Source organism: Helobdella robusta (genome assembly GCF_000326865.2).
Source record: "Helobdella robusta unplaced genomic scaffold HELROscaffold_7, whole genome shotgun sequence".
NCBI classification, from domain to species: domain Eukaryota; kingdom Metazoa; phylum Annelida; class Clitellata; order Rhynchobdellida; family Glossiphoniidae; genus Helobdella; species Helobdella robusta.
Window position 1 is genome coordinate 2,418,521 of NW_008705398.1, and position 61,448 is coordinate 2,479,968.

The window sequence follows — 61,448 nt, forward strand, 5'->3', positions numbered from 1 at the left end:
TATTGCAGATGACACTTAACATCTTCTTCCCAACTAAAGACCCATTGAAAGAAGTAGAATACATCAATAACAGTCTTCAAAATATATCAACCTGGTTTATCAAAAATAAATTAATAGTAAATTATTCTAAATGTAATTACATTATTTTTGGTCCGAAAATTTTAACAAATATTATACCTAACCTAGACATAAAAATGAACAATATTTCTATTCCTCGCTCAACCAGCACAAAATTCCTTGGAGTAACAATCAAGGACAATCTTTCTTGGGATATTCACATAGATACTATGTCTAAAAGAATATGCAAAACCCTAGGAGTTATAAGCAAAATTTAAAATAAATTAAATAAACCTACTCTAATTGACCTGTATTATTCGTTAATCTTTCCTCACCTCATCTACTGCAACGTAATTTGGGGAAACAGTCCTGACATTCATCTAAAACAGTTAACAAAATGCCAAAACCGATTCATCAGAATATTTAAAAATCTTCATCCTCATTGTCACACAAGTGAATATTATCTCGAGATGAAAATACTCAACATCAAAAACTTGTTCATCTACCACGTTGCAACATTCATTTTTAGATTTCTACGTCAGCAATTGCCGGCATTTTTTAGAAACTTTTTCACTTTTGGAACTTCCATTCAAGCAAGAATTACACGCCACACGCCACTTTTCTATGCTCCACCAGCCAGAATTAAAGTACTTTGCATGAGTTTGAAACATACCGGCCCAGGAATATGGGAGACGATTCCACAAGAAATTAAAGATTGTAACACTTCGCATCTTTTTAAAAATAAACTGAAAAATTTTTTAATTACGAAAAGTTCTGTTTTTCAAGGATAATAATGTATATGTATATATATGTATATAAGTGTGTACATATTTCATTAACATTGATACATTTTCTCCTATTGACAATTTTATTTTATCATTGAGAAGCAATTTTGAGCTGCACGGTGGCCGAGCCCACAAGAATTAATTTTCTTTTTTTGGTCTCCGAATCATTCATGCTTTTGTTTTGTTTGATTGAATAAAAGTGATTTGATTTGATTTGATATATATATATATATATATATATATATACACACACATATATATTTTTACAATATTCTATAAATTCTACCGAATGTTTGGCGTTAATATGTTTGTAGTTCGTTTTTTCGATTTTTCTCACTAAAGTTTTTTGGTGAACGTTTAGTTTATTAAAATTCAAAATAAACTTATTTTTCGAATTCATGCTGCAAATAAGGCCATATTTCGATTTCGAATGAATCATCATCAGTGCTCCTTGCTGTATATATAGGGAAATATTGACTTTGTCAAGATTAACTTTGACGTTGTAAAAATTAACTTTGGTGTTGTAAAATTGAACTTTGATGCGAATTAGGTGTCAGGTTTCTTTATTGGCTGGTCTCCTTTTCTTCATCGATAGCATCATATTCTTCTTTGTCACTATTTACGATGCTAGTTTTTATTACTTCTTTGTTTTCGTTGTTGGTTAAGCGCCGGGTTGGAAATGAGGTTGTCATTTTTTGTTGTATATTTATTTTTGGTTTATTGATGTCAATTAGGACTGCTTCTGCAATTTTAAGATGCGTGTAGTTGCTGTTCTGGTATATTACTTTGGTGTTGCTGTCGAGGATTTCACGGCTAATTGTGATTGAGTGTGTTGAGTCCAAATGAGATTTGATAGCACCACTCTGTTTATGCATCGTAAGCCTTCTAGTCAGTGAGGTAGTAGTAATCCATATATAAGAGTCATGTTGACGTTCACAGCCGTCAAAGGGGCAATTAAATTTATATATTACGTGATTACGCTTTAACTCAGAGTTATCTCTAGGACTGAAGTTGTTTTTCAGTATTAGGTGAGACGTCTTTTTATTGTTGTAATAAATTCGGAGTTTAACTTTACTATTTGGGTTGGTTGGTGTGACAAATAGTTGGTTGGTGTGACAACCTCACTTCCAACCCGGCGCTTAACCAACAACGAAAACAAAGAAGTAATAAAAACTACCATCGTAAATAGTGACAAAGAAGAATATGATGCTATCGATGAAGAAAAGGAGACCAAAGAAGATGACCAGCCAATTAAGAAACCTGACACCTAATTCGCATCAAAGTTCAATTTTACAACACCAAAGTTAATTTTTACAACGTCAAAGTTAATCTTGACAAAGTCAATATTTCCCTATATATACAGCAAGGAGCACTGATGATGATTCATTCGGAATCGAAATATGGCCTTATTTGCAGCATGAATTCGAAAAATAAGTTTATTTTGAATTTTAATAAACTAAACGTTCACCAAAAAACTTTAGTGAGAAAAATCGAAAAAACGAACTACAAACATGTTAACGCCAAACATTCGGTAGAATTTATAGAATATTGTAAAAATTATGGTCTATTACCAACATATGGCCTTCTTCTTTGTCACTATTTACGATGCTAGTTTTTATTACTTCTTTGTTTTCGTTGTTGGTTATATACACACACACACACACACACACACACACACACACACACACACACACACACACACACACACACACATATATATATATATATATATATATATATATATATATATATATATATATATATATATATATATATATATATATATATATATATATATACACACACATCTTGAAGAACAAAGGTGATTTAAAGCTAGATAAAAACTAATTTAAAAATTAATTTCTATAAAAACTACTAGGCAGCTCAACAGATCCATTCAACTCGAACACGACCTCTCCATCCGGTGAAAGCAGAGTAGCGGGTGGTCCAAACGTCCCTCTAATCGTCGGTCTTGTGGTCGGTTTGGGGGGCGGCTTGCTTCTCATCGCGGCATCCATCGTTGGCTTCATATGTTTCAAACAACGACAGGAAAGAAAAAATTTGGAGTTTGATGCTGCCAACAGAAGAATGGATCGAACGAACGGAGGGTATCTGCCAGAGGAGTACAATGCTAGGGGTAATCATGACGACGACGATAGGCCCATCCCTTTGAGTGGGTGATGTTTGTTGTTGTTTGTTGTTGTCGTTTGTTTTTGTTTTTCTTGATTTTATTGTTAAAAACTTTTACTGCATTTCTCAATGAAACGTTACCTGTTTTGCAATTTTTTCAAGGGTCAATTTTATCATTTTCAAACTCTGTTGTTTTTAATGCTGTATTTTGTTGGTTGTTTTGTTTATTAGTTAATTAAATTTGTGTTGTTTTGATGTTGTTGTTGTTAATGGGACTGTTGGTTTTTAAGTACGGAGATGTCCTGTATGTCATTCCATTCATAATACTCATAAATATTTTACTGCTAACAACATTTGGATCTGACAAAAACACCAATTTTACGGTCAACAAAATTAAAAATAATGATACAAACTTGATAACACGAAGATGACAACTATCTTTTCTACTCATATCTTAACGTTTACTCACAACATCATCCTCATCTTCATCATCACCATCCCACCGGACCCCACCAAAGACATCAGCCCCCATCCTTTCACGCCAACTCATCATCCTATAAGAAAAAAGCGCACGCCAACTTGCTGCCGACAGCTACCGCAGACGACGACGATGACGTGAAGATCGTTGCTGGCTCATTCAAAGATGGCCAGGAACATTTAAGCAAAGTGAGCAACAAAAAACTGGTCGTGAAAAGGTACGGCAAGCTGCCCAGCATGCAGCAGCAGCAGCATCGGCAACAGCAGCTGCAACGGCATATAGATGGACGAAGACAGAGTGGACCACGCCTTATCACTTCCAGTACTCCATCGTATTCATCAGCCTCTCGCCAAAGGGACAGCATCTACATGAATGACCATTATGTGACGCTGAATAAATATTACATTGATCTTGCATCAAACCTTCAAAAAGATTCTGTTAGAAGTGCTGAGAGTAGCAAGAGAACTAATGCCGTCCACAAGAACAGCGACGATGATGTTGATGCTGATGACGTCAATTATTACATTAACGATGAAACGAATCTCGCGGAAACTCAACTGAAAAATGAGTTGCATATTCAATGGTTGAAAAATTTAAAACTCGATGGTAAATAAATGATTGCAGTAAAAAATGCTTACCGTTGTTCACAATATTATTCACGTTATCTGTTCTACCAAGTTGTTCACAGCGAGATGTTCGACAGTTTATTTCGCTTTTCACTTGCACACAATTTTACAGCGATTGTGATTTTTTTTTATCTATATTGTATAATTAGTTTCATAACATGGCAAAAATTCCACAAGCGAGCATGCCGGAAAATGAGTATTGTCGCGGGTGGGCTCCTTCTTTCTTCCCCGCACACAAAAATGTCACATGCCCCTCTAAGATATTATATAAATACGGCGGTTCAAATGATCACATGCATTTTATCAGAATGTTTCATTTACAGGCTAATACTTATATTGATACACTATCTATAAACCGAAAACTAATGAAAAGGCAACTTAAAATGGAGTGCCTGATTTGTATAACTGAAAATATTCAAAAATTTAAACAAGAAAAAATAATAAATAAGATAAAGGTGCTGCTTTTGTTCATACAATTTTTTGTTCAAAAAAGTAAAACGAAAAAACGTTAAATTTACCCCAGATTTTAAAAAATTCAAACCATTAATTTTATTAACCCTCTAAATTTCGCGGCGGCCTTTACTTTTCCACCTAAGACGTGTTCCCTGCCCCTCCCTTAGTTCCGGGCCTGCAGGTTAGCGTAATGTGATTTGAGCACATGCCTGGAAGCCAGCCAATCATCTTCTGTTTTAATTTAAGAGTATTTATGAAATGAGAGAACTACCTAGACGTACGCAATATATTTGAAAACTTTAATAAATCAGAATTGAAATCGATTCAATAACCGAACACATCTTCCAAACAGACGCCTACTTCTCGGGGAGACGAGTGAACAACCCGATTGCTGACGAGGCTGACGACGCCATCACTTTCCACGACGGATCCGTCAACAAGGGCTACAACTCCCTGACGCACGTCTGACCGCAGTGTCAAACACTCTTTTAGTTTTATCGAATATTTGAGGTTCAGTTTATTTTTGTCTTTTCAACTCAATTTGTTTTTCCTTCGACGATCTTCGCTCTCGCGTTGAATTACGAGATTTTGCATTTATCAACGATTATATTTTTTTATATTAATAATGACTACGTGTACATTTTTTATTGCTTTATCTCAAATTAAAAAAAAACAATAAAACGATTTGTTTTTCTCATTTATTTGCGCTGACTTCGAATCAATTTGTTTCATAACAAATCATTAGATATATCAAATAATACGCACACAGCTAACACACGCAAAAATAGAAATAGCAAGCTATGTGAGTGACCTAGCGTATTGCAATTTGAGTAGGCAGGCACTACTGAACAGCGAACACGAACACGGGAATCAATGCACACATGCGTACACAGAACATGGAGCGCGAGACAGACAGACAGACCTCTGCCTGCATACGAAGCCGGTCAGAGCAACGAAAGATCGGGCGGTAAATTTAACCGTTACACGATTTAGTCCGCTAAATTAATACTGTATAAAAATTTATTGCGCAAAAAATTTGAAGAAATTCAACTTGAAATGTTTTTAAAAGTTCATTCATGAATTTAGTTAATAAAATGACATAAAGCCAGAATGATCATTATATTTGTTTAACCTTTTAAAATCAAAAGAATTTCACCGACGAAAAACTGATAGACTAGTGTTTACAAAGATTAACAATGATCAGTCAATCAACGACGATCCCTGCTACTTTGGCATTCCATTAAGAAACTAATGTGGGTGGATACTGAAGGTGAGCAGAAACTGAAATTCGTTATCAATTTCTTCCAGACGTTTTTTGGTCATTCCCGTTTCCTTCACAAATTCTCGATTTGATATCGTTCACTAAATTTTTTATTTCCTAATTTTTCCCTCATTCCCGCGTTTTCCAATTCCCCATTTCACAATTTCCTCAAAATTATAAACAAAAAAGTTAAATTATGAATGTGTTCTTAATGCAAACAAAAAATTATCCAGTCCAAGAAACCAATCAAAAATTTAATTTAGTCCTTAAAAAACGAAATAAACCAAATAAGAAACAATCAATCAGTCAGACTAAACTAATAATAAAAGCAATCAAGTAATCAATCAAGCGCCACATAAACAATAAATTGTAATAATAATATAATAATAACAATAATAATAATATAATATAACAATAATATAACAATAATATAATAATAACAATAAATAATAAACAATATATTGTTGTAACCTTTGAATGCTCGTTATTGCCAAAATAACCAATGAATCAATAAAACAAGTACATACACATCGAGCAATCAACTAAACAACGACAGAGAAATACAACAAACTATTCCCGAAAGCTCCCATTCCCAAAAATATTATCTTACCAATTCCTATGGAAATCCTACAATTCCCGTTCCAATACTCACCTCTAACGGATACCCACAAAAGTAGAAAACAGCTTGTTTTAAATTATTTTATTGGTAGCTCGCATGTGGAAATTTGAAGTTGAGTTGGATTAAAAATAATTATTAATTATTGTAGACATGCGAACGTTGAAAGCTGACGTGTATGTGTGCTGCAACGTACCCGCGCCGTTGTGGTGTGCCTGCCACCAATCTGCTGAGGAAGGCCGTAGAACATTAAGCATAACAATATCTAATTGACCTCATTGAGGGAAGTAAAATAAAAGGAATAAAATAAATGACAAATAAATTTTAACGTCATTTAACCAGGGCACAATTTCAAAGAAATCTTTAGTATCTAAACTTTTTAATAAAATCATTCAGAATTATTGCCACGTCTAACAATTTTCTCAAGTTTTTCACTGACATCAAGTATCTTGCTTGCATCGAAGTGGATTATCTCAAAATTGTACACATAGCCTGCCAATGTAATAAACAATTCAATTAAAAATGAAACGAATTAAAGCTAAACGTTCAAAAGTTAAATTAGAATTGATTTTACGACCTCAAGACTATAGTTTGACACCTACAAACATACTATTTTAACAAGCTTCTCTCAGGACCGGATTAATAACAGTTTTCAAATGTCTTTAACATGTCCCATTTGGATAAAATTAAATTGTTCAAGTAACTATCAGTAAGAAAATAACCAAAGGACAACCACAGAATTACAGAAAATTGTGTTTATTCATGAACCAAAACCACCCAATTTGATGGACAGTTTTTGAAGCAACACCAAAACCATAAGCACGACGTTTAAACGTTAGAACTTAACATAGCAGAGAGCAAAACTTTTCCATAATTTCTTTGAAAAATTTGATGTAAAAAAGTAACAAAATGGGACCAAAAAAATTAACTTTGATGACCGTAATGCGACAGAGTTTAAGAAAAATTTATGTAATTTGTAAAACTGAATAACAAGAAAAATTATGTAGTTAACAAAACAACAAAGAACGAAAACTGTAGTTAATATTTAATATTGATAGTCTCTAGATGGTATCTTGTCTAAGACTTACTGTAGACTCAATCCGGCCCTGGCTTCTCGATTCAACAAATAAACGAAAAATTAACTATTTCAAAATCAAAATTTAAAAACAAAATAACTTTTTGGCGGTATTCTTTGAATATCCAATTTTTGAAACTCTTTCAGGAAGTTCTATAGAAAATATGTAAAAATAACTGATTTTATTTTAATATTCAAAGCTTTTCTTAACCGTTGCTATAGTCAATGTGTCAATGTCAAATTTAGAACCGTATATACTGAAAAACGGTTTTATTCCGAAGTCCTATACTTACTTAATATTTTGAGGTGCAAACTTCACGGCATATTTTAATGGCCCTTTTCATAGCTTTTTTCAAAACTCCCTTCTACTGCTACCTTTGGGGTACACTTTTTATTACTTACTTCAAACCCCCTCCATTGACTACTTCGAGATTTTTTTCACTTTCCACTTCGATGCTCCTCTCCACTGCTACTCTCCCTACCGCCCACTTCGAGTCGCCATAAAAACCCTAAACCCTAAATTTTTAAAATATCCTATCAGATCTACAGCTTCACATAAATTAACATGCCACAATGATTTCTTTCTTGGATAACGAATTTTAAAAAGCAACGCAAACACTTCATGTATTACAACCATTTTCCACTTTCTCACTTTCAATATGAACATGTGTGGCGATGAACAAAAACTTTTCCTATTAATAGATTGGAATATATTTTTTGATATTTGCAGATTTGTAGAAAATGGCGTAACAGTTTGTTTTGAAAAATCCTTCATTTCTTTCTGCAAACTAATCAAAATAATTCTCTCTAATTCTCTCTCTTGTCTGTCAAAATTTGTTATCTGTTTTGGTAAGGTTTCAAATTTCAGCCCAACAATCAAATTTTGTCGTATGCCTGCGTTCGATGATTGAGCTCAGCAATCATATTCTTTGTACAACATCGATAAATAGGTTTACAACATTTTAACTTCTCTGTCAAAAAAACATTTTTTGACAAAAATAATTGAAGTGACGCTGTTTTTGCTTACGAAAACAAAGTAAAACTTGCCTGAGCACTATTGTTATTCTCTTCATCTTCATACGATTTAGAAGTTTATTATCAGACTGTGGCTGATGAAAAGTGATTTAGCGGTTGCTCGTGACTATTATTTTATCTTGTTTGAAATATTGCAAATTTTGTAAGTGGCTGTGATCGTTTAACGACGACCAACCAACTACAGACCATCACGTTTTATATTCGACTACCAACATAACAACCCCAACTTCGACTACCAACATAACACTATTGCTATTTTTATCTTGTTTCTTTTCATTGATTGTTACTGTCCTCTCACGGCCTACCAACTATAACCTAATTCTCTCCGCCGATCAAAAGTTCTAGCCTTGACATACCTCTCACAGAAAAGTTGAATATTGGTGGGAAAAAATATTCATTCCTATCTTGGTTTCTCCTCAGCCAACTCTACCCGTCTGTCCGGTCTGGTGAGCATTCCGTAGCGTCTTGTATGGCCAGCCCCCATCTCATCAAGGTCCACTGATGTGGCTTCTTCCAACATTTTCTGATTCTATTTTCTACATTCATCTGCGTACCTCCTCAAATTAAATTTTCTCTTCAAAGTGTATCTTCGTTCTATCTTTACTAGCTGTAGTAAATATTTCAATCCTCCTTCTCCTCTGCCAATCTTGGGATCTGTCTGGTTTTTCAACGGCCAATTATTTTCATCTCCGACATCTGCAAGATCATCTTCGGCAATTGCAACATCATCTCCTCCAACTGCAACATCGTCTCCAACTGCAACATCATCTTCTTCAACAGCAACATCCTGATCGCTAACTGCAACATCAGCTTCTCCAACTGCAACATCATCTTCTTCAACTGCAATATTGTCCTCGGCATCTCCAACATCATCATTGGCAACCGCACCATTATTTCCGCCAACTGCCACATCATCTTTGCCATCAGCTACTACCTCTTCAATCGTCATCATCATCAACCTTCGCGAGATTATCTAGTGCATTTTTTTCGTCAAAATCATCATCGTCATCGTTCTACTTCTTTAGGTTTCTCCAATAACGCCGTGACGAGGCTGTGAGGATTTAAGGGTTTAATCTCATCTTTTAGAAATTGTAGTACACATTCTTTTATTCTAATTTCACATTCCCACTTATACTTGTACTCATCCACATACAGCCGCATACGTTTTTGTTCAAGTATCATCTTTTCATCGGTTTCCTCTGATGCAAATAAGTCCTCTTGTTCATCAATTTTTAAATTTGCCTGATCCTAATGTTTAATCTTCAACACTTCTTAGTTTCTCTTTCGAGTCTGCGCTATGTTTCAAATCTGCTATTATTACTTATTAGTTCCATGTCTCTCAACGCCGCTTCATGAAGCTGTAATCTCAGCTTTTGTACTTGGTTTTGTTTGGTTTCTTCACCTGGCGTGTCCATATTATATTTACGACTATAATTAACATGTTAGTAGTGTTTTTGTTGTCGTCGTTCTGTTTACTTGCTTTACTTTTACAAACAAGCCACACCGTTTGATTTCGCTATCCCCGATACACACTTTCTTCGTATCGTCTAGTGTGTAACTCACTTTTGACACCAGTTGTAAGGAATCGTTTTCGGTCTCGGCCCGACGATCAAAAGCTCTTAAATTTTAAAACAAAAACTTTAATTACTCTAACAAAACCGGATACAATAAAAGTTCAAATAACAAACGTTCGTATACCTTCTCAATTGTCAGGATATATATGTATTTAATATTAATAACGACAACGCTTGGTTAACGACACTACAAACTTCTTTGACATTAATTGACGAAAAATTCTTGCAACAGCATCAACGTTCAGTAACGACCACCAAATTATTACTAACCGAGTACCAACGTTTACCGACGACCAACCACCTACCACGAACCAACTACCGGTGTTTGCCGAAGTCCGATCAGCCACCCCGATCCGACTACCAACGTTTAACGACGATCGACCACCACGTTTTATATCCGACTTCAAACGTAACAACCAACTAACCCAAATTCGCAATTTAAAACTATCAAAAACTCTCCCTTTGTAATATCACCACCGTATTTGTAAAAAAAATATAATATATTTAAAAATAATAAATAAAAAATAGTATATTTATATTATACAAAACCTCTCCACTTGACGTTATTCCATTACTTTCTAAGCTCTGCAATCTTTCCCTGGAAACAACCTTTTTCCAACTTCTTTAATGATAGCTCAAATTCTAATTTTACAAAAAAAATCTAACCTTGATCAATCTGATCCTTACCGTCCCATTTCCAACCTTTCAACCTTTTCTAAATTTTTTGAATGCATTGTCTTGAACAGAATTTTCACTCATATTTTTTCATTTTCAATCAGCTTACAGGAAATGTTATTCTGCAGAAACATCACTCATTCATGTTCTCGACCAACTTGCTAACATATGCGGAAACCAAAATTGTGCTGTCATTGTCAGCCTGAATCTTTCAGCAGCTTTGAATACCTATAACCATCAGATGCTTATTGGCGGACTTAAGGCAGAATATGGCATCACGGGATCTGCTTTATCTTGGTTTCAATCTTCCCTTTCAAATCGTTCTCAATATCTTAAACTTGGTTCCCACTCTTCTTCCAGCTTCACCTTATCTACTGGAGTTTCCCAAGGATCTGTCCTTGGTCTCATTCTTTTCACTACTTACACCTCTCCTATTTCTAACATCATTAACATTTTTGACTTACTCTTTCATCAATACGCTGATGACATATGTCTACTAGCTAAAATTTCTACCTCTAATCATATATCTCAACTCGACAACTTAAATGCATATACTATGGCCGTAAACGATTGGCATTTATCAAACTTTCTTCAGCTAAATCCTCACAAATCTGAAGTAATGTTTCTTGTTAGTCCGCAGCAGTTTATCAAATGTTCCCCCATCACACGTTCTCTTGGCTGATTCTTCTCTTCCCTAAACCTCTAAACTGAAATTTTTAGGCTTAACTTTTGACTCTTCTCTATCTATTAATTCTCATGTCTTAGCTTTGATCAAATTTTGTAACTATTTTACGTGGACTATTCGTCATATTCGCAATCTTTTTACTGCTTCTGCACTGGCTCGATGTCTCGTATTATCCTACCTTTTACTTTCACTTCAAAGAGCTCAAAATATAGTTGCAAAAGTTGTTTTGAATATCAGTAATTTACCTTCCAGCAAAGATTCCCTCATTCAGCTACATTGGTTGCCAGTACGTTTACGCATTATATTTAAACTCGCCAACCTCATGTACAAGTTACTTAATACATCTTAACTATCATATCTTCAACAACTTATATCGCGTCGTTCATCAACTCGTCAACTTCGCTCGTCATCATATAATCAGTTGCATCAACCTGTCAGCAATTCTTCAGTTGTCAACAAATGTTTTACATACAGCTATCCTTCCATATGGAATGGTTTGCCTGCCATCATTCGTCAATGAACCAACCATCAAACTTTTTAGGAAACGATTAAAGAACTTTTTGTTTATCCAGGCCTACGGAAACGTCAAAAGTCATTGATTCTCCAAACGCCTCTGAAGCTATGCATAGTACGCGATATAAAATAATAACAATAATAGCTAAAAGTTTGAACCCTAACACATTACAATCCTCTCTTCAATATTTCTCAGAGGTATCAGCAACAAACACACAGTGCCTGTAAAAACATGTAAAACAACGCATCATACACATTGCATGTTATAGGTGGGGATCACTTTGCAATCTAATCCAGTCACTACAATAGCAGTTTCAGGAACTTTATCGTTACATCATCGCGCCGCTCAAACAACTGCAAAACTAAATTTCTTTTTCAAGTATTTGGATGTGACCAATAATTGAGAAATTGAAGCTTGCATATAATAAATTAATTTGTCGTCAGGTCGAAAAAAATGTTGCACAAGTCATTACGAACACATTTCATCACAAAAAACTCAAACTAAATTTATAACGAGAAAATATTTTGTATTGTTGCCGGCAACCGATTTCAATTACGCCAATGCGAATTTGAAAATTTTTACAAAAATATGACTTGCAGCTTCGATGTGGGTTTATATGGATAGTAGAAATTCAGAAATGTATTAATGACATACATGTGTTAATATGATTTGATGATATGGTTTAATAATAATAACGACCATTATGCTAATTGTTGAAACTCACTTCGAGAGTCTTTTCATTTTTGTCATTTATGATGGCAATTCTAATATCCTCAAGAGTTGTTTTTGGATTTTTTTTTAAAAATCGTTGAAAGACTTTAAAAAATGTAGAAGCGACCAGATCAGAAGGCATTCCCAAGCCACCACAGCCCAGTGGAGGGAATACTATTGATTGAAATTTGTCTCCACTTGCCTTCTCCAAGCAATCTTTAATTGCTCTATGGAGTTCCTGTTTTCAAGACATTCAAATTACCAAAAGAGAAAATATAAAAATTACATACCAATTCTAAAATAAATTAACTAAAATCTAATGAAAAAATCAAAACTTCATAAATTTTTATTTATTCTGTAAGTTTAATTAATGTTAAAAATTAAATAACCAAAAATAGTTCTAACCTCATCTTTTGGCTTTGTATTTAATTTAAATTTCCAGAAGCAGTGATATACTTTGTTGCATGAAAGCCCATAACTGCTCGTTTCTCCAATCAAATCTATTTGAGAGTTTTTAAACTTATTACATTCTTCTTGCAATTTGGGCCCAGCTTTTTCCAATAGACAATTAGATATATCACCTTCACTGAGGTTGAGTGATTTCGGTACAGAGTTGACAATTATGTTCACCTGCGTGTTATCACGTTGAAACAAATTTTTTGGTCCTATTTAATTAGAAAACTAGTAAATTGAAAAGTACCGAAAATAAAACAACTAAAAATAATTTCATTGAATATTTTAAGAAAATTTTAGAATGATATTTACTTTTTCGTCTTGGATGGGAGCTTGGATTATTGATATATTAGTTGAACCTATGATACCTTTGGCCTTCACTGGACCATCATAATCTGTAAAAGTATACATTCAAAATCTATAAGCATTATAAGAAAGACATTTTGAGATATTTGTTCATACAAACTCAGTTTTAATTATAAAACTAAAACATGAGCAGATAAATTTCATGCTCACTAAATAAAAATGCAACTATCTACTGATTCAACTGGTCTAAAAGAGTTTAAAGTTGACAATATTAAAACAAACTTTTTTTATCAAGAATCTTGTAATCAATTTTACACCCATGGACAGATTCAAGTCCTTTAACAATGTATTCAAAGTTATTCACTGATTCAATAGAGCACAATTCCTTATCCTGACACCGTACCCTATGAACTGTATCTTCCAACATTTTTTTCAATTCACCCACATCTTCATCACTTCCAATGGCCATAATATCAAATGCGCAAACATCATCCTGCAGTTGCAGGCACTCCCTGATGTCAACCAAACCATCATTCATCTTTCTGATCTTTTTCAGTTCATTTTCTTCCTTCTTTAAGAACTCTATGATGGATTTTTTCCCCACTGGCACTCTTTTGTGTCTGCAAAAATTTTGAAAGTTCTGAGCGAGTTGGTAGTCTGTCACTGGGGATGAACATTTGACTATCAGCTCATTGGTCCCATCAGCATGATTCAAAGACAAAAATTTAAATTTTTCTGTAAGTTTCGGTGTGCAGTGTTTGATCAAATTGGTGAACTTTGGATCAAATTTTATTTTCCTTTCCTGGTGTTAAAGGGAAAAACATCAAATTTAGAGTTTTATTTATTAATTATACTAACAATAACTAAAATGCCAATTATTTGTAAGATAGAAGCCGAAAATCTCACAAAACATGTTTCAACTGAATCAGCAGAAGGTATTCCAGGTAGGGGATCAGATTTTAAATCCAAGTCTGAACAATATTTGGATGAACTTTCTAATGTTGTCAGGTGTGGACTGCTTCCATTGGAAAAATGACTGCCTACACTTAGCAAGACCCATTCTGCAGTTGATGATAAATTATTTTCACCATTCCACTTCTTCATTTCAAGTGTGGACCCATCTCGCAGTTTTATTTCCCCATGTTCCAGAGCTTTCACTGCATCTTCAATCAGAATTTAACATATAAATATACTAGAATTATTTTTAAATAAATATGAAAAATAAACAATGCTCAAAAAATATCTTTCTGTTCAATCTCAGCAGATATTTTGAACTGATTATTGGCGGCACAACTAACAACAATTTTCGATCCAAAGATTGAATTGAAATCTATTTACTGATTCATTCACCAGCCACCAATCCAACACTAAACAGCAAAATGATGAAAAAAGACAATAGAAAATATGGCACAGAATGAAAGAAACAGGAAATGCGGTGGATTGAAGGCATAACACACAGTGGTAAAAAATAAGGTTGTCAGCCAAATTAAATTTTTTAGTTAGTGTAAAAATAAAATAGGGGTTGGCTATGACAACCATCAGAACAGGTGGGGAACAAGCAGAACAATGCAAATAAATTGGAAGCAGGACTGAGCCAGTGTAGGATATAAATTAAAAAGTCAGTCTGTAGTAATAATAACAATAATGTCAGCTGTGAAGCGCCAGTACAAGCAAAGCAACTGAGGCGCCCTCTATTATATAATAAAAAAAAAAATTGTGCCTATGAATAAAGAGGATATATAAAAACAGCTTGTGAAGTTTGAAAACATTGAATAAGCAGAGTATGATGCAACACGTGCATGTTGGGGCCACGATCAATCGATATTGACAATTCTTCTTAAATAGTCATTCAACATTAAATTATGTGACTGGGCAGACACTTGCTAATGAAATTCTCAAATTTCTGAGTAAAAATTTTGCAGGATCTTGGTAGTGTTGCACCAGAAAAAATTTGCTTTTTATTGAGTTTGTTGCATATTGAATTTGTGGCTGTAGATGAATGAAGGAGATGTCATGCAAAAATATTGAATGTTCACAAAACCGACCAGAATGGGTAAATTCTCAGAACAAAAGATGAAATTCATACAATTATATGATTATTACACAAACAAGAGGATTGATGACCAATGAAAAGCAATTTGTCTATTTCAGTTTTACCTTCTTTAAGTTGAAATTTTTTTTTGAATCCCTTGACCTAATTTCCTTTACCATACCTCTACCATTTTTACTCTACCATATTTTTTACTTTTATTTTATTTAAGGTGACAGTCACTATTTGGTAAGTTTATTTTTTATCAAGTTTATATCTTTATATATTTGTATTTTATGAGCATATTAGTTATAATAAATAACATGATCAAATTGGAAGCAGACCTGCATCGATTAAAAATTTGATGATACAAACAGAGTTGTAGTAAAAAATCTCGAACTGGCAACCAAAGTGTGTATCGATGTAAAGATTTACTTCATCTAGATATTTCTCCTCAAACTTCTGCACCTCTACATAGCACATTGCAACAATACACAAGTTGAAAAATATAATTTCTAATAAGTTGGTTTTGATTGGAGAAGCTCTTTTGAGCTGTTGAAAATTCCTAAAAATTCTAAATCTTTTAAAAGTAAAAATATATTTAATTTAATTAATTATATTCAAACAATTAATACAACTTTTAATTTATTGATTAAAATGTTAATTATATTAATTTTTTTTTAAATTTCAACTAATTTAAATTTAAAAATTAATAAATTATAAAATAAAATAAATTATATAATAATCATAAATTATAAAATATATTATTTATATTATTAATTATACAAATTAACAAGTTATATAAACATACTATGTATATGTCATATAGTATATGATGACATGTCATATACAAGATATATACTAACTAATAAAATAAAATAAATAGAAATGAAATTATATAAAAAACAGGTTGTTCTGCACTAACTTAACTCACTCTACCTACATTGTCAAAACATGATTAAATTTTAAAAACCTCACGATCTTCTCGTCGATGATAATAACAAAAATTATCTCAAAACACGCTCCACGCACCTCAAAACCAGAAATATAAACTAAAAAAATCTAAATATAGAAACTCTTGAAAGACGAAATTTCCCAAAAAAAAAACAAAACTATGAAAAACTTTTCAATTGCGCATTTTTATAATTTATAACAGTTTGTAAATTAATCTAAATGTTGGATATTTTGGTTCTAAACATTTAATAGATTAACTAATTTATAAAATTTAAATTTAAAAAAAATTTTAGATTGAAATTGATTAAAAGATATACACATTGTGTAATTTTTTGGCATTTTGCACTTCTATGTACCTACCAATATATAGATATACATGCATGTACCACAGTGTAATACATATATGTAAAAATTAAGATGCTTGAATATTGTCCTTATCTATATATATATATAAAATATAGATATATAGAATATATAGAATATTCTATATATATATATATATATATATATATAGATGTCATACTCTTTTGCTGACCCTTCTTTCCCTGTCACAAATTTTTGACCCTGCTTCTCTTGAAAGTTGCCATTTTAGAAGGTCCATGCAAATTACCAATAACACGGGAAATGGTTGAAAACTCAAATCAACTACATCTAGTAGCGTTAAATCTGAGCAAACACGTACCGTGCACGGAAAACAAATTTCTGATCACGCATAAAATTGCAATGCCTTTTTTGATAAAAATATATTAACAAAATTTTTATTAACTCAAGATAGAAATTGAAAAAGTGCAACAAAAAGTGCAGAACGGGGTGTTACATCCGATTTTACCAAAATCGATCCCTCATTGTCACAAAATGTCACAAATTTGCAAGAAGAATTTCATCAAATCACATTGGATTCAATTGTATCAATAATAATTATTGTATCACACAGTGACACGATCGCTGCTTGATGAGTGACCGGACTAGGTGCTGTTTTTAAACTACTACATGTAAAACACAATTGATCTAGAACGGTGGAAAATTTTACCAGAATCAAAAGATTACGACCGCAGAATTTCAAAATAGGAATTGAGTTGTAGTAATCGAAGGTTGACCAAGAAATCATCAAGTCACCTAACTCTTGCGTGCAATCAACCAATCATCATCCCTATTGTGGGGGGAGGGTGGGGTGTGAAGGTTCCATTAACGGGTTATAAATAAAGAGTGACGTCATCCTGCTTCCATTAAAATATTGAACACAATAAAGTTATAAATTGATTCATTATTATAACAATAATTATTAATCATTAAATTTACTATATATAAAAATATAACTATTATTATTATCTTTATTATATAATGTTCATATAAATTATATTGTTGTGCTATAACATGAACATTATATGTGATGAACAATGAATTGCAGCACTCAATTTTAAATTATAACATGAACATTTTATTATAGATCAGTGAAAAAATCTATAAATAAAAAATAGTTTCAATTAATTAAACAATAATCTATGCACTTTATATAACGAAAAATGTTTATTTTATATATAACCATGATGAACAACTTATTTTTTCAAGTCGCGACAAAATAGGTTGGGTACAAAAGCGCACTGGTTATCATCTTATTTCAAGACAAGTTTAAGTTTAGCGTCATCTGTCAAAATGCAACTTTAAATACTTCACAATCGAGACATGAGTATATAAGGTACTAACAATTTCGGATTCCGTTTTTATTTAAAAAATTGTCTCGTTCAATTGGTCGACGTTTGGATAAATAAAATATTTTCCAAATCGAATACGTGGCAAGAATGTCTAGTGGAAATGTTGAGAATGATTTGTATTCCTTAGTTCAAGATGAAATTCCTGATTGGATACTCTCAAAATGGACACTTATAACAACCCTGCTTTTCCTGTCATTCTTCATCTATTATAAGTTTGTATTAGAATTATTTCAATAAACTTGAAATTTTTTAAGGATTTTAACTTATTATTATTGCCAGCACGTAACATGTTGTCGTAGTATATTTAACAGCATTCAGTATAGAATCCAGACAATGTAGGCTGGAAGCCAAAATTTTTTAAATGTAGACATTTTTTCTATTTGACGGGTGGCAATTAATTAACCCAAATGTTTGCTAGTCTTGTTAAAATTAGGCTTTTTGGGAGCATTTTATGCTTAGAAAGGGTGTTTTTCTGTCTAAAAGTTGAAATTAACTGACTTTTTATGAGAACGCTGCTCCCAACGGTGGAAACATGGTTTCCCCCTTAGATCCGCCACTGACAACATCCATGTATAAATTTAAAACCTTAACTAATATTCAATAAAACATATCAAGAGCGTGCCTGGGCGGCTTATGTATTTCTAAGAAGTCTACGTGTTTTTGGCTTATCATCATTTTTTGAATTTGAGATAGAAATTGAACTCTATTTGGAAAATTCGGATCTGGTTAGATCTAAACATAGATGTAAAAATGTATTAATTTCTTTCCTTGTTTATGGATCCAAGGTAAGAGTTTCGGTTCGAACATGACTGCGGTTAGAGTTTTGGTTCCATTCGATCTAATGTTCCAGATTAGATCGAATGGAACGGTTTGACTTTAAAATATTAAGCGATAACTTAATTAAGTAATAAGTGATTCTATAATTATTCTTTTTTATCAAAACGCGAATTTGAAGTTTGGCATAAACAATTTCAAGAATGCAAGTAAAAAATGAGAATATAATAATGATTATTAATTCTATTGTGAACGTAGACAATGGTAGCTTACGTAGCTTAAGATTTCATGCTTTATTTTGAAACTAAGTACATTTTATACACGTCACTATATGTCATTATATTCTAGATATGAGGTATACGCAACGTTTCTTTGTTTAGCCGGGCTACGATCACCCGACGTTACCAAGCTATTGCATTTCATGTGCCTTGTTCCTTGAAAACAAGGGGCAGAGATGGATTTCGAGAGCTTAATGGAACACACGTAAAATGCTAATAATCTTTTAATTGCACACATGCTAATTATTCTTTAGCTAAAAATATGCTAGCAGCACATATGATAATGACCCTTTAGCGCTATTTCATTGGCTGTAAAGTTGGCATGAATACAAGTGGAAGTGTGTCAAAAAATGGATTACGATAGCAGCACATATGCTAATAACCTGTTAGTACGAACTTATGCTACTAACAAGACACCTTGTTGTGAGTTAAAATAAAAAATAAATAAAACAAACACAATTCAGGCGTAATAAAATATTATCTTTATTCCCACGTAAATCCCGAGCCGTTTCGTTTACATGCTATCAGGAAAAAGGTGAAAGACATCGAGAGAGAAGCAAAGACATAAAAATTAACATAGATTAGGTAACATTGAAAATTGCAATGATCTTTAAAAATTAATATATGAGATAGTTAATAAATGAATATTTGATCTCTACAATACTCCCCTACAAACCCTTTAACGCTATATGCCAGTTATAGATAATGTGCTTTTAATCATATATATATAATATCATTCTAATTTATGCATGAAAACCATTGAACGTATAACTAACGCCTCTAACTTGACGGGCGTCCGAATATCCCGTGACACAAAGGAACCACGTTTTGACTTTCTCGTGGCACCCCCTCTTAAACACTTTCATAGCAAACGACTTAATCCCCATGTTATGTTAAGTAACAACCAAAATTTGCCCAACTTTGTCCAACTCCCTTGCCCGGCCTTGGAAACTTTTGGTCACTTTATAAAATGGTCTGCTTTATTATTTTAATGAAATAAATAACAAAAGAGATTTCATAATAATAATAATTATTATTATTGTTGTAGCTGTTGTGGCTGTCGTTTAAAATCAACTAGTAAATCAAGAAATTGATTTTACGGATTTAGTATTTATGTGGCGCTATTCACGCAGATGCATTAGAAAGGTTTTTGATTTTTGAAATCTTGTATTGAATTTTGAAGCGTGTAATACAAACAATGGGAAGGAATGCTCCATTAAGACGCACAGAACACATCACTCTTGGCTTGAAAATTGAATTTCTAATAATTTTAATCATCAATAAGCTCAACTGATAAACATGTTAAGTCAAATTTAAGTCCGTTTAATTTGAATCATCAAATAAATGGATGAAGCTCTTGACGCAAAAATTTTAGTATTTAGAGTTAATTAAATTATTTGGTTAGGCAGGCTTTAATAAGGTTTCAAATAATTGGTGTTAACAAACCTGAAGTTTCTAGTGTTTTCATTCATTCATTCATTCATTCATTCATTCATTCATTCATTCATTCATTCATTCATTCATTCACCCGTACAGGGTATGGTGAAGTTTGATATTGAGATGACTAAAAAGTATGGACCTGTCCACGGGTTGGTAGGCAGCACCATAAACATTACCCTGCACTTAAATTTTTCATCACCATCCTCAACTTCATTTCCAGAGTTTATTTCGGCAGGCAGCCCCTCATGACCATCTACGACACGTCCATCTTGAAGCAGATCATGATCAAGGAGGCCCATCTCTTTCCTAATCATTTTGTTACTAATTGTTACAAATATTAATCATCAATATCATCATTGTAATCATCAGCATCATCATCATTAAAGTAGTAGCAATAATAGTAGTAGCAGTAGAAGTAGTAGTAGTAGTGGTAGTGGTAGTAGTAGAAGAAGTAGTAGTTGTTGAAAAAATATATATGTTATCATGGCGACGATTATAACAATAATACTTATTATATGAAGAAAAATTTTTTTATTAATGCTTTCATCATTCGATCATTTTTGATTGTTCTTAACCGTCAACCTCACATCAATAATATCAACATCCCATCACAACAGCGTCCTTACCATTATCCTCATCTTCATCACTATCATCATAATCATCTTCAACAAAAACAACAACAAAAACATAATCTACATTGTCATCATTATGACCGACAATATCAACATTGCCATAAAAATCAATAGCATCAACATCACCATCAACAACAACAACATAATCAGAATACTGGCCTATTTCCTCCGTTTTTGGATAATTTTTTGTTCCTGTTGAAAGATGAACACTGGAAGCACGTGAGGAGTGTTTTCAGTCCCATCTTCAGTAGTGGCAAGATGAGGAAGGTTATGACGATGATGATGACCACGATGATGATGACTGATAATGTAGACAGTAGCGGATCCAGAGGTGCCGTGGTCCCTCCCGTCCCGGTTGGGAGCAGTGTTTGTATTAAGTCAGTTAAACTCAGTTTTAAAAAGTACAAAATGGACAGCCGAAATTGGCGTAATAAACGATATAAAGGTCGCCAGCCTAATTTTGGCCACAATAGCGAACATTTGGTTAACTTCTTAGCTCCCAGTAAAATTTAAAGATGTTTACAAATTTTGCTACCTCGTCGACGTTGTCTAGATCTGCCACTGAATGTAGATAATGATGAAGCTGCTAAAAAATTAATTTATAAAGTCGTCAATTTTTTTCGTCTTTGTAGATGACAGGTAAAATAAACAAATGCTGCAAAACTCTTTGCAAAAATTTAAAAGTGCAGGCTGATATGAAAAGAACTTTTGATTTGGAAAGGTGAGATTTCAATTTATTACCCAGATTCATTTATTCATCTTCACTCACTTTAAATAACGAATGATGTAATGTTTTGGCTCTGCATGCATTTAATCTCACTGCACTTGATCCCGGCCAGTAAGTCCCGACGACACTCGATATCGAATATTAACATTTTTTAATTATTTTACTTTATTCGGCTACAAAAACTTTTATTTAACATAACTACTCATCCTTCTAAGAATGGTTTTTGTTTATCTTTGGTCATGTTTTTGTTTGTTTTCTGTTATGTCTTTGTTTCATCAGATATCGTGTTTTTATGGGCGGCCGAATGTTATAATGTTAAGGATGCTTGGTTCTGCTGTTTTAGTAACTTGATTTTAATGCAAAGAAGTCCTCGCCTGTCACATATGCTATTTGTCTGTTGTTGATTCATTTGAAAGTTATTTAATGATTAGCGTCAATAATGATATTAATAATAATAATGCTAATAAAAATGATAATGAGAACAATAATTAAAGTTTGATCAGGACCGAGTGGCGGGGTCAAGTATTGCGGGTTTAAGTGTAGGCACCCTAAATTTGATAATTTAAAATTAATCAAGATTTGTATCTGTTTCTAGTCTATTTTTAATTCTTTTACAAATCTCTCACCAAAATATTTCACCAACCGTCTGTTGTTCACCATCGTTTTTGCACTTTCACCATTTTTATCACCACCATAATCTTCACCACCACCACCATATTTAACGTCATCATCATTGTATCACGTGATCAGAATATACGACGCCTTCACAATGGACATGATAGCCAGTGTGGGATTTGGAGTCTCCATCGACTCCCACAACGATCCCAACAATCTCTTCGTCAGGATGGCCAGGAAGTTGATTGTGAACAAGTTAACATTGGGCCTCGTTTTAAAGTGTCGGTGTTTTATCATTTTATCAACTGTTTATATCATTGATTGTATTGAATTACTGTATCATGTAGTTGGATCTCACTCCTATTATCGTTTTCGACTGGTCCAGTGGAAGCAAAAATAATCTGAAAGGAAGATTTTTTACTGTTGTCTGGGTAAATTAAAAACTTGCCAAAGAAGCTGCAAACATGTCAGACATAAAACTTAGAACAAATTGAATGAGTTCAAACCATCTGATTATTTTATCCAACCTTTAACTTCACCTCCCGAATTTCTCAATACTCACTCATAACTATATTATTACATCATGCATCATCAACTGTCAAATCAGCATACGAGTTTCAAATACTACTGTTTCAAAATTTAAAAAACCGTTAACTAAAGTTATGTCTTCGGACTAAACAGGAAGTGATTCCAATATTTCAGCTGCCATCGCTGCAAATCATTGTCTCCTAAAGTTTGAGGAGCAGATGAAATGACATCATTTTTAAGGCCGAATAACCTCAGATGCAAACCGTGCTCTTACTCAAACTCTTGTGTTTTGCTCTTTTCTGGTCCTTTTCTCTAATCATTTTTAATATCATTTTTACGATCAATATTATCATCACAATCATCTTCAACATCATCATTATCACCACCACCATCATCATCATCATCATCATAAAAATGATAATGACTACCCCCAAAAGTCGTGGCACCCTGGTTGTTGAAACCTCTCACTCGCCTCGGCGTTCCATTGTTTGAGGATGATTACATCCACTTCTTCACTGACGTCATCAAGAGGACCATCAAGCAAAAAGATGACGATACAGCTGATGGAGTTAGCGATTTATACAGATTATACCGATTGCAAACGTTGTTGTTGGTGGTGGTGACTTTGACAATGATGATAACGAAACACCCAAACAACAACTGTAGTAGTGGTGTGCTGCTAGTGGTTGTTTTTTGATATTGTGCTGTTGTTATTGATGTTGATGTTTTTGATGATAAAGTTGTTGTTGGTGTTATTTTTGTTGTTAACAATGAGCAATCAAGATAACGGACATCGTCATCTTCTTCTTTGTTACCATCATTATCTTCATCATCACCATCATCTTCATCATAATCTTCATCATCATCTTCTTCTTCTTTATTATCAGTCATCATCTTCATTATGGTGACAATGATGACAAAATGATGGTGACAATGATGAAGTAGATAAAGATGATGAGGATAATGATGATGATGATTAGGCTCATGAAGAAAATGAAACTAGTTATAAATAAATAATGATGACGTCAGAAAATTATGTGGTAATGATGGTGATGGTTTATGATGATGTCTGACATGTTGCACTAGCCACAGAAAGACCTGGACCTTCTGCAGATGCTTATCGATGCTCAACGTGCAAGTGCCAATGATGAAAATCTCAAAAGAAATAATGATAATAAAAATAATAAGGATGATGATGACGATGATGATGATAATAACGCTGATTACAAACCTAAAAATGATATGTCCTGGAATGATTCGTCGGCGCACCCTAAAGGTCTGCATCGTTGTTGTTTCTATTGTAACATTGATCATCATCACCATCAATAACATCATCATCATCAAGAAAGATCATCATTACTAAAAATCATCATCATTGTCTTCGTTATAATCATCATCACATCGTCCCGATCATATTCTTCGTAGGCCTCTCAGACGAAGACTTGTTGGCTCAGAGTTTGCAATTCTTCTTGGTCGGTTTTGAGACGGTGTCCGCAGCTCTTTCCTATCTGTGTTACAACTTGGCCTGCCACCAAGAACATCAAGAAAGACTGTTCAACGAGGTCGTTCAGATCATTGGGAATGAGGTTTGTTTGTAAAATGATTTCTAATTGAGAAGGCTGTGGTCTTGTTTTTGAACTAACCCCCTCAAGAGTTAACTAATTTGGAAATAATTAATTTATCCTATAGATGGTTGTTTGTTGAATAAATTAATCAATCAACCAACAATCGACTGGTAAAAATTTTCTGCAAGATGGTGTGAGTATAGAGAGAAAGAATTTGGTCTTGCGTTGTGGAGGTAAAGTTTGATTGCGATGAAATCTCCGCGTCTTTGACATGCTATGTGCATGATGCGCTTTTTGCGCTGTGTGTTTTTTGAGTTTTGAAAGTTATTGTTATACAACACGAAAAAAATGACAATTCAATCCATCATTCAATCCATCAATCAATAATCTAAGAATCCGACATACGATTCAATCAAACAACTAACCTACCTGGACATGTGCCTCAATGAAACTCTCAGAATGTTTCCTTTTGCCACCAGGTCAGATGATCGAATTGATTATTAAATTAGTCAGTAAACAGGTATGTGAATAAATTAAACTTCAACAAATGAGCTGTCAAAAAAGCAAGTAATGTAAGAGTAGGAACACCAATTGAACGTTCGTTGCACACAGGGCTGACAGGGTCGCCTCACAGGACGTCACCATCAACGGGTTGTTTATTCCTAAAGGTTTCATTGTTGTTTCATTGTAACAAGTTACTTAAAACTAATTGACCATCATTATTTTGATCACTGTCATATCCCAATGGTCATCATCGTACCCACCTCGAAGGCATGGTTGTAGGCATCCCCATCAACCTCCTTCACAGTGACCCTGATTACTGGCACGAACCTCACGTCTTCAACCCGGAAAGGCAAGGACATCATTGTAATCATCGTCACCACCTTTGTTATCTTAATCATCATCCTCACCACCTCACCACCACCTACCACCTACCGACAGATTCTCTGAAGATAATTGGAAGGTCAACACTGTAGACCCCATGCGATTCATACCCTTCGGAGCTGGTCCAAGAAATTGTGTGGGCATGAGACTAGCCAAATGGGAAATCAGATGGCCGTTGTCCACCTCATCAGAAAATTCCGGTTTGGTGTTTCTGAAGAAACCGACGTAAGTTGGATTGATGATTTTTGCCATCCTCTTTCTTTTCTGGATAATTGATGTATGGCATCGTTTGGATTGTTGCTTGTTTCCAATCACTGATGCCGACAAACTTTGACCATGAAACTTTATAGGCGATAAAAATGGAAAAATTTGCTACAGACGATGAACGCGGGTCAGCGATAGCGGTGGTACCGATGTTAGTGTTGGCAAGTTTTTTCAAACCCTGTACCCGTAGATTTAGGCGGATCCAAACATTAGTGTTTTTCTTCTTTCACACTCACCCAAATTTTAAAATCATCAACCAGCATTATCGCTAACTTGACTTTATCTAAATCTTTACATTAAACCACGTGAATTACAAAGAGAGCAAGCTCGTTAATGTTTTCCTCCATCTTGTACAGTGTTGTTGTTTGTTGTTGATAGCTGGAATGATGATGACGTCAAAAATAATAATAATAATGATGCAAATAGTGATAATTAATAAGTTCTTTTAAATATTAATCAACTTAAAAGTGAATTCAAATAACAAATTCAGATCCCGCCTGTTTTTGAAAAGTTCTCCATAAAAAATATCAATGGCATAAAATTAAAGGTTGAAGAGAGATGAGAGAAGTGGCAATCATCGTCTTCATCACCGTCGTCATCATTATCATCATCACCATCGTCGTCATCATCATCGTGGTCATCATCTCGATCATCCTGATTATTATTGCCTTTATAACCATCCTCACAATAAATTCACCATTGTCGCTCAAAAACGCCAGCCCCATCATCACGTTATGTTATCATTGCCAGCTTCCAATCACATTGTGCTGATTAAGTTGCCGTATCATTTATCAAAGTGATCATAATATCTTTTACATGATTTATTCAGATGTTTACAACGTTTAATCAGTCAACTGATTTAAACTATTTGTTGCTTTTTAATGACATACAAATGCACACATACAAACACACAGTTACATACATACAAACACACACACATATATATACATATGCACGCATATATATATATATATATATATATATATATATATATATATATATATATATATATATATATATATTATATTAATGTACTTTTTTTTATGACTCACATGTCAGTTAGAACGCTTTATAAAGATGACGGGGCTTTGATGATCAGTAAAATTCATTATTTATATTAGAAACAGAGCTTTATATGATTTACTTGTCACAAACATAATTTTCAAGAAAATAAACTGAAAACAAGTTAGGTTATTTATTTAATTCAAAATTTCTAAAGAGCACTGTATGTGCGTGAAGATGGAACATGAAGAATGTTTATGTCTGCTTGCTCAATGGGTTAGTTTAATTGTTTTAATCACTTTTGTCTGAATATAGTCGTACGTTATGCGCTGAATTAATTTCACAACATTTTGTTTAACGGACCGAAATTTTGGTGTACATTATAATTTCAGTAGGTTGCACCGTGTAAAAATACACGCAGAATGTCGGGATTGTTAACTTTCATTGCTCACATCCGTATTTAATATGGTTCACAACTGAACCCCTTGTAACACTGGATGTCACCAAACATCGTCCTTATTTGGAAGCATTCAAATTTCAAGACTGCTCTGTGTGTAGTTCTGTTTACAATGAATGACAGCAACACTTCAGATGCAGTCCGTAGTTCATGTTTCTGTTATTAACACATGCTGAATTTATAAAGTTTTTTATTAGTTACGAATTTTTATGGTTAGTGAAGCGAGGGATGGTTACTGCAGCGACAGTCTGAGTGTAATTAGGTCGTACACATGTTCTCAGATTTTTTTTTTTTTAGTTTTTATAATTTGTATGAAAGTTTAAACGGCAAACTGCAATTAATATCATTTGATTGAATTTTAAATGTGTGACATTTAGAAGTTCGTATTAACAATATAATCTTGCAAAATATCGAGAAGTGAATATATCTAATAGAAATTTTTAATTTATCACGAAAATTGATAAACGTAATTAAGTAATTAAGCTGAAAATACAAAACATTTTCAAAAGCAAACAAAACACGTAATTAACAAGAAGCACATTTGTTGAAAAATGTCTCAAATTACTGAAACTATTAAACTTAAAAGTGGATGTTACATCGATTCATCTATTTATTTAGAAGTTCAAATTTGATGCTAAGGACAGAACACTCATGTTCACAAACATTGAATTATTTGACGCCATTATCGACCGACACAACTTTTCAATAGTTTTTTTTTCAGCTAAACAGCACCAGACAGACTTAACCGAACAGACTATCAGGCCTCTCAAAAATGCTGGTGACCACGTTAAAATTGCAACATCATTCTGTAGAGGCACCTTTTTTGCGACGGTCCCCTGGTGACAGCCCCTGGCCTTTCCTCCTTTGAATCATACTTTGTTGTCGTCTTTGCTGATGTCGTTATTGTATTTTTTAATGTAATAATAACAATAATAATAATAACAACACGCACAGCATCATTGTGTTTATTTTTTAAGTTCTAGTCCGGGACATTGGTTTGTTGGTTCACTCATCATCGTTGCTTCGAAGGCGGTGGTGGGACATTGAAATAGTTAACTAACGAAAATCAGATCAACCAAAATTGTGTTGTAAAAAAAATAAGCTACCGAAAAATTTGCAATAAATTAATTAAAATTATTTGTACATATGACCACGTAAGCTCTTAACGTTGATCAAGTTTTGCATCTCGTTGTAACACGTTTTACTTCAAGTATTAAGTTAATCCACGCAAGCAAATTAATAAATTGCGGCAGAAGTGAATGAAAAAAAATTTGAAGCAAGAGTTGCGATTGTCATACCCGCAATTATACAAAATACAAAACATCGTGATTTCGTATGCTTAATGTCTCCTGTCAATTGATTGCGCAACAAATTTTTTTAACTTTTTTAGACTAGATGGCTTTGCTCGATGTAGAGGTTGAGACATAAAACACAACTAGCTGACATCTGTTTCTATTTAAAGAATTATCTCATTCGATTTGCCGACGTTCGAAGGTTCACCTACTCAAATTGGCAAATAAAATTTACTTTTTCGCCGGTTCAAATCAGTTTTTAATCGAACGCTTGTCAAGAACAGAATGTCTAGTGGGAACGATTTACATGTTGGTACGTTAATTAACGATGAAAATGTTGGTTGGATGTCTTCAAAGTGGGCAGTCATAACAGCAGCGCTTCTCCTCTCACTCCTCATCTACTACAAGTTTGTATTTTATTGAAATCATTCTAATAACATTGCTAAAGGCTAAATGATTGATTATTAGTAGGAGGCTTTTGACTTTCAGTCAATTTAACCAAACTATTAAGAATGATATTGTATTTAATTTAGGCTTTGCAAATAAAAATAATCATAAAGGCATTCACAAAACATTCAAGAAGCACAATTTCAGCTGGAAAAAATTCAACGACAAATTCTTGAACGAAATTCTTTGTTATTTTTGTAGATGTTTCTCCAGCGATAACGAAAATTTGTAACAAACAGGTGTTACATGAATGTATAACATAATTGTATTAAACAGAATCATCTTTATTTCGTCGTTATGAAAAAACTTTCCCAAAATTAACGCTACGTTCGGTCTTTTCAACGTTTTCATCTCATCATCACAACATCATATCGGAGGCAGGCGAACTTTTTGAAGAGCCACATAAAGGTTTAAGTCAGTTTCGGTGAATCACGCATTTTATATATTTATATAAATGGGCAAAATTCTTTTATAATATATATATATATAATATATATATATGATGTGTGATCCAACAAAACCGACCCAAATTTCAATGTGGCCAGTACACATATATATATAACATGTGCTCGCAGATCGTAGAAAATGAACTGAAACTAAATTATATGAGAGTCCATCGCCAGCTTGTGAGTACCCAAGCATTTATAAGCTGTCATTAATTATTAATTATGTTTAATTTAGTGGTAAATGAATAACTGATGACGTCAAACAGGTACCTAACATGGACCTTCGACACATTTACCAAGCTGGGCATCAAAGGTCCAACTCCCTTGCCCGGCCTTGGAAACTTTTGGTCACTTTATAAAATGGTTTGCTTTTTTATTCATTTATTCATTCATTCATTCACTCATTCTTTCACTCATTCATTCCTTCCTTCAATCATTTGTTTACTCTTTCAGGGTATGGTGAAATTTGACATTGAGATGATCAAAAAGTACGGACCTGTTCACGGGTAGGTTGCGACTGCCAACTTTCAACATCACCATACATTCACCATGATGTGTCATGAAACTTTGATCATCATCATCGTCGTTGTCGTCATCATCGTCGTCATCATCATCATCATCACGGTTGCTGATATCATCACAACATTCACATCACACAGTATACCTTCGATACATTTAGTATCAGGTTTTTACATTAATGAAAAATAAGAAACTGCGTGCCAGTTCTTTTTAAAAATTTTCTCAATGTCAAAAACTGCATAAGGACGAAAAAAGTAAGTTTTAAAATCAATCATCACAAAAACCAACATGGCTAACAGACTCGGAAGTCAGCCAACTACTAAAAAAACAACGTCTAACTAATCAACGCAGTTGAACTAAAAAGGGTCGATTTGGTCGTAACAGTCATCGTATCATCACCACCATCCTCATCAATGATAATTTCATACACATCACCATCGTCATCGTCAACAGTTGTTTGTCCTTTATGCCATTAAATCTGCACTACTATCATCTAAATTGTAATTAACATAATTTTCATCATCATTTAAATCATAATCAACGTTAAGTTTTATCATCATTATCATCATAATTATCATCATTTTCATCACCATCCTCAACTTCATTTCCAGAGTTTACTTCGGCAGGCAGCCCCTCATGACCATCTACGACACGTCCATCTTGAAGCAGATCATGATCAAGGAGGCCCATCTCTTTCCTAATCATTTTGTTACTAATTGTTACAAATATTAATCATCAATATCATCGTTATTAAAGTAGTGGTAATAGTAGTAGGAGTAGTAGTATTAGTAGCAGTAGTAGTAGTAGTAGTAGTAGTATAGTAGTAGTAGTAGTAGTAGTAGTAGTAGTAGTAGTAGTAGTAGTAGTATTAGTAGTAGTAGTAGTAGTAGTAGTAGTAGTAGTATAGTAGTGTAGTAATAGTTGTTGTTGTTGTTGTTGTTGTAGTTGTTGTCATTGTTGTTGTTGTTTTAGTAGTAATAGTAGTAATAGTAGTATAGTAGTAGTATAGTAGTAGTAGTAGTAGTAGTAGTATTAGTAGTAGTAGTAGTAGTAATAGTAGTAGTAGTAGTTATCCATTCTGATTCGTTGATTGATTGTTGTTCATCCAACAATCAATGCCTGCTTTAAATTTGTTCATTGATTGTGTCTTAACAAGTTCATTTGGTAATGAGTTCCAAGTATTTGCCACTCTATTGAATAAGTAATTCTCTCTGCCTCTATGTCTCGTTAACTCTTTAAAATATTTTAAACTGTGACGTCGCGTTTTGGTTTTGATTATGCTAAAACGATTATTTAAATCAATTTTGCCCAAATTATGCATGATTTCAAACAACTGAATCAAATCTCCTCTTTTTTCTTCTTTCCACCAAAGTTGTTAATCATAATTTTTCAAAACGATCTTCGCAAGCTAGGTTTCTTATAAATGGAACCAACTTTGTTGCTCTGCGATGGACTCTTTCGATCACCTCGCTACCACCCTTTGGATCTGGGGACCAAACTGATACTGCAAACAATGGACAAATAAAAGTTAGGTATAAATAACAAAGCAGCTTATAATCAAATTCCCCAAAAGATTTTTTTATTCGATCAAGCATTTGGTTTGCTTGTTTGATGCTGTGATGACTTGATTTTTCCATTTTAAGTTATTTGAGTAAATCTCTCCAAGATCTCTCTCGGATTCAGATTTAGCAAGAAGTATCCCATTTATGTGCAGTGGACATTTTTTATTACCTGGTCCGTAGTGCATAACAGAGCATTTTTCAATATTGAACAGTAGAAGACAGTGGTGTTATTGAAGTTGTAGTTGTTGTTGTTTTAGTAGTAGTAGAAGTAGTAGTAGTAGTTGTTGTTGCTTTAGTAGTAGTAGTAGTGGCAGTGATATGATTGATCATCATCATGATCGGCATCGACAATGTCATCATCGAAACCAACATCACCAACGCCAACCCCGTGACCAGAACCTCCAATTATTTGCTCCACCTCTGGACAAAATTTTGTTCACGTTGACTGATGAACACTGGAAGCATGTGAGGAGTGTCGTCAGTCCCATCTTCAGTAGTGGCAAGATGAGGAAGGTTATGATGACGATGATGATGATGATGATAATGATGACGATGATGGTGGTGATGACGATGTTGATAACGATGATGATGATGGTGTTGATGATTACAACGACGACGGTGAAGATCACGATGATGATGACTGATGAAATGAGGGCGATGATGATAGATAATGATTATTGATGTTTTGCTGATGAAAAATGCAGATGATAGCAGCGGTTGTAAAGTAATTTTTCAAGAGTATTTTTTCCACTATAGATGACATTCAATTTTTGTTTTCAAGATGTCCGACAAGATAAACAAATGCTGCAAAACTTTTCACAAAAATTTGAAAGTTGAGGCGGATATGAGAAGAACTTTTGATTTCGACAGGTGAAATTATCTACATTTTTTTTTCTTCATTTTACTTCACAAGGATTTAAAAATAAACCAACGTCTGTTAGGGCGGCGTAATGGTCTAATGGTTAAGGTCGCTTGGTGTTGTTTCGCATTAACCGGCTTCGAATATGACAAAAAATCTCCGCCTATTACATGCTTCTTGTGTGATGCGCCGTTTAGCATGTACGATGTTTGTGCGTGTTTGTTGAGTTTTCTAAATTTTGGAAGAGAGTAATTGACCTTTAACCTTTAGTGTTTCTAGATAACCTTTTACTTTCCTACGAAACTTTCATAAAAATATTTCACTACTAAGAAGCTCGTAATCATCTTTGTCAGCATCCCCATGTTCACCACCATGTTCATCGTCACCACCTTTTCATCACGTGACCAGCGCATGTGACGCCTTCACAATGGACCTGATAGCCAGCGTGGGATTTGGAGTCTCCATCGACTCCCACAACAATCCCAACAACCTCTTCGTCAGGATGGCCAAGAAGGTTTTCCAGAACAAGTTAACGTTGGGAGTGGTTCTCTTGTGTCAGTGTTCATTTATTGTTCCGAAGCGTAGCCAAAGAGGGGGGGGGGTTGAGTATAAAGTTAAATTTAACAAAAAATTTATCTTAACGTTGGCTCAAGTTTGTTTCAGGACTCCGACATTCGAAGATATATTTTATTCACATCTTTTGGGTTAATAGACTCAAATGAACGACTGAAAATGAGATATCCGCTGCAATACAAAATATTTGATATTAAATAAAATACCCGCTGCAATAGCAAAATTGCGCTATATTATTTGTTATCTTGATTATTTGTTATCTTTGTTATCTTTGCTATATTTGTAAATTTTGGAATGTGAGAATATCTGGTGTATTAGCGAATGAATCGCGAGGTTTTAGTTGCGATGTTTGAAGTGTAGTTGTAATTGTGATTTATGTAGTTACTTGGATTAGTTTAGTGTTTCTATTACTGTTGGCATTCGAATAAATGTTTGACCACTTTTACGTTTTGAAATCTCGAGCCTACGGAATAAAAATAACTTGATCGTTGGAAACTACAACACTGTTGTTTGAAATATAGAGATTATTGAAGTTATAACATTGGGGTCTGTAGTGACGAGCGTCAAAGCTTACATACAGGAATATGATGAAATTTCGAAGTCACCATGCCTGGCCTACAACTCTAATGTTTGTCAAATTTTAAAAACAATCACTGTTTTTTTTATAATCGTGAATACAAACAAAAAAAAAACCAAAAAAATCGCCAACTTTTCTTTAAAATCTAACTGATCCTAAATTCAAGCCCCCCAAATGTCTGGCTACGCTATTGTATCAATTGTTTGTAATAATAATTTTATCAACTATCAAAAGAGTGTATCATATGAGTGTGTTAATAACTTTATCAACGAAGCAGTTGTTGCTGTAACATGGATGAGTAAAAAATTTGTCAAACAATTTACAATAGTGACAGTCATGAGATTTAGAACAAACTCAATTTCGGCGTTCACCACTCAGCACAAATTTCCCTAATCTCACCGTCAACTACATTATCACATGCACCACCAACCGACAAATACTGATATGCAAATTTTAATAAAAGTTTGGCACCGAGGATTTTGCTCTCTCTCTCTCTTTCTTTCTCTCTCTCTCTCTCTTTCTTTCTTTCTTTCTCTCTCTCTCTTTTTTTCTCTCTCTTTCTCTTTTTTCTCTCTCTTTCTCTTTTTTCTCTCTCTCTCTCTTTCTTTCTCTCTCTCTCTCTCTCTCTTTCTTTCTTTCTCTCTTTCTCTTTCTTTCTCTCTCTCTCTTTTTTTTCTCTCTCTCTCCCTTTCTTTCTCTCTCTCTCTTTCTTTCTTTCTCTCTCTCTCTTTCTCTCTCTCTCTCTTTCTATCTCTCTCTCTTTTTTTTTCTCTCTCTCTCTTTCTATTTCTTTTTTGGTTCAGGTCACTTCTCTCTAATTGTTCTACTGTTCTCAATTCTGTCTGGCTATTCATATCGCACTTTCAGCTTTTTATGCCAATCATTTTTATTACCATCTTTGTCATCATAATCATCAGTGTCAACAACATCATCATCGTCACAATGATCACAATTATCACTCTTCAAAAGTTTCAGCACCATGGTTGTTGAAACCTCTCACTCGTCTTGGCGTTCCATTGTTCGAGAATGATTTCATCCAATTCTTCACTGACGTCATCAACAGAACCATCAAAGAGAAAGATGATGATGCTGATGATAATGTGGGTAAATAAGTAATCACACAATTAATAACAGTAGGGCTGACGATCTTAATGTTGTGGTTTTTGTTGTTGTTGTGACTGTAGTTGATGTTGTTTTAGTTGTTGAAGTTATAATTGATGTTGTTGTGATTGTAGCTGAAATTGTTGTAGCTGATGGCGACCCAACAGATGAGTAACCGAGATAAACGTCATAACCATTTACGATTATGGTACTGCTTTAATCATATATGTTATCACTATTAACACCAACGATTTTCTAATTGGTTTTAATAAATTGGATAATAATTACAAAATTACTGTTAGAAATATTGAAAAGATCAATCGTAAACTTTCAAAAGATAAAACTTCGGTGGATTTTATCAAATATTGCATCAATTATGGACTTTTTCCACCTTCAGATAAAGCTGAAAAGATAACAGGATCAGATAAGAAAAAAGTGATGGTAATAGTCACGATATGATGATAATGATGATGGTAAGGTCTATAAAAACAACGTTAATTATGTCTTCTTCTTTACTCGTGCCTTATTCTTTCAGGACATTGGCGACTATTGACCTACACAAAACCCGATCTTTAACACTTTTTAGTAGTTGAAATTTGGTGATATTCAACAAGTGACACAAGAACTTTACGTATATGCTTTTTTTGCAATCTTTCCAGTAGTTGTTAGATTTTCCATCATTCCCTTCTGCTTTATGTGGCCAAAAAACGCTAACTGCCCCCGAATTTTTTCATAACCGGACTGTTTTAATACATTCTCATTCGAAGTATGAAAGGATCAACTAATTTTCATAATTCTTCTCTAAAACCACATCTCAGCAGCGTCATTCTTTTTTTCATTTCTTTAGAAATTGTCCAGGACTTAGAACCGTAGTTAGCACAGGAAAAATGTAACACCCTAACAGTTTTAATTTGGTTGATATTCTGATTTTACTGTTTGTGAGGATGTTTTTCATTTTAGAATATGCATTTTCTGCCATAGCTATCTTTCTGTTGATATCCACATCACATTTACAACCTGAGGTAATCAGACTTCCGAGATAATTGAAGCTGTTGACATTTTTTCACCTGTTGATTATGGAGCAGATCGGGGCGGTTTTGCTTTTACTGGTAACCATACACTCTGTTTTGTTGATGTCAATTTGTACGCCTTTACTTTCATTTTCAAAAACCAGTTTGGAAACAACTGTTTGCAGTTTTTCTATTGAATTTGCTATAAGAGCTGTATCATCAGCCTATCTTACATTGATAATATTAACGCCTCCAATGGATATTCGATCTTTCTCATGATGATCTTACTATAGAGATTGTACATGTCTGGAGAGAATACACAACCTTGCCTAACACTTTTCTTTATTTCGACAAAACTAGCCATCTTGTTACTAACTTTCATCGCTGCTCTTTGTTCCCAGTAGAGGTTTTTGATAACTCTTGTGTCTTTTTCATCAATGTTCAAATTTTTCAATATTTCCATAAGCTCCACGTGTTTCACGCTATAAAAGGCTTTGGAGTAATCGACAAAACATATAAACAAGTTTTTCTTCATTTCAATCGCTTGTTCAATGATTATTCGTTGCATAAAGATAGCGTTTCTTTTGCCACAATTCTCTACAAAACAACATTGGACATTAATGATGACAAGAATATAAATAATGATGATGAACAGTTTTGTGATAACAACGACAATCGTTAAATAATAATGATGATGATAATAATGGTGAGGATGATAATGGTGAGGTTAATATGTGAAGAGAAAAATGAGATGGTGACGACGGCGATGATTACAAATATACGGATAACGATGAGACCTATGATGACGACGATGCTGATGATGGTTGTGACGATCATGGTGGTGATGTCTAACAATCTCCATTGTGCAGAAGGAACTGGACTTTCTGCAGACGTTGATAAATGCCCACCAAGCAAGTGCTGATGGTGATAATCTTAGAGGAAATAGTGATAAAAAGAAGAACGACATTGAGTACAAGTTTGAAAAAGGTGAAAAATGGAGTTATACGTCGGCCAATCATTCCTCAATTCGAAAAAGTTTGAATCATCATCCACATCTCGTCATCGTCATCATCATATTCATCATCATTATTACTACAATGACCATTCTCAAAATTTTCATCCCCGCCATCACTACAAAAGCACCACCATTATTTTCACCATAATCCTTATCGTCACAAACAATCCTCACAGGTTTTTCTGAAGAAGACTTGTTGGCTCAGAGCTTATCATTTTTCCTGGTTGGTTTTGAGACGGTGTCCGTAACACTCTCCTACCTGTGTTACAACTTGGCCTGCTACCAAGAACATCAAGAGAGACTGTTCAAAGAGATCGTCCAGATTATTGGGAAAGAGGTTTGAAAATATTTAGAGTACGAATAAAACAATTTAGTTTTTTGGATTAAAATTAATTTAATTTAATTTTCGGTTCTGTTTTTGATCTAACCTCTTAAAATAATTAACTTATAAAATAACAAATAATCTGTCATTGAGATGGCTGTTTGTTAAATCAGATATATAATTCAATCAATCAATCAATCAATCAATCATAATTCATTTAACTGCTTGATATTGTGTTGCAGTGATCGAGTTTGAATGAAATGAGATCTCCTTTAAATTAAATGGCGCTATACAGATTATAGAGATTAATTGATTAAACCATTTCTAAATGAAACAATTAACAGATTAACCATTTAATCATTTAACCAATAAATTATTCAACCAATGAATTCTTCAATCCACCAATCAACAAATCAAGAATCCGACATACGATTCAATCAAACAACTAACCTACCTGGACATGTGCCTCAATGAAACTCTCAGAATGTTTCCTTTTGCCACCAGGTCAGATGATCGAATTAATTATTAAATGAATTAAGGAACAAATATGCAAAAAATTGAACAAATAAATAAATTAAAAACAATCAAAACATGATGCACAGGACAGACAGGGTTGCCTCGCAAGATGTCACCATCAACGGATTGTTCATTCCAAAAGGTTCCTTTGTTCATAACAAATTTTTCTTATCCACTATTCACTATTATTCTAATCACTGATCCTAATTTTCATTATGATAATTATCATAAACATCATCAAAGGCATGGCTGTAGGTATTCCCATTCATTTCCTGCAAAATGATCCGGACTACTGGCCCGATCCTCACGTATTCAATCCGGAACGGTAAGCATATGATCGCAACAACCATTATTTTATTTGTTATCTTAATTAGAATTAAGAAGGAATTGAAATTTGTTACCAAGTCTCTCCCGATTTTTTGGTTCATTCCTGACTTTTCCGAATGTTTCATAAAATCCTCATTTCTGCTTCTTTCGTTGTTTCCTCTTTTTTTTGTTTAATGAATTTGCGTTTAAAAACTGAAAAACTTTTCTGATTGTACCTTGTTTCATGTTTGCCGGTTCAACTGCACGATAGACATGTCCTTTCTACTTCAGCCCATTTGAGACATAAACACACTACGTATTTACAACAGTTACAACAACTTTTGCTTTACTTATTTTTATAGGAACTAGAATCCTGAAAATCCCAAATTTTCTATCTCCATGCGCACCTATTATCTCAATCCCTACTTTAAGTGTATCATCACCTTCGTTATTTTAATCATCATCCTCACCATCCTGATGAGATCTCCATTTTCCCCACCACCTACCGACAGATTCTCAGAAGATAATTGGAAGGTCAGCATTGTGGACCCCATGCGTTTCATGCCCTTCGGAGCTGGTCCGAGGAACTGTGTGGGCATGAGACTGGCCAAGATGGAAGTCAAGATGGCCGTTGTCCATCTCATCAGGAACTTCCGGTTTGATGTTTCTGAGAAAACTGACGTAAGTTGCGTTGTTGTTGTAGATGATGGTGGTGGTGGTGGTGATGATGATGATGATGAAAATAATAGTCTGTTATGTTGATAATGTTGATGATGAATATGATGGTAAATTGATGTTAAAGTGTTGATGAAGACGATAATTGCGGGGATGATGGTGATTATGGTGATAGTGTTGATGATAATAATTACTATAACTAATTATGATGGTCATCATAAAATATTGTTGTTGTTGGTGCTGCTGCTGCTGTTGTTGTTGTCGTTGGTGTATTTGTTGTTGATGATGATGAATGCAGTTGAATGAAGAGTAAGCGCTGTGGTGCAATGGCTAAGATGTCTGGCACTGGCCTTGCCCTTGCAATAATTGGCATCGAATGCAGAGAAATTTCCACTAATCACGTACAATGTTTGCGATGCGTTGACCTACGCGTGTCTGTCTACATACGCTGGGTGAGTTGTAGAAAGAAAGGTTAAAGGTCAATTACACTCTTCCTAGTTTTAGAGGATTCAACAACACGCCACAAACATCGTATATGAGTACATGCTAAACGACGCATCACACAAGAAGCATGTGATAGGCGGGAATCTTTTGGTCACATTCGAACCCGGTTACTGCGAAACAGCACCAGGCGACCTTAACCACTAGGCCATCGCGCAATAAATGATACGTTGCAGCAGTGTTGCTAATAATGACGATAACAGGCTGTTAAAGATAAATGAATGATATTTTAGATTATTGAAATATTATGCTTCTTAAAAACGAACTTCAATAACAAATTCAGATTCCGCCAGTTTTTGAAAGGTTTTCCATAAAGAATTTAAACGGTATCAAGTTGAGAGTTGAAGAGAGATGAGGTGTAATTTTCATCAGCATCATCATTTTCATCATCATTATTATTCTAAAAACATCAAAAATATTGCATCAACATCATCAGTGTCAACCTCCTTTCTATGTTACTCTCATTGCACTCTTACCTTTATAATCACAACAATTTTTAAATCACATACAACATTTCAGATGCTGATAATTATTTGAAACATAATTAAATGTTTTTTTTTTGGTTTTTCGATGATGTATACTTTATAATTGAATGAACACACGCAAATTCCACTGAAATTTTTCTGACGAGTGGTTCGCAGTTTGCGTAGAATGCAATAGTAGTGGCGATGCCTGATCAAATTGATCGTATTCAATGAAACCAGAGAAAAATATTTTAGATTATAGAGTCTTCAGACTCTATTGACAAGTTTAATTATTTGATTACTGGATTGAAACTCAGCAAACATTTGAAAACCAATTGATCGGACGGCAATGCTCATTTGTGTGTACAAATAATTAAGTGCATGGCAGATATTGTTATTATTGTTTGGCTTTTTTTATTATTAACTTTGTTTAAAATAAAATTTTCAACTCATCATTTGACGTATTTTGTAAAGAATATCTGGCTAGTTACTTCATCCGACAACATCTGGCGTTGTAGTCATCGCGTGTCCGCTAGGTTCAAATGCCGACCGTCCAAAACTCAAAATCATGAGAGACTCGTGATGGTGTTTTTGGAGGCAATTGCATGCCAACGTTGGGCGAATATTTAAGGCTTTGATTTTTGTGCCATCCATTGTACAATGTCTCCTGCATTATCAACGAGCTTCTGTGAAAGTAAAGATAGAAAATAAGCTGTCAAACCTCAAGTAATTTGGGGTGATGTCAAATTCTTTTATTGATGATATTTGCATTTCATTGACCTTCACCTTCATATGACACCCATGAAAGTGAAACTGAATTGCAACCGATAGCAATCGATGTTTTATGAAATAATGAAATTATTATGCTGATATGAATGGTATCTAGTCTTCATCGTCATACAACAAATGAAACGATGATGGTGATGATGACTGCTACTTTTTTCATTTAATATTACTGATTCTTGTCTATCTTGGTTTTCTTCTTATCTCTATAATCGTTTTTCTTCTGTTGTTTTCAATAATTCTACTTCTAACTCTTCTACTCTTACTTTCGGGGTACCTCAGGGTTCTATCCTTGGTCCTCTTCTATTTATACTCTATACTTCTGAAATACCTTGTATTATTAATAACTTTTCTTTTTCTAGTCAACTATATGCTGATGATTCTTACATTTATACTTCTTTTCCTCCATCTTATCTCAATAGTGTTCCTCATAATCTATCTCTATGTCTTTCTTCAATTATTGCTTGGTCTGACTCTATGTGTCTTAAACTTAATCTTTCTAAGTTTGAATTAATTTGTTTTAATAAATCTAAACACTCTATTACTATTCCTCTTATTATCTTACCTGATTCTGAAACTCTTGATGTCTCTCATAAGTTTCGTAATCTAAGTTTTATCTTTGATTCTATCATGACCCTTTCTTCTCAGATTAATAGTGTCGCTAAAAGTCTCAATCTAAATGATTTTCTAAGTATTTATCAGGTATATCTACGTAAAATGAAAAAACTTTTGCCTTTTCTTGATGATCCTACTCTTTTCCTTCTTATTACTTTGTTAGTCTTATCTAGGATTGATTATTGTAACTCGCTCTACCATGGTCTTCCTGATTTTATACTCTATCCTTTAACTCTGCTGATCGTCTAGTTGGTCGTGCCTCTTTCTTTTCTCATATATCTCCATATCTTGTTCTCTTGCACTGGCTTTCCATAAAATATAAAATAATCTTTAAAATTTGCACGTTTATGTATAAGTCTCAATCTAAATTATTTTCTAAGTATTTATCAGATATATTAATTGAACCTAAACGGTTTACGATCGCCTTTTTGTTCTCGTTTCTTCTTAACTCGTGTTAAACACTCTTTTGCCAAATTTGCTTTTGCTTTTTCTGGCCCTTCTCTCTGGAACTTTCTACCTACTTCTCTGACTTCTTCTCCACCACTTATTTACAAAGTTCAAAGCGGATCTCAAGACCCATCTGTTTTCAAAATTCATTGAGGAGCGCTGTTGAACATCGCAGAAATAGCGCTTTACAAACTGATTGATTGATTGATTGATTGATTGATGTCATGATAATGATTAAAATGATAACGACGATGATGATGATGACATCTTCATTTTCGCTCCACTCTCATATATATATATAAAGATATATATATATATATATATATATCTTTATATATATATGAATGTGCGCGGGTATGAATGAAAGGTTTGAAAATACGTTAGAGCAGTTTGAGAGCTACGAACAAACGAAGAGTGCTGCTGCTGATGATGATGTTATGATAATGGTGATGATGATGATGTTGTGATAATGGTGATGATGATGATGTTGTGATAATGGTGATGATGATGATGTTGTGATTAGATAATGATGATGATGATGATGCTGCTGCTGCTGATGATGATGATGATGATGATGTTATTATGATAATTGTGATGATGACGTTACTGTGATAATGATGGTGATGATGATGTTAGTGTGATAATAATGATGATGACGGTGATGATGGTGATGATGATGATGTCATCACCTCTCCGGATTGAATACGTGAGGATCGTGCCTGTAATCCTGATCATTGTGCAGAACATGGATGGGAATCCCGATCAGCATTCCTGAATAATAATTATAATATTAATAATAATTAATGTAATTTATTAATAAAATTATTAATTACTAATACATAGAAAGGCACCGAATAGTGAATTTGGCCGTCTTCAAAATATTTAACTGCGTACAATATCACAAAACTTTCATGGCACATTGGTTGTTCTTTCCACACCACATCACGTACATACACGTTTTGTAGGCGCGCACAAGCATCATACAAGTATGGCATACGAAAAGACTTTGAGTTTGTGACAGACAGTATTCGAACCAGACCATCGCGTAAGAACAGCGCCAGACATGGCAGTGACTTTTACCATCTAAGCTTACTCACTCACTGTCTGTATGTCACTCAGACTCCAAATAAAATTTGCGATTAGAAAGAATACGATGGGCAATTTTAATTTGAAAATTCGTGGTCGTTATTGACGAAGCCATCCCTGATGATTATATTAAGTTTTGGGGCAGATCCTACCATTAACTTGTGAATTGAGAAACTAAACTATATCACTTGATCTGAGTAAAACATGTAAAACATTCTGAGTGCCCTATATGATGTTCGCTTGTCGAGTAGGCCATTCTCATTCATGTCAGCGAGTTAGCCAGCACTGACGATCACTCTCCGTTCTTTAGTAAGCATCAAACGGATATTCGACAGGTAAAAATTATATCGTAACGAAGATAAATTCTTATTCTTATTCGCTTTGTTAAATTCGAAATGGCGGAAGTTCAAACTCCGAGAGTTAATGTGGAATATTGGTTAATAATTTATTTTTGTGATTATTTAATGTAATTTACAAAGTGTATAGTATACAAAACATCTATCTGCTTCCTCCATGATGGGTCTTTCTTACTATCTTACTTTTTCGCAGTACCTACCATTGCTCAGTTTTATTTGTTATTGAATTGGTTTTATGTTTATTTTAGTAACGATAAATATATGGATATAATATCGAGATATATATTATTTTATCCATACTGATAGCATATTTTTGATTCTATTCTAATTCTATGTTTATGATACCATAGCATGCCTAATCTGACTACCCCTGTTTCAAAGTTTAATTAAAATTAAACCATGACAAAACTTTATATCATTGTAAATATAAATGCAATATATGTCCATATGTCCAATGATCATGATAATGAATGATGTTGTGTCACTGTTATAAGATGGCTGAAAAACATTTGATTTTAATTGTTGTAATGTAATTGTAATGTAAGATTAACATTACAATAATTGAATAATTTAGTTTTTTTTACATCAAGTTGATTTTCTAGAATCAGCCCAAAAAATGCTGACTGATCTGTAACTCAAAAGTCTCAAATTTTGAAACTTTTCTAGTCTACATTTCCTACAGCTATCTCTACTTTTATTTTACTGTAATGTAGTGAGATGCAATGTAATAAATATATTACTACATAATTAATGTTAGTATTTGAGTAGTATTGGTAATTCACAATTTAAATCAACTTACAGTTTTAATTATGATTGATTTGCAAAGACTGGTTTCAATTTTTACAAAGTTTTTTAAATTCACTCATAATGATGGCATTTAAAACTATTTGTTTGTTTTGTTTGTCACTAAACTGATTATATTAAAATTTTAGCTCTGGATGAGGGTACGAGCCTCGCTTCAACAGTTTGAAGCAAAAAATTCTCGAAGTGGTCCCGAATGCAAATGTGGAGGGAAAGAAGGGGCGTTTGGGTAAGTATCGCCCATGTATGTGTATGTATGTTATATCTCGTATTTGAGTATCTTATTATGTAACTATTATTTTGTTATAAAAGATATCTTGAACTATAAGTATCATCTTGTTGTGTTTGTATCGCATGTGTATCATCTTATTATTCATGTTATGTTAGTATCATCTTATCATGCATGTGTCATCTTGTTACGAAGGTGTCATCTGGTTATATTAGTATCATCTTGTTGTGTCAGTATTATCTCGTTATGTTGGTATCATCTTTGTATCATTTTTTTATGTTTGTATCATCTTGGTATCATTTTGTTATGTTTGTATCATCTTGTTATGTCTCTTTCTCAGATTACTCATTCAGTTATTAAATTTAATAACGATCCTTTAAATTCTATTGAAGGTTCATTTGAAGTCACACTGAATGATCAGTTGATATTCAGCAAGTTGAAATCTCGTGGCTTCCCTGTTTTTGAGAGTGTTAGACATTTTATATTCTTAATTTTTTCAACCCACTTGTAAGTGTCATTTGTCCTTCTGAAAACATTGGCATCTAACATACAGGCTATATATATACTGAATGATGCATTACTTATTTTTGCAATGTTTTTCCATCTGCTGTACGTTATTTCCATTTGGAGGCAATAATATTCTAGTGGCAGATGTTACTAAATGATGTAATAATATTTGCAAGTTTTGTTGAAAGAATCAAGCGAGGCCATCTGTTACTTATTGATGCAATATTTCAATGATTGAAGATGAAATTTCACAAACTGAGGAACTGCACAAATATTCAGGAGCATGCGTTCATCACTCTTCATTAGGGATTTCACTGTTGATTGTTGTGGTGGTTGATTTTGTCTTCATTACTTGACCTTTGCCCTTATTGTTCCAATTTTTAAACATCTATCTCTACTTATCGATTTCCAGTTTAATTCTATAGCTGTTCATATGTTAGTGAAAAACTCCAAATGTTTCTACATTGATTTATGTGCTAACTAACATTAAAGCAACTATACAAATTCACCCAACCCTTGGTTATCGAATGTGGGTGTCTCAAACATTATGAAATGTTCACAATGGTCTCACGTTATCAATAGACCCCTTCAAATCACTCATTCATTCATTCATTCATTCATTCATTCATTCATTCATTCATTCATTCATTCATTCGTTCATTCATTCATTCATTCGTTCATTCATTCATTCGTTCGTTCGTTCATTCAACCAGGTGGTGAAGGTCGTGGATGGCGTGGCACATGGAGGGCAACCGGAATGTGTTCAGGACATTCAGGCTTCCTCCTGTTCTATTTTCTAATTAATTTTCATCTGATTGGGTTGGTTGATGTTTTAAAGGTGGTTTCAATTCGTTTATTTTCAAGTCAGATGTTTTAATTGAATTTCGATTCTTCTTTTTAATATGTTTTAATTTGTTTTTATTATTTTTGTAATTTTGTTTTCAGGTGTAGGTTGAATATGTCTGACTTTTTTGTAAGGATTGATAATGTTTTACTATTTCAGATTTCTTTCGAAGGCAGATTAAAGATGTAGTTGCATGTGGGTGAGGCACCTCTTATGACTGTTTGCATTAAAACTGCAGGGTGCAAGCATGATGACCTCTGCTGCCTCATCTTCATCATCCGCTTTTCTCTGCTCTTCTGAAATTATTCCAATCTACTGAAATATTCTGAAAGTACTCCTTAAGTAGTCCCTTGCAAATGCTTCATAGTTCCAATTTTGATATATTATTTCATTCAAGTTTTTGACCTGTTCACATTTTATGATTTCCTGGCTCAAAACTTTGCTTTTTAGTCTGTTTTCTATGGTTATGTATCAAACTTTAACTTACCTGCACTGCATTTTGAATTCGTAAACTTCTTCCATAAGATGTTTGATGTCTGTTGTCACTGATCTAGTTAACGAGTGAATGAATGAATTAATTATGTAGTTAATTGATTAATACAATAATTGATAAGAGATCAAAATTGGCACTACTCGTAACGTGTGAAATCGTTAATAATAATAATAATATTAATGCGTGTGTGTGCATGCGTGTGTGTGTGTTCATTTGTTGCTGTCGAAATCTGCCAGTCAGTTGCTGTATTCGCAATGTTGAATGAAATGTTGAGTTGATGAATGAATTTATTTCGATTTATTTCTTACCATGATGCAATGATTGATCTTGGAACACTCGCATTGCGTGCTACATTCGAGTTTGATTTCAAGTTCACAAAAATTATGTTTTGATAATTCTGACGTGATATTTGTTTAATTTTTACGAACAAGCAATTAAACATCCTCCTTCCACTGCTTGCCGCGTCGTTATATTCAGGCTTGTTTTTATGCTTTTGAAGTTGGACTGCTTATAAAAATAACAACTGAAAATATACTTCCATGTCGTCGTTGCGATCCGTCGGGGTCACCTATGCACGGTGTTAAGTGTTCTATTGTAAAAAGATCAGGATGTCAATGTTGGGGGCGGCCGTGCACGTATGATGACGTCGGTCAGTGTGGCGGGGTGGTTGACGCTGTTTCAACGCATTCAAGTCTAACAAAACTAACAATGTGGACTATTGTAATTAATTATGCAAAAACTTGCAGAATAATCAAAAACTAACATGTAAATGAATTTCCGAAAACTTAATTAAATTAAACACAGTTTCAATGTGAGCAGGCGTTTGAAAGTGTAACGTAGTGAGGCTGAGAAACCACCGGCCACCCTCACCTCAATGAGTCCCTCGTCGTCTTCATTGAATTGATGCCGTGCACCACGTGTCAACCTGACTGCTTCCTTATACCACTTCCAACAAAATACTTTTATCTTTAAATTAAACGAAATTTTTGCAACTGTGAGAGGACAAGCGGCCACACATTTTCATCACGGTCGTCATCGTTGCGAATCATTATTTAAAGAGTTTCGTGTATCAATATTATAATCTATTTTTAACGTTTACAAATTTTTATCAACGACAAAATGTTTTGCACGAAATTTTTGTCGAATGCAGTTGCGATGTGGTAGAAAATAAGATTTATTTTATTTGTTCATATGGCGGTCTCTCCCTTACAACCGACAAATTTAATCCCTCCATCTTTGATAGCTGTGTGAAGTTTATATGATGTTCCAACAATTATAACTAATAACAGTTCTAAATGGTCACAGTTCTTCCAGTCGCCAAAAGATACTGAGAATTATATATTTTTTGTAAACTATAAATAACCTACTAGCTCTGACGAACGCAAAACCGGTTACAAATTGCTCTTTGCTTAGTTAGAAATAAAACTTTGGTGTCAGGAAGACTGCACTAAAGTTTACACGCACGCACACTTTACCGCGCAGAAATCATAGCAATCCCGAATCCTCGAGCTCCCTCCAAGACAGTAATTAAACATACAGTAAATATGCACATTTGTGACGGTTACGCTGCGTTCATTTTTTGCGAACTTTTCGATCGTTATAGAACTGAGACACGTCAGACAGAGAAATATTTCGTCTGCACCGTCGTTATGAAATAATTTTTACTAATTACCTGATAACACTCACATCAGCGTACCGCATTTCTACGCACGACTTGTCGGCGTGGCTCACACCACCAACGGGACTCGTCGGATTTGTTGTTTGTAAAAATTTTATTGCCATCCAACAATTTCACGGGAACGATATTGAATACGTTCGCAAGTTTTTCACTTTTAAACAATTCACTAAATAAACGAAAGCAACGAGTGATGATAAACGAAATCAATTAAAGATTATAGATAGTAGTACGGTTGCAAAAATATTCATGAGCTATTTATTTTCCAAGTCGTTGACTTGTACATTTTGGTTTGGTTGATCTTTTTCGCTGTTGTGGTCTGCGGTGTTGATGTCTTTGTTGATGTAGTTTTTGTTGTTGTTGTTGTTGGTGTTGGTGTCATTGGAGTTGTTGTTGTTGGTGTCATTGGAGTTGTTAATGTTCATGACGTGATCATCATCTTCATTTTTGTTCTTCCCACTGTCAGCATTGATGTTCAAGTGAGTCCTGCATGATTTCAGTGACCTGTTCCTCCTCAGGCAGTTACTGCCGAAGAGCACCCGCCGACACTTACGATGGTAATTTTTCTGCTGCTGTTGCAGCAGCAGCTGCTGCTGCTTGCGTTGTTGTTTCAAATGTTGACGTTTTTGTCTAGCGTAAGAAAACGATGTCGTGTTGTTGTTGATGTGCCTGTTGATGTTGCTGCTGTCGTCCTTCTGCAGGCTGTCGATGTGGAAACTGACTTTCTTCTTTCCGGTCATGTTGCTGCTGCGTTCTTCGTTGTTGTTGTTGTATATAGATAACATGATGCTGTCGTAGTTGTTGTTATTGCTGTTGTTGTTGTTGTTGTTACTGCTGTTGTTAGTGTTGTTGTTGTTGCTGTTCGCTTCGTTGTTCAAATTACTCAACCGATTTGAAGAATTTTTAAGAGAAGACGCTTGCGGAGTGGCGCCGATGTTGGGGACAGCGTGCAACTTGTTGTTGCTGCTGTGTTGTTGCAGTTTGATATTCTTATCATAGATGTTGTTGGTTACATTTTTATTGCTGAAATTACTGAAACGTTTGTTGGGATTGTTGTTGCTGTTGTTGACGAGGTTGTTGCTGTTGTTGTTGTTGTTACAACCGTGGTTGTTGTTGTTGACACGAGTTCTAAGGACCCGGTGTTTCCTGTTTAGGAAACTAGATGTCATCTGGCGCATGTGTTGTGAGTGTTGCAGGTGGGTGCTGTGGTTGTCGCGCCACCTCTCGAAATGTTTCCTCAGCACTTTACGAACCTTACAAAAAATTACAAAAATCATTTGGCCGTTTGAATACGTTTCATCATGGCGCTGATACAAATACAAGCTTCACCGCAGTGGCCACCAAGCACATTTTGTCACATTTCCATTTACACCGATTTTTAAATTAAAAAAATGCTATTTTAACTTTTAATTTTAAAAATTCACATAACGATGAGTTTCGAATTTAGGATTTCAAATCATCTTACACGAGTTGTCACTTATGGGGCTCATCTCATAGCGACTGTTATTATTTCACAGATCTTACATTGCTACAAACAGTTCACAGATTTGTATTCGCCTGCATGATAACAGCATCAGCAGCAGTTTTTTATTTCACAGGTTTGTGAACAATGACGACAAATGAATGGCGATTTTATTTGGATTAAACTGAAAATAGAGTCGACAAACACTTCACAATTAAGATGCCAAACATATTGCCGTTCCAAGTCTACGTGTTGAAAGAAAGGAACAAACAAACAGAGTAGAAGCCACACACAGTTTAATTCATGTAAATTTTGTAAATTAAATCATGTAAAATAAAAAATAAATCATGTAAAATAAATGTAAAATAAAAAATTTTCAGACCAAACACCTAAACAGAACATGTCCAAAATTTGTAGTTTAAAAACTTTTTGTTGAATATATTTGTGAATTATTAGGAATGAATTCTAAAATGAATCAATCGAACCGAACAATTTGTAGTTTATCTTTCGTTCTCTGATATGAAGTTGTCAGCGGCACAAAATGAGATTTGAAATTTTTTGGAGCAAATCTCGCAATGCAATTTAAAATCGATCTTCAGTCTGTCGATACTTCGTAACAAAAAGTAAAAAGGAACATTTCTAATAACAAACTGCGAACGCTGTTACGCAGGTTAATGAAAAAAAATATAAATATTTATTTATATATAATTATAATATATATAATATAATTTTTATATTTATTGTATAAATAAAAATATCATGAGTGAATGAATGATTGAATTAATGAATGAATGAATGGGTGAATGAATGAATGAATGAATGTATGAATGTATGAATGAATGAATGAATGTATGAATGAATGAATGAATGAATGTATGAATGAATGAATGAATGAATGTATGAATGAATGTATGAATGAATGAATGAATGAATGAATGAATGTATGAATGAATGAATGAATGTATGAATGAATGAATGAATGAATGTATGAATGAATGAATGAACGAATGTATGAATGAATGAATGAATGAATGAATGAATGAATGTATGAATGAATGAATGAATGAATGTATGAATGAATGAATGAATGAATAAATGTATGAATGAATGAATGAATGAATGAATGAATGAATGAATGTATGAATGAATGAATGAATGAATGAATGAATGAAAAAAAAACAAATAGAAAATGAATGAATGGATGATAGATTGAAAAGAAGAAATAAATACTCACACGATCAATTCAAATGCAAATAATATGTGAATGATTGAATATAAGATAGATTGAGCGTGCAAATGCATGCATGGATGACAAAAATTGATTAATGGGCAATGGCTATGGTGCAGCACTACTACTACTTGCTCTCTCATTTCCAAATGATCGAGTGAATGAAGGGGAGAAGCAAACGAGCGCAATTAATTATGCAAATAAATACTTTGAAAAACAAGCGGATTCAAACGAAATTTTTAAATTAATTAATTAAAAATTAGTAGTTCGGAGAGTTGAGTTTAAATCTGAAAAATGATGGAAGTACAGGATGGCCAATTGATCGCGGTTCTCTTTAATCTTCTTCATCCATTTGCATCAGTTAAAATTAATGACAATCTTTGATATATATCTTTCATTTGATCTCCTCAAGTTTTTATTTTGTTAAACAATTCAGCAGAATCTTAAATTGAGTATCCTATAAATATTCTCGCAAGAAAGAAAATATTTATAGAATTCAATCTCGTGGATGGACGCAAAAACGTTGAGATAGGATATGTATATATACATATTTGTTAAATGTTAATCATGTCGTATGTATGCACGCACACACACACACACACACACACACACACACACACTCCTTCCCAGTAGTTCTCGGAGGATGATCCACGAAACTCTTAAACATTTAGTAAAAAAAACAGTTGACAACATATTGTCGTAACCCTTGATTTTCGTAACTACCAACACCGATGTTATAACTTCAATGATCTCTATACTTCCAACACCGTGTTGTAGCTTCCAACGATCGTCAAGTGTTCGTTATTCCGTAGGTTCATGATTTCCGATAGATGAACACAACTGCTTCAAATGCAAACTTTGTTGAAGGTTTATTTGAATGCCAACAGTAATTGAAAACATCAAACTAATCTATGTAACAACATCAATCACATTTGCCACTTCGCTTCAAACCTCGCTGAAAAAATGACTGGAAACCTCTGTCTCAGCAGAGTTCTACATACCTAGGCTTCTTTTTGCGATCGTTCACAATCCAAAGATTACAAATATAGCAAAAATAGCAATAATTGAAATAACAAATAATAATTTGATCATTCGAATGATATAATAATAATAATATTGTCCAGCAGTTATAATAATATCACAATGGCTAAATCAGCATTCCAAACAAAATTACTCATACATGCATGTAAAATAAATCAAAAACTACCAAAACTATTAAAAAAAAATAAAATAACTAGAAACCAGTCAGCGACATTCAATAACAAAATAAATCAAGAAAAAGACATTTATATTGTTAATGCAACAAACAAACACACACACACACACACAAACAAAACAAACAAACACACAAACAAATGCTGCACATTCGTAACAAACAAAATCCAACGAAACTTGATTGCCTATTGATTCTGTTGATACTCCATTCGTTTATTCATTCATTCATTCATTCATTCATTCATTCATTCATTCATTCATTCATTCATTCATTCATTCATTCATTCATTCATTCATTCATTCATTCATTCATTCATTCATTCATTCATTCATTCATTCATTCATTCACTCACTCATTCTTTACTCATTCACTCATTTTTTTCGTTCATTCGTTCATACTTGTTCACGCTTTTTATAAATATTTCATTTTCATTTACTGTCCATTCCGAATTTTATGTGGTGTAGGATGTGGGGAGTGAGTATGATGGAAGTATGATGAGGATTTGTAGCACGCAACTCGAAAGTTATTTAATTTCGTTGTTGTGTGTTGTAGTTTTCTGTGCTGTTGTTGTTTGGTGATGTGCACTGTTGAAGACGACTTCAAAAGTGTTAACGAATGTGAAGGCAATGAGACGAACAATGAAAAGTGCAACGCGTCTGATGAATCCTGAGAAAGCTGAGCGAGATGATTTTATTTGCACCTTGCAGCACAACATGCTCGGTCGTCTCCAATTTTCCATCTTCTCAAGATGAATCCACTTTTTAGAAGCAACAAGAAGAAGCGTTTCAGATCGCTTTTTTTATTTAAAAAGTTACTCTGGTCGACCAGATGACAACTTTTTGTGAGATTTCTCGCTAATGAATGTTCTACTTGCAGGATGCCTTCGTCTCTGGAGAAATTATTTTGCAACCATTGGTTAGCTTTCATATGATTGTATGGAATCTAACAAAATGTGCATGTGAACAAGTGGAAGCCTTTTAGCGAGTCGACGATGATGATAATGATGATGACTGTGCTGCTGATGATGATAAATGTGCTGATGATGATAATGATGACGACTGTGCTGATGACGATGATGATGACTGTGCTGCTGCTGATGATAACTGTGCTGATGATGATGACGATGATGACAATGCTGATGATAGCGTTGACGATGATGATGCCAATAAAGAAGCAGTGATGATGATGAACGTTTGAAAGCGAATGTAGATAATTATTTTCCAGATGGAGTCTCTTTCGAAAATTTTTTGCCGACAAAAATGAAGCAATTGGAGTAATTAATTGTTTTTCCAGCTATTTCCATTTCTTAATCTATTTCTTTTGCCATCCCCGCCAATTCTAATTCGTTCTTACCACTATTAATATAACACCAATACTACCACTACTGCTACTACTACTACTACTACTACTTCTACTACTACTACAACTACTGCTACTACTACTGCTGCTACTACTACTATTACTACTACAACTACTGCTACTACTACTGCTGCTACTACTACTACTGCTACTACTACTACTGCTACTGCTGCTACTACTACTACTACTATTACTACTACTACTGCTGCTACTACTGCTACTACTACGACTACTACAACAGTCTGGTGGCCACTCACAGATCAGTCGCCAGTGCAAAGACCTTACAAATGGATTTACAAATGGCGGACCGCTGATGATGATGATGATGATATCGATTTCGTCAATAAGAAAAAAAATATGATGATCATTGAATGAATGCACTTCAGGTGACGATAACAACGATAATAATAGTGATGACTTCATTGACAATGATGATGTCATCAGTGGTGAGAAAACCATGTGGCGGAAGACTTCGGGGTTATGAGCCCTTACGAGGATATTTCCCAAAGTTAAATTCCACCAAAGACTACAATCTTTGATGTTAAACTAGGGCAGTGGCAGCATTCCATATAAGAATAAAACTCTTCCAATTGGATGAATAAATCATTTAATCACATAAATCACCGTAATATCATACAGACAAAGAGGACGACGACGATGATGATGACGATGATGATGATGATATTAGTAGCGGTGATGAATGTATATAAGTGATGGTTTTGATGGCGGTATTAATTATTAAAGCCATATGATGAATGATGATAATGATGAGAATGATGGTGGCGGTGGTGGCACTGATGAAGAAGAAAAAATATTTGGTGATGAAGATGATGACATGATGAAGATGATGACGTGATGAAGATGATGACGTGATGAAGATGATGACGTGATGAAGATGATGGTGGCTGAAATGTTTAATGAAGCACGAAACATGAACACAGCTATGTCATTATGAACACGTCAGGAGAAATATAAAAATTATCAAAAAAAAAATAGTAAAAATCACTAAACTCATTCTTCACTACGCATTAAAAATAATGAATACCTATCGACAAATTTATTTTTAAGAAAACGAAAGCGAAAAACCCAAAAATGCATTCGGGTGAAATTTAGGATTCATTCTCAGGAATATTAATGCCTGTTCAAAGCCGAGCAGTTTCGTATTAAAATCTCCATCCACAATGAAGATGATTAAACAAGAAAGTTGATAATTTAACTATGCAGAGAGCGTCACAAAATAAAATAAAAATAAAATAATAAAATTATTTTCCGCTAAACAACATTAATACATTCTTTCATAACGACACATCTACTTAAAAAGTTATAAAGAAAAAAATCAAGATGAATGTTTCAGTAGGTCTTTATGATTTCTGATCAGAATCATAGGAGTAAAAATACTTGATAGGAATTCAAGATGTGCATGGCACAATGAACGAAGAAAAGGACGCGAAATATGCAAATGCATTTATTAATAATGACAATGAAATTAATTAATAATGATAATGAAATTAATTAATAATGAAATATGAAATATTAATAATGAAATGGTAGTCGTTCGAAGGATTATGAGCACGTGTGTTCATACGTTCGCGCGTTCACTGCCGCTTTCAATTTACATTCAAAATCACGATCTAATGGTTTGCTCTTGTACGAGTCAATAACAAAATTAATGTTTTTTTTAAATTTTATGAAGATTTTAATTTTTTTAATTTAATTTAATTTTAATTTTTAATCATTAAATTAAAAATTAAAATTTTTTAATAATTTAAATAATAATCGTGCTGACATCTGCTGAACATATGAAAAAATAAGCTGACAGATTTGAAGCACGCATTTTTTGGCGGTGCAGTCTTTTTTAATCTGTAAAAGACATTTTGAGATGATGAAAAAAACAAAAAAAAATCAAATAAAAAAAATTAAATGAACTCCAATTAAGTTGATGGTTAGAGGTGCCATGTTGGTATTTTATAAAATAAATGCAACCTTCTCCATCAACAGGTTATTAAACTTATTTAGTATTGTGTGTTTTTAAACATTATTTTCTTTCAAAATAAATAAATATATATATAAATACATATTATTATATTATAATATTATATAATATTTGAGATTATATAATATTATATATTATAATATATTAAATCTTAAAAGGTGTATAATTCAGTTTTTATAATAAATATTACTTCGTTCATTAATTAATAGGTTGTGCTTGATTTATGTTCGTACAAGAAAACATTTAAAATTTTATTTTTCGTCCAAAAGCCCCATGAACACTTGAAATTTCATGGAAACAATTGGACGAGTGGTGGAGTTTGTTGAATGTTTGCATCCTTAATGAGTCATTAAAAATTTAAATAAAAATATTTAAAATTTATTTTATAACAATTTCATGTGATTCATCATCTTGAAGAGGCCATGGACCCGACTTCAAACGGCCGCACCTTCCCTCAACCCCCCCCCCCCGTTATTGAATTTCGATGTTACCAAATTTTCATGACACACAACTCATTCCGACCGACAAAAATTGACCGAGCAATTAAAAAATTACAATAAAAAAAACACAATAATATGTTTAGTGCAATAATAAATAATTTCAAACACATGGTAAAAGTCAGAGAACAAAGATTTGAATGAATGGAAGTAATGAAAGAACTTGGAAAATTGAAATAAACCATTTTAATAATATCAGCCGACCAACCTCTGAGTTGAGGAAGCAGTAGACCGTGGAGACGAAGAGGCCCTGTGTGATGGGGTTGTGGTTCGAGTTAGGTGATTGGTGGCCGTTGTGGTTTGTAGATTGTGATTGGTGAATTGTGATTGGTTGATTGTGGTTGGTGAGTTGTGATTGGAGGATTGTAACTGATTAAATTTGGTTACTGAATTTTTATAAAATTTGATTGGTATTACAATAATATTTATTAGTTATTTGCCTTCAATTTCAACAAATTTTCAAAAAAATTTAGACATGGAGATATTTCAAATGCAATATGTGGTTGGTTCAGTCAGTTTGCAACAAAAGTCATCATCGTCGCCAACGTCCATTGATTTGTAATCTCGCGAAAACATAAAATAAATAAAAATTTGTTACTGATCAAATTTCGAGACTTTGTTTGTTCCAAAGCATTAAAAACTATTCGACAACTAATTATTTTTCAAATTGGCAAGACGGAATTGTTCCACGTTTTTACGGGTGTCTCTTTTGTAATTGGAATCAAGACTTTCTAATTTTGTGCTGTCGGACGTGCGATTTCTTACCTCTGGTGCTGGCTCAGATGTTATTAAATATTTTGTCGGAGTTATTGCAGTTGTTTTTGTGAGATGAGCATGTGAAGATATTTTCAATAACAAACTGAACATGATTAGATGAAAAAAAATCAAAGTTAATTAAAATAAAACATCCACAAACAAGCAGTCCACCGCAAAAGTACGTACGCCACACATGCATCTCAAATTTCCTTAAACAAAATCTGTCAACACGTGTGTGTGTTTGTGTGGGTATTTGTATTTGTGATTGTGCGTGTGGGCTGGTATGTGTGATTGTGCGTGTGTGTGTCTGTCTGCTGGTATGCGTGTTATGGATTTTTGTGTCTGTTTGTGCTGATGTGTGTTTGCCTGTGTGTGCTTCTGTGTGTGAGCGTGCATGTGTGGGCATTGTCTGTTTGAATATGCGCATATAATTGCATACGCAGACAGTAAACTTTTAGCTATTTAAATTATTTGATTTAACAATATACACACACTTATATATATACCTATATATTATATAATTATATCTAGGCTTGTCTAGGAACCCTGCGTTGTCTGTTATTCAGTTTGGCAGAAGGTTGAAACACCGTCCTGTTGTTCGAGCTTACTCGTGCGTGCCAATGTCATTCCATTCATTGCACTGCCCTTATAAAGAGCCGTACGTACGCAACTCACTTCCATAATCGTTAGCGCCTCTGAGGTCTTTTTGAAGGGCGAAATTTCAAACGTGTTGATTATTATTTTTAAATGTTTTAAATTGTCAAGTAAATTGTTATGGAGGTTATTAGAATATTTGTCTATTTTATATTGTTTAGAATTGAGAAAATTAGACTCTTTGCAGACGGTGAGCTCTAATATTTTGATTGTGTTGTCACGGAGTGGTACGATGTCGGGACGAAGTGATTTGAAGAGACACGACAGTGGGCGGATCCCATCATAAACGACGTCTGCATACATCGCAACCTCTGGTCCTGCGCATGATTTCAATTTTTCTATTATTATATTTAGAAAATTGTTATGGCGTGGTGGATAGGACATGTTTGTTGGTTTGCCGAGCATTGCAAAGTGTGCAAAGGGCAGAAGACGATTTTCCCCATCTAAATAGATTAGCATTTGTTGGAAGCTGTTGAATGAGGCTTTTCCTAACAAATTTGAACAGTACTTCAAGAAGTTTGGCGGTGAACCTTGACCAGTGAGCAATTCTGACTGCGGGAATGTTGTCTTTAATCGATTTAAAATGGTCCCTTGGCAGCGGAGTGACAGCAAATGTTCTAGTTCTTCATTTACTTCCCGGTTCTTTAGCGCGCTGAGTGTCGATTTTGTGTCATTTGAGTCGGGGAAGCATGTTGTCAATTTTAATATACTTATTGTATGACTCACTTCATAAGCATTTTAGCTTCTCGTGGCCGTTTGATTTAAGGTAATTTCGTAATTTTACTCTTAGAGATTCGGCAAAATGTTTGAGTGATCTAACATTTAAACCACCTGACTTATATGGGAGCGACAAAGTTTCTGTTGACTGTTTGTTGTTTAAGAGTGCCATAGTTTGTGTCAAAATAGTTGTAAATCATTTGTTGGAAGGCCGGCGTGAAGTTGTCATAGCATGGAAGTGGTTGTTGTTATAGTTGAAAGTAGACGTTTGTTCGGACCATTGGGTCGACACTTGTGTAGCTTGATGTTTGTTGAGTTATCCGTTATTGAATTTCTTTATTCATTTTGCAACAACGTTTTTGGGAGACATGCAAGAAATTCATTTTGCATAATTAACCCTTTCCTGCCTTTGCATCCTTTTCCGCAACAACATGTTATAACATTATTTTCTAAATTTATTGAATAATTATTCACAGACTTGCCATTATAAATATCAGGTGAAATGTTTATGTTTGATTTTACATTTGAACGAACAACGTTGTTGTTTGAATTAGCAGTTTTTTTAGTACACCTCCAGGAGTGTTTATTAACGTTAACAAACGTTTTGTCGCAATGTGGACATTTAGTTGAATTGACAGCGTAAATTGAATTAATTAAAATAATTAAAATACAATATTTAAGGTTAATAAAATTTTATTTTAAAAGTATCGCCATAATCCTCGTAATTTTTCAAGTCAACAGAATCAATTTTTAAACTAATTTGAAGGACATAAAATCGAAATTATGCCTAAAAACAGTAAGCTGAACGTAAACGTCCAACCCTCGTATTATTCGTACAGCATAATGAATAATACGAGAATTATAATAATAATAATAATAATATAATATAATATATAATAATAATAATAACAATAATAATAATAATATCAATGTTTAATTAAAAACAATGTTTCCTAGTTAACACTCTTTTAAAAAAGTCAAAATGTGAAAAAAGAAAAGGCGGCCTGAAGTTGAATGCAGCATGGAAGAAGTATGAGGTGATGGAAACTAAGCCCTAAATGAGGAATCATACAAAAAGGCTTTTTTTTATAAATTTAATTAACCAGACACACTTCTGCTCGGTGGCTCAAGCTGTAGATGTGCTACTTAGAGTGCCGGCCTCAGAACGAACTGCTGTGTTTGTGTGTGTGTTTGTGTGTGTTTGTTTGCGTGTGTGTGTGCTTGTTTGTTTGTATGTGTGTTTGTGTGTATTTATGTGCGTGTGTGTGTGTGTTTTTACACACCACCAGAAAATGTTAAGGATCGATAGAAAGTTTAAACAAACAACAGGTACAGCATGGAGAATTTATATTCAAAATAGCAATGTTTACAAGAGACAGTTTGATGGGGCTTGGTCCTCGATACCTTCAACAGATGATCGTGCCTGTCTCTACGGCTTCCGGGGGGCGAAAACTCAGATCCTCTGCCAAAAAGAAACTCGTTGTTCCTAGGTTCAGGACAGAAAATTATGGACGGCGTCGTTTCTCCGTGGCTGCAGCGGAGGTTTGGAATAAACTGCCCGATGATGTCGTTGATAGTATGGATGAAAGAGACATGTTCCGAAAACGACTTAAACATCACTTTTTTCACCGGCAGCTTCTCGAACAGCGCCTCTGAGTTTTACATAGAGGGGCGCTATATAAATTCTCCATACCATACCATACCATATGTGCCTACCATATTAACATTTCCTCTTTTTATCTGGTTACTAATTTAATTGTTGTCATATATTACCATATGTGTCTGTGTGTATGTGTTTGGTTGTGTGTGTGTGTGTGTGTGTGTGTGTGTGATTGTTTGTGTGTATGGAGTATGTGTTTCTGTGTGTTTATGTGTGTATGTGTGTTTGTATGTGTGTGTGTTTAATGTTGATAAATGAACAAGTGTACAATGAGCAGAGACATGTTTTTCTCCTTCCGATTCCAATTTGATTTACACTAGCAGCTCCGACCGGTGCGAATGAATTCAACCTGGAGCAACTTTTATGCTAAATTATTTTTAATTCGCGATTATTCATTTCCAAGCGGCTTCTTTCTTATGAATTTTTAACTGATCTTATGTTACTGAGTGACGTTGGATGCATTCATTGCTGCTGAGTTACTGAATCGACTGGTGTTGGTATTCTGAATTCAATAAAACTGGCCAAAGGATGAAAGGTTTTTGGAAAGAAAAAAATAAATGTAAAAAGCATGCTTAGATGTACACCATCGGCTTCGACGGTCCTCCGATGGACAAAGGAGGGTCACTAATTGATTGATTGATTGATTGATTAATTGATTGATTGATTGATTGAAGTTGCTGATGCAGGCGAAGATGTTAGCACTTTAAAATGCGTGCGAAGTTTTCACTGTTTGGTCAAACAAAATGTTGTTTGTCAGTCACTCGATGCCTGTTCGAGTCAGAAACAACAGCCTTGATTGAATAATAATGACTTCCAGTCACATAAAGAACCTCCAGGAAACTTTCCTAATGCACAAAAATGCTGGAATGCAAAGTAAATTTTTATCATTTCTCGTATGCAGGGGGAAACATCCGCCTTCTTACCGACACATCCATCCAGCCGCCATCCATCCATCCATCCATCCATCCATCCATCCATCCATCCATCCATCCATCCATCCATCCATCCATCCATCCGTCCGTCCATCCATCCATCCATCCATTACCAAAATTTTTCTTCAACTGAATGGTTTCTTCATTGGCGGTGGTTTTTAAACATCATCGCAGTAATGGAATGTTTCATTGTATTGAAGGCTTTTAATAACGCGCCTCATCATTTAATAACCTCAATTGTGATTTGCTGTTCAATATGCATACAGGACTACAACTTCTGGCCATGCACTGACCTTAATACAAAATATATCCAAGCTGCAACTCATCTCTTTGTTCATGGAAGAAGACTTGCACGAGGCAGCTGTAGATCGATGGAGAAGAACCAGGAGAGGATGTTAAAGGTTCGGTTGGGATAGTGTTCCGTCAGCATCAACAACATCATCATCAGACTGGCACGCTTAATAGGTAGGTACAACGTATGTGGGAATGATGATGATGATGTTGGTGATGATGATGTTGTTGTTGTTGATGATTATGATGATAATGATGATGTTGATGATGATGATGTTGTTGATAATGATGATGTTGATGATGATGATGTTGTTGATGATGATGATGTTGATGATGATGATGATTATGATGATGATGTTGATCATGATGATATTGATGATGATGATGATGATTGTGGTGATGTTGATGATGATGATGAGATGAATAAAAAATGAGTGCGTCGACAAACAACGTATGAAAAATAACGCACACACGCACACACATACGCACACACACGCACACGCACACACACACGTACACAGTTACGCGATGAAACGAAGAAATGAACTGGCAAGTCAAGTTAGCTCAGACGGTAGATTTAGACTTTAGACGTTAAATTTAACTTTCCCTATTATGTAAGCTAGCTTATGTTTTGTATGAAGCTTGTATCAGATACATCACACTATATCTCATAACACCATACATCATAACATCATCTCATAACACCAGCCACACCAACCACCCCACACCAGCCACACCGACTACACTACATTAACTACACCCCACTACACCAGCCACACCACACAATATTACACTACAACTACATCTCACCACATTCGTCCTCACCAACAAAACACCCACCCACACGCTCCACAACGACACAGGTAACTTCGCATGGCCTGATTTAAAACATCAAACTTAACTCTTCAACTGAGATGTAGCAAGGTACGGCAATAATAAATGAGCTAAAATGAAATATCGAAACAACAACTTTTTCAAAAATTCACCTACGCATCACATAGCTGCACTCAAACACACAAACACGGGAAAAATTAACAAAAATTTTTTTTCAATATCACAACAAAACACCGGCCAGTAATATAGTAGGATGTAATAACAGTCTCTACTCTCTAAACCTCAACCTACAAACAACCATGATACAAATCACAACTTGAAACCAAACAGCAACACAACATCTCAACTTGAAACCACACAACAACACAACATTTCAATTTGAAACCACACAACAACACAACATCTTAACTTGAAACCAAACAACAACACAACATTTCAACTTGAAACCACACAACAACACAACATCTCAACTTGAAACCACACAGCAATACAACATTTCAACTGAAACCAAACAACAACACAACATCTCAAC

General features: G+C 34.1%; 5 protein-coding genes across 5 annotated transcripts in view; 3 read left to right on the plus strand and 2 right to left on the minus strand.

Annotated features, from left to right (window-relative positions):
• Positions 1 to 6,659, plus strand: part of HELRODRAFT_164871 (hypothetical protein) — a gene marked incomplete at both ends in the record, with an annotated part of 9,096 nt that extends 2,437 nt beyond the window's left edge. The window contains 6 exons of the mRNA XM_009030818.1: positions 512 to 594; positions 2,722 to 3,019; positions 3,491 to 4,056; positions 4,882 to 4,991; positions 5,299 to 5,472; positions 6,576 to 6,659. Of these exons, the coding sequence (XP_009029066.1) occupies positions 512 to 594; positions 2,722 to 3,019; positions 3,491 to 4,056; positions 4,882 to 4,991; positions 5,299 to 5,472; positions 6,576 to 6,659 (1,315 nt within the window). The remainder of the gene's footprint in view (positions 1 to 511; positions 595 to 2,721; positions 3,020 to 3,490; positions 4,057 to 4,881; positions 4,992 to 5,298; positions 5,473 to 6,575) is intronic.
• A 6,011-nt stretch (positions 6,660 to 12,670) lies between these two features.
• On the minus strand, positions 12,671 to 15,946 carry HELRODRAFT_189610 (hypothetical protein; the record flags this gene model as incomplete). Its single annotated transcript, XM_009030819.1, has 6 exons — positions 12,671 to 12,913; positions 13,081 to 13,305; positions 13,441 to 13,523; positions 13,717 to 14,236; positions 14,293 to 14,597; positions 15,808 to 15,946. 6 exons carry the CDS (start codon positions 15,944 to 15,946, stop codon positions 12,671 to 12,673), a joined length of 1,515 nt encoding a protein of 504 aa, XP_009029067.1.
• A 4,768-nt stretch (positions 15,947 to 20,714) lies between these two features.
• On the plus strand, positions 20,715 to 25,802 carry HELRODRAFT_108161 (hypothetical protein; the record flags this gene model as incomplete). The annotated part of the gene is made up of 12 exons (XM_009030820.1): positions 20,715 to 20,770; positions 20,842 to 20,938; positions 21,404 to 21,520; positions 21,886 to 21,974; positions 22,731 to 22,876; positions 23,561 to 23,691; positions 24,210 to 24,399; positions 24,549 to 24,710; positions 25,083 to 25,167; positions 25,301 to 25,356; positions 25,460 to 25,555; positions 25,642 to 25,802. The coding sequence occupies exons 1-12, from the start codon at positions 20,721 to 20,723 to the stop codon at positions 25,800 to 25,802; spliced, it is 1,380 nt and encodes a 459-aa protein (XP_009029068.1). The 5' UTR covers positions 20,715 to 20,720.
• A 3,931-nt stretch (positions 25,803 to 29,733) lies between these two features.
• HELRODRAFT_69872 (hypothetical protein) lies at positions 29,734 to 38,603 on the plus strand (the record flags this gene model as incomplete). Its single annotated transcript, XM_009030618.1, has 13 exons — positions 29,734 to 29,844; positions 29,935 to 29,987; positions 30,612 to 30,708; positions 31,959 to 32,075; positions 32,344 to 32,432; positions 32,830 to 32,975; positions 34,547 to 34,671; positions 36,555 to 36,627; positions 36,886 to 37,034; positions 37,438 to 37,523; positions 37,622 to 37,677; positions 37,779 to 37,860; positions 38,354 to 38,603. 13 exons carry the CDS (start codon positions 29,734 to 29,736, stop codon positions 38,601 to 38,603), a joined length of 1,434 nt encoding a protein of 477 aa, XP_009028866.1.
• Positions 38,604 to 48,498: 9,895 nt separating this feature from the next.
• HELRODRAFT_120609 (hypothetical protein) overlaps positions 48,499 to 61,448 on the minus strand; it is a gene marked incomplete at both ends in the record, with an annotated part of 34,660 nt that continues 21,710 nt past the window's right edge. The window contains 2 exons of the mRNA XM_009030821.1: positions 48,499 to 48,570; positions 55,281 to 55,322. Of these exons, the coding sequence (XP_009029069.1) occupies positions 48,499 to 48,570; positions 55,281 to 55,322 (114 nt within the window). The remainder of the gene's footprint in view (positions 48,571 to 55,280; positions 55,323 to 61,448) is intronic.